General features: G+C 37.8%; 7 non-coding genes and 1 pseudogene across 8 annotated transcripts; 7 read left to right on the forward strand and 1 right to left on the reverse strand.

The window, feature by feature from the left end:
* Positions 1–7,307: 7,307 nt before the first annotated feature.
* Positions 7,308–7,758, forward strand: LOC128593829 (60S ribosomal protein L23-like; annotated as a pseudogene). Its single transcript, XR_008382413.1, has one exon. The product of XR_008382413.1 is annotated as a 60S ribosomal protein L23-like (transcript).
* A 9,426-nt stretch (positions 7,759–17,184) lies between these two features.
* On the forward strand, positions 17,185–17,256 carry TRNAA-AGC (transfer RNA alanine (anticodon AGC)). The gene has a single exon. It is a non-coding gene; the product is annotated as a tRNA-Ala (tRNA).
* Positions 17,257–30,313: 13,057 nt separating this feature from the next.
* Positions 30,314–30,386, forward strand: TRNAF-GAA (transfer RNA phenylalanine (anticodon GAA)). Its single transcript has one exon. It is a non-coding gene; the product is annotated as a tRNA-Phe (tRNA).
* Positions 30,387–32,407: 2,021 nt separating this feature from the next.
* On the forward strand, positions 32,408–32,479 carry TRNAA-UGC (transfer RNA alanine (anticodon UGC)). Its single transcript has one exon. It is a non-coding gene; the product is annotated as a tRNA-Ala (tRNA).
* A 15,543-nt stretch (positions 32,480–48,022) lies between these two features.
* TRNAA-AGC (transfer RNA alanine (anticodon AGC)) lies at positions 48,023–48,094 on the forward strand. Its single transcript has one exon. It is a non-coding gene; the product is annotated as a tRNA-Ala (tRNA).
* A 5,959-nt stretch (positions 48,095–54,053) lies between these two features.
* TRNAT-AGU (transfer RNA threonine (anticodon AGU)) lies at positions 54,054–54,127 on the forward strand. Its single transcript has one exon. It is a non-coding gene; the product is annotated as a tRNA-Thr (tRNA).
* Positions 54,128–64,393: 10,266 nt separating this feature from the next.
* Positions 64,394–64,465, reverse strand: TRNAA-AGC (transfer RNA alanine (anticodon AGC)). Its single transcript has one exon. It is a non-coding gene; the product is annotated as a tRNA-Ala (tRNA).
* Positions 64,466–65,970: 1,505 nt separating this feature from the next.
* Positions 65,971–66,043, forward strand: TRNAR-ACG (transfer RNA arginine (anticodon ACG)). The gene has a single exon. It is a non-coding gene; the product is annotated as a tRNA-Arg (tRNA).
* The last annotated feature ends 6,046 nt before the right edge of the window (positions 66,044–72,089 follow it).

The following is a 72,089-nucleotide window of genomic DNA, read 5'->3' on the forward strand; positions in this document are numbered from 1 at the left end:
AGAAAAATGGAAGCCTTACCATAGCTTTAGTTTTTTTGTTTGTTTGTTTGTTTTTTGAGACAGAGTCCCACTATGTTGCTCTTGGTAGAGTGCTATGGCATCACAGCTCACAGCGACCTCAAACTCTTGGGCTTAAGCTATTCTCTTGCCTCCGCCTACCAAGTAGCTGAGACTATAGGTGCCCACCACAATGCTATTTTTTGTTGCGGTTGTCATTGTTGTTTAGCTGGCCCGGGCTGGGTTCAAACCTGCCAGCTTCGATGTATGTCGCTGGAGCCTTAACCATCGTGCTATGGGTGCCTAACCTAGCTTTAGTTTTTTGTAAGGTTATGATAAACACAGATAAAAAATTCAACCATCCATAGTTTCCTTAGCAACATCTTTTTAATGATAATTTTGAAAAATATAGCCAAATTTGTTCTTGCCACACTTTGGGTGCTCTTCTGTAATATGAGCATCCAGGTCTGGAGAATGACTTAGGTGCCACCAAATGGCCGTCTTGGGAACACCAAAGTCCTTTGCTGTGTATAAGAGTTTGTTACAGCCAATATCTTTCAGTATGGTAGATTTTTGTTTTTGAATATACTCTTCTAGTTGAAAACCATGCTAAGAAACTGTTTTTATAATGCCAATAGTAGTTGTTTAGAGCATTTTCTTTAGCTTCAAAAGTTCTAACTTTATAATGGGCTTCAATATTCATAATTGAGTTATTTTTCCAATGTTGCTTTCCCTCTAATAATATCATTAATGATTTTCCATGTTTCTTTAGGTGCCTTATAATGCCTATGCGTTCACATAATAGGAAAATCATGAACAACATCAGTGCTCATAAAACTTTAGCAAGGTGTCATGATCAAATTAGAAGTACAGTCATGGGCCACATAAAGGACATTTTGGTCAACAATGGACTACATTATATGAAGGTGGTTCCATAAGATTATAATATCATATTTTTACAGTGCCTTTTCTATGTTTAGATACACAGATACTTACCACTGGGTTATAATTGTCTACAGTATTCAGTACAGTAATGTGCTTTGCAGGTTTGTAACCTAGGAGCAATAGGCTATACCTTATAGCCTAAATGTGTAGGCTAGCTCTGCCATCTAGGTTTGTGTAAGTGCATTCTGTTATGTTCACACCAGGACTAAATTGCCTAATGATGCATTTCTTAGAACATATCCCTGTGCTTAAGTGATGCATGCGTAAATTAGTCTAATCTTTTGAGTAGGTATTGGCAAAGGGGTACTTGCCATTAAAAAGTATTAAAAAAAATTATAGGCTATCCAGTACAAAACACACCTTGAATTTTTAAAGATATGAACCATCAACAAATCAGAGTTACTTAGGGGAAATACTAGTCAGTTCGTGGCAGTCAGGATATAGTCCCCTTTATCTGATAAAGGGATGAAGAAGGGATCATTAGTATACAAAAATCAATAGATAATTCCAATCACTTGTTCACTACCTTTGAAATATACTCACATCTGACCTCAACAGAACTTTTGCCTCTGAATAGCTTAGCAGTCAGCATAGGTAACACACCCCCCCCCGCCTGGATGCTAATAGGATTGTTTTAGAATTTCTGCTTTTACGTATTTTTGCTCATATTCTATGCCTCTTCGTAACTTATGAAACGTAATGAATCAGAAAAAGCTTTTTATCTCTGCCTCATTATTTCCCTAATCCTCTCATCTGGACTATGTTTAACTACCAAATTTTACTTAGGAAGACTAAATATACCATTCTTGCCATGAAAGAGAATTAGGGGTTATCTATGGCACAGAGTGATAATTTGTGAGACCAACAAATGCACCAGTGTGAGACAAACTAGTTTTAAGTGAACGTGACAGCTTTGCTTTCTGAAACAGTGAAGTGAGAGGGACCTAGTGTATTAAAGCAACTCCCCACCTACCTGAAATCATGCTCAGGGCAAAAGCTAAAAAGGACCAGTTGGGATTTCCTCAGTTAATATGAGAACTAGGAATTAAGTTATAACTAATGTCCAAAATTACTTTGTATATTTGGTGATTTTGTAATGTAAGTGAATTGGTTAATTCTTATTTCACTGATACTATTAATCATACAATGTACAATTAAAAATCATGCAACATTTTGTTTTATAATTGAATTTGAAGAACTCAGTTTTATGTGATCATGGTATACATGTGGGGTGAACTTATTTTTTCATTTTGTCAAAGTAAGTCTTGCTGACAAGACTTCAGGAAATTGTTGTTAGAAGATTTTTTAAATGTATAATAAAGTCCATGATTTTTGTACAGTCACACACAAAAAAAGAATCCTCTTTTAGTTCTATAACCAGAAAGCCAAAAAGGCAACAAAATTCTCACTGTGAATTTCTTTCTTTCTTTCTTTTTTTTTTTTTTTTTTTAAAATAGCTGTATAACTCCAAGTACACTATAGGGAATAAATGATTTGCTCTTCCTCAAACAAATGATTTTTACCTTCTACTCTAACCTAGAGGCCCAGAGACCTGGAGGCTGAGACACAAAGAAAGAGCCTTGAATTTTTCGTTCCTGTTTTATCAAAATCCTTTATCTGTTCCATATCGTTATTTTGTTTCCTATTACCCCACTCCCGCCCTGCCGGAGTCTCCTGCAGTCAGTAGATTGGAAGTGGGATGAAAATTTGTTTTTTTTTTTCTTCAGGGTAACAAAGAGAGATTTTATTTAGGAAGAACAAAGAGAAAGTTTAGAGCACTTTCAGAGACAATTGGAAGTGAGTGCCTCTCATGAAGGAGATAAGGAGAGACAGAGACACAAAAGTCTACAGTTACATACATAAATATTCTTCGTTTGAAATTGGTTGCAAGTCTTTCGCTGGCTTCTCTGCATTGCCAGGCAGTATTTCCCTTTTCTATTGATCATTGATTGTCTCTTTCTATTGGTCATTGGTTATATAGATTACTTAATATCCACATTCTTATGGGCCCTCCAGACTTCCTGGTTTATCAGGCCAGGGTTTCCTCCCATCACCCTTAAAGCCCCTTTCTTAATGCCCCTTTTCATTCCCCCCTGAGGAGATATGGTCCTGAAATCTTGAAGGGATGATGGACAAGACAGTTCTTAGCTACTTCCTGCTGTCGAAATAGGGTGTTGGTGTACCTATCAGGGACCCTCCTCAGTTTCCCTACTCTAAAGGAATTTTGGAGTCAGAAGTTTCTGACCACTTGGTCAAAAGGTTCTATCAGTATTTGTTGGAATCTCTGCATCACCTCTGTCATAATGTGGAACTTTTGGAGTCTAGAAGATACAAACTTAATAATGAGCTTAAATAGGCAGGGTCCGAACAGTAAGAAAAGGATGATCATAATTGTAGGCCCAATGAAAGGATAAAGAGAGGTTTCTTTAAATCAGGTGTTTTCAAGACAGGTGCGTTGGAAAGAGCTTGTTTTAAGATTTGGAAGGCTTTTTTGTTGTTGTTCCCTCACTCATGTCAGTCCTTCCACAACTTCCCCTGTTAAAGCGTCACATAAGGGCTTAAGGCACTTTGCATACAGAGGAATCCATATTCAGTAGTACCCTATCATTCCCAGGAACTTCCTGAGCTATTTTTTGTAGAGTGGCTAGTGAGGGAACAAATTGTCTTGACTCTCATTTGAGAGCCTCCTCCCACCAGTGGAAAGAACAAAGCTCAAAGCTGGTGCCCGTAGCTCAGTGAGTGGGGTGTCAGCCACATACACCAAGGCTGGAGGGTTCGAGCCCAGCCCGGGTCTGCTAAACAACAATGACAACTGCAACCAAAAAATAGCCAGGCGTTCTGGCAGGTGCCTGTAGTCCCAGCTACTTGGGAGGCTGAGGCAAGAGAATCGCTTAAGCCCAAGAGTTTGAGGTTGCTGTGAGCTGTGATGCCACAGCACTTTACTGAGGGCAACATAGTTAGACTCTGTCTCAGGAAAAAAAACAAAAACAAAAACAAAAAACAAAGCTCAAGTACATAACTTCAAGTTTGCACAACTGAGCTTTTTTTTTTGTTTTTGTTTCAAAGAAAAAAATATGTGGGGATCCTAATGTAAAAAAGAATGGATTTTTCTCCCTTCGATAATAATCAGGCAAACATGTATTTGGGGAACATTAACGGAGAGAGAGTGAACAATAGTAGCCAAAGGCCGCTGAAATGCTACTTAGAGTCTTCACATGCAGGAGTGCTTCTTTAGCTGCTTCAAAAGGCTCAGTCATGGAGAAGTCATCCCATATTGGGTCCTCTGTTACAAGAAAACAGACATGTGACAGTTTTCTAATCCCTACCCTCCAGTGCTGTAGAGATTAGGAGCTGCAACATGGCAGCCTGATGTTGCCCTCAGATCTTCTCACTCCTAATGGGTAATTGTTTCTTGTATATCTCTTTAAAAGTGTTGCCCCACGAGTCTGTTTTTGCTTTTGTTGCTGTGTTAATGGATTTTCAGGTTAAATCAATTTATCATGTCTGAGATGAATTCTATTTGGTCATGGTGTATATTTTTTTACCATATTTTTCTAGATCCTGTTTGCTAGTATTTTATGGAGGATTTTTGTCTTGTCAATACTCATGAAAGATATTGATCAGTAGTTTTCTTTTCTTGTAATGTCTTTGTCTGGTTTTGGCATTAGGGTAAGCTTCATGAAATGACTTTCCTCTTAGTTTCTTGGAAGGGTGTGAAAAATTAATTCTTCTTTAAGTATTTGATAGAATTCACCAATGAAGGAATATGGGCCTAATATTTTCTTTGTGGTTAGATTTCAATTGCTAATTTAATATCTTTACTTGGTATAGGTTTGTGCAGATTTTTATGTATTCTTAAGTCAATTTTAGTGCTTCGTGTTTTTTAAAGGAATTTGCCATTTCATCTAAGTTACCTAGTATATTGACATGCAGTTATTCATACTACCCCGTTTTCCCGAAAATAAGACATCCTCTGAAAATAACACCTACTCACAGGGAAGATAAGACTTCCCCTGAAAATAAGACCTAGGGCATCTTTGGGAGCACACCTTAATATATAAGACACTGTCTTATTTTCAGGGAAACAAGGCATTTCTTTATATTACTTTTTCCTACAAATCAGTATCATGTCCCTATTTAAGTTCTGATTTAAGTAACTTGAGTTCCTCTGTCTCTCTTCTTGGTTAAAGGTTTGTCAGTTTTGTTAATCTTTCTATTTTTTAAATATTTAAAAATCTAATTTTTAAATCTAGTTAAAGGTTTGTCAGTTTTGTTAATCTTTCCAAAAAAAACCTTTGATTTTATTGATTTTCTCTATTTCATTAGTTTCCACTCTCATCTGTATTCTTTATTTCTGCTTGCTTTAGTTTTACTGTGCACTTCTTTTTCTAGTGGTTAAGAAGAGTTATTGATGTGAGATCATTTGTCTTCCTTAATATAGATATTTATAGCTATCAATTTGCCTCAGCACTGCTTTAGGTGCATCCCATGTATTTTGGCATGTTGTGCATTTATTTTTATCTCAGTGCATTTTTTTTATTGAAGTAAAAAAATACTCTTTAAACTCTGTTGATTATTTCCTTTAATGTGCTGAAGTTTTAAAGCTCGATGTCACCCCACTTGTCTATGTTTGCTTTTGTTGCCTGTGTTTTTGGTGTCACCTCTGAGAAATCACTGTCAAATCCAATATCCTGAAACTTTTCCACTATGCTTTCTTTTAAAAGTTTTATAGTTTTTGGTCTTATGTTTAGATCTTTAATCCATTTGAAGTTATTTTTTGTGAATGGTATAGATAAGATCCACTGCTTTGTTTTGCATATGGATATCCACTTTCTTAGACATTGTTGAAGAGTCTGCCCTTACCCCATTGTATAATCTTGGCTCTCTTGTCAAAAATCATTCATCTGTATATGCAAAGATTTATTTCTGGGTTCTCTATTCTGTTTCATTAGTCTATATACCTATCTTTATGTATATATTACATCATCTTAATTATTACTGCTTTTCTTTTTTTGTGTGTGAGACAGTCTCAAGCTGTCCCCCTGGCTGGGGTGCCATGGCATCATAGCTCACAGCAATCTCCAACTCTTGGGCTCTAGCAATCCTCTTGCCTCAGTTTTTCCATTTTTAGTGGAGACAGGGTCTTGCTTTTGCTCAGGCTGGTCTCCAACTCATAAGCTCAAGCAATCCACCCACCTCAGCCTCCTAGAGTGCTAGGATTACAGGCATGAGCCATGGCGCCTGGCCTTATTATTGCTCTGTAGTGAGTTTTGAAATGAGGAACTTTGTTCTTTGTTTTGGCTATTCATGCTCTCTGAAGATTCTATAGGAATTTTGGGATAATTTTTTTTCTATTTATACAAAACATGCCATTGGGTTCTTGATAGGGATTGCATTGACTCTATAGATCATTTTGGGTAGTACATACATTTTAACAATATTAAGTCTTCCAATACACAAACACGGATTCCTTTACATTTATTTGTATCTTTGATTTCTTTTAGCAATGTTTCGTACTTACCACCATACAAATCTTTTACTTTCTTGGGTTAATTTATTCCTAAGTATTTTATTCTTTTTGGTACTATAGTAAATGAAATTTTTTTCTTAACTTCCTTTTCAGGTTGTTCATTGTTAACACATAGAAATGCAACTTTTTTTGTATGTGTGTTGGCTATGTACCTTGTTACTTTTCTAAAGTTGTTTATTAATTGTGATTGTGTGTGTGTGTTTATGCATGTGTGTGTGGCATCTTTAGAGTTTTCCGCATATAAGGTTATGTCATCTGTGAACAGAGATATATTACTTCTCTTTTCCAATTTGTATGCCTTTTCTTTTTCTTGTCTAACCGCTCTGGCTAGGACATCAAGTGCTATGCTGAACAGTAGTGGTAAGAATGAAAACATCTTTTCCTTATTCCAATCTTAGAAGAAAATCTTTCAGTCAAGTATGATGTTACCTATTGGCTTTTCGTATATGGCTTTTATTATGTTGGGATCATTTTTTATTCCAAGTTTGTTGAATGTTTTATCATAAAAGGGTGTTGAATTTTGTTGAATTCTTTCTCTGCATTAGTAGAGAAAATCATGTGATTATTGTCCTTCATTCTGTTCATATAATATATTGCATTGAATGAATTCTTGTATTTTGAACAATCTTTGCATTCTGGGTATACATTCCACTTGGTCTTGGTTTATAATCTTTTTTTATTATTATTAAATCATAGCTGTGTACATTAATGCAATCATGGGGTACCATGCACTGGTTTTATATACAATTTGAAATATTTTCATCAAACTGGTTAACATAGCCTACCCAGCATTTTCTTAGTTATTGTGTTAAGACATTTATATTGGTCCTTTTCCAGTCGTCCAAGATGTCGAAGCGAGGATGCGGTGGGTCCTCTGGTGCGAAATTCTGGATTTCCCTGGGTCTTCTGGTAGGAGCTGTGATCAACTGTGCTGACAACACAGGTGCCAAAAATTTGTATATCATCTCTGTAAAGGGGATCAAGGGACGACTCAACAGACTTCCTGCTGCTGGTGTGGGTGACATGGTGATCGCCACAGCTAAGAAAGGCAAACCAGAGCTCAGAAAGAAGGTTCATCCGGCAGTGGTAATACGACAGCGGAAGTCATACCGGAGAAAAGATGGTGTGTTTCTTTATTTTGAAGATAATGCAGGGTCATAGTAAACAATAAAGGCGAAATGAAAGGTTCTGCCATTACAGGACCAGTTGCAAAGGAGTGTGCAGACTTGAGGCCAAGGATTGCCTACAATGCTGGCAGCATTGCATGATTCTCCAGGATATTTCTAGAAAACATCAAAACATGTGTGATCCCCCCCCCAAAAAAAGACATTTATATTCTACATTTAGTAAGTTTCACATGTACCCTTGTAAGACGCATGGTTTATAATCTTTTTAATGTGGTAGTGAGTTTGGTTTACTGGTGTGTTGCTAAGGATTTTTGCATAAATATTCATCACAGATATTGGCCTGTAATTTTATTTTCTTGGAGGGTTCTTGCCTGGTTTTGGCATTAGGGTCATGCTGACCACATAAAATATGTTTGAAAGTGTTGCCCACATCTTCAATTTTTTGGAAAAGTCAGAGTAGTGTTTGTGTTAATTCTTCTTTACATCCCTGGTAGAATTTACTCATGAAGACATCTAGTCCTGGGCTTTTTTTTTCCTTGGGAAGTTTTTGATTATTGCTTCAATACCCTTACTAGTTATGAGTCTATTCATATATTTTACTACTGCATGATTCTGTCTTGATAGATTGTATGTTTCTAGCATTTTTCTGTTTCTTCTGAGTTATCCACTTTCTTGGCATCTAATTGTTCAGTCATCAGATCTTATAATTATTTTAATTTTCTGTGACATCAATTGTAATGTTCCCTCTTTCACTTCCAATTTTCATTAGTTGAGTCCTTTTTTCTTAGTCTAGCTAAGGCCTTGTCAATTTTGTTGATTTAGAAAAAAAGCAACTCTTAGTTTCATTGATTTTTCTATTGTTTTATGTTCTTTATTTTATTTTTTTGTAGAGACAGAGTCTCACTTTGTTGCCCTTGGTAGAGTGCTGTGGCATCGCAGCTCACAGCAACCTCCAACTCCTGGGCTTAGGCGATTCTCTTGCCTCAGCCTCCCAAGTAGTGGGGACTACAGGTGCCCACCACAATGCCCAGCTATTTATTTGTTGCAGTTTGGCTGGGGCTGGGTTCCAACCTGCCACCCTAGGTATATGGGGCCAGCGCCCTACCCACTGAGCCACAGGCACTGCCATGCTCTCTGTTTTTTAATCTCTGCTCTAATCTTTATTATTTCCTTCCTTCTTCTATCTTCTATTTTTGTTTGTTCTTCTTCTAGCTCCTTGAAGTGTAAAGTTAGGTTGTTGATTTGAGATCTGTCTTCTTTTTAAAATGTTAGCAATAATTACTAGAAACTTCCCTCTAAGTGCTGCTTCTGGTGCATCCCTTAAGTTTGGTATGTTGTGTTTTCATTTTGATTTGCCTCTAGATATTGTCCAAATTCCCCTGTGATTTCTTATTTAGTGCATTGACTATTTAAGAGTGAATTATTTAATTTCTATGTATTTGTGATTTTCCCTGCTTTCCTACTGTTTTTGATTTCTAGTTTCAAAGAAGATACTTTGTATAATTTCAATCTTATTAAATTTTTTAAGAGTTTTTTTGCAACATAACATGTGGTCTATCTTGGAAAATGTTTCACATGCATTTGAGAATGTGTATTCTGCTGTTTTGGTGGGGAGTGTTCTGTATATATCTATTAGGTCCAATTACTCTCTAATGCTGTTTAAATTTTCTTTTTTTTTCTTTTTTTTTTTCACTGTTGGGGATTCATTGAGGGTACAATAAGCCAGGTTACACTGATTGTTTAAATTTTCTATTACCATATTGATCTTCTGTCACTTTGTTCAATCCATAACTGAAAGTTGGGGCATTGAAATTTTCTATTATTGTGTTGTTGTTCTCTATCTTTCTTAAGTTCTGTGGATGTTTTCTTCATATATTTGGAAGTTCTGATGTTAGCTTCTTTGTTTCTTGTGTCTGCCTTTGTCTTAAAGTCTATTTTGTCTGATATAAGTATGGCCATCCTGCTTTCTTTAGGTTACTGTTTGCATTTGCACTGAATATCTTTTTTCATCCTTTCACTTTTAGCCCATGTGTGTCCTTAGCTCTAAAGTGAGTCTTGTAGACAGCAAGTTGAATCTTGTTTTATAAACCTTCATTCACTCTATGTTTTTTCATAGATATATTTAATACATTTGCATTTAAAGCCATTTTGGACATGCAGGACTTACTATTTCCATTTTGTTCATTGTTTTCTTATGTGTGTTGGATTTTTTATCCATCCTTTCCCCCCTTGATCCTTTCTCTGGTGTTTCATTGATTTTTTCTTTTGCCATCTTTCTTTCTTTTTCTTTTCTTTTTTGGTGGAGACATGTTGTGGCTACCTTCTTATTTTTCTTTGTGTATATTCTGTAGAAATTTCTTTGTGGTTACCATTGAAATTACATAAAACATCTTAATATAACAGTCTAAACTGATAACAACTTAACTTCAAATGCGTGAAAAAACTCTATCTTACATCTCTTCCTCCTTTCCTACTTTAGGTTATTGATGACACAGATTAACCCTAGTTATATTATATATCAATTAACATAGATTTATAATTATTTCTTAATGTCTTTTGTGTTTTATAAATTTTATACTAGTTTTAAAAATATTTACACATCATCATTATAATACTACAGAATTCTGTATTTTCCTACATACTTACCTTTACCAGGAAGTTATATATTTTTTTACAGTCTCATGTTACTGTTTATTCCCCTTTTTTCTCAACTTGATGGACTCCCTTCAGCATTTCTGGTAGGATAGGTCTATTTGTAATAAACTCCTTTAGCTTTTGTTTGTCTGGGAAAGTCTAATTTTACCTTTGTTTTTGAACGATAGTTTTGTGAGATATAGTATTCTAGGTTGACAGGGTTTTTTCCTCTTAGTACTTTGAATATATTCTCTCACTTTCTTCTGGCAAAGTTACTGCTGAGAAATTCACTGATCATCTAATAGAAGCTCTCCTGTATGTGATGAGTTGCTTTTTTTCCTTGCTATTTTCAAGATTCTCTCTTTGTCTGTGACTTTTGACACATTGACATTTTGACTACATTGCATAGATCTCTTTAGATTTATCCTAGTTTGAACTCTTTGAATTTCTCAAAATCTTATATTCATTTCTTCAAATAGATTCTTTGCCAACCCCTCTTTAAATTTCCTTTTGGAATTCTCACATGCATAAGTTGTTCTGCGTGATGATGTCCTGTAAGTACGTTAGGCTTTCTTCATTTTTCTTAATTCTTTTTCCTTTTTGCTCTCTTCTATTTGCATAATTTTGAAAGTCCTGTCTTCAGGAGGCTAAGATGAGAGAATTGCTTGAGGCCAAGAGTTTAAGGCTTCAGTGCACTATGATCATATCTGTTTCTAGCCATTACACTCCAGCTTACACAATAAAGTGAGACCTTATCTCAAAAAATAAATAAAAATTTAAAAATAATTAAAAAATTTTAAAAAGACATGGAACTTTGACAAAACGATTCAACTATGAGAGCTCTGTTCTCTTGAATGGATTAATGCTTTGTTTGTTTGTTTTTTAGAGACAGGGTCTTGCTATATTGCTCAGGCTCATCTCAAACTCCTAGCCTCAAGGGATCCTCCCACCTCAGCCTTCTAAAGTGCTAGAACTACAGATGTGAACCACCATCCCCATTCTGTGTGTAATTTTATAAACTGCCACTTTAGTAAAATCCTGTATTGTTTTGTAGTCACATTTTCATTTACTCTTTTGTGTTTCTCAGATACACGTAACATAATCACAACACTGAATCATAACATAGTTTTTCTTGCTTCTTTTCAATTCATGGGACTTTAACTGCATTTCCATGTTAAATACTTTGACAACTGTCTCCAACTTGGTATTATCAGTGGAAAAGTATTTTTACTTTGTTCCTGCCTTTAGTGGCAAAGCCTCTAGCATTTCAACTAAAATGTTAATTTAGCCAGGCGTGGTGGCTCATGCCTATAATCCCAGAACTTTGGGAGAGTGCATTGCCTTAGCTCATGAATTCGAGAACAGCTTGGGCTACAGTGAGCACCCATCTCTAAAAATAGCTGGGCATTGTGGTGGGTGCCTGTAGTCCCTGCAGTCCCAGCTACTTGAGAGGCTGAGGCAAGAGAATCATTTGAGATCAAGAGTCTGAAGTTGCTGTGAGCTATGACACCACAACACTCTACCAGGGAGCGACAAAGTGAGATTTTGTCTCAAAAAAAAAAAAAAAGAATAAAAAATGTTAATTTGGGGGTTGAATTATAAATATATTTTATCATGTTTAGGAGTGTTAATAAATTTATATTTTACTGATTGATTTTGGCATATTTGCTTTAGTTTCATAGGACTGCTGTAACAAATTACCACAAACTAGGTGGCTTAAAACAACATAAATTTAATCCTTCACAATTCTGAAGGCCAGAAGTCCAAAATCAAGGTGACAACAGAGCATGCCTCCTCTGAAGTTTCAGAGAAGAATTCTTGTTTTGCTTTATTTTATTTACTTTTTTTTTGAGACAGAATTTCACTTTGTCGCCCTCAGTAGAGTACCTTGGTGTCATAGGTCACAGCAACATCAAACTCTTGGGCTCAAACAATTCTCTTGCCTCAGCCTCCCAGAGTGCTAGGATTATAGGCATGAGCCACCCTGCCAGGTCTTAATTCTTGTTTGCTTTATCTTTATTTCTGATGGTTCTAAACAACAATCCTTGGCTTGTAGCTACATCTCTCCAATCTCTACCTCCATTATCAGACGGCCTGCTTTAGGACTCGCCCTAATCTAATATGACCTCATTTTAACTAGTTATAAAAATCCCATTTCTAAGTAAGGTCACATTCTGAACTTCTGGGTACACATTAATTTTTGAAGGTGCTATTAAGCCTACTACAATATTAAATGTACTTTAACTTTTGTCAAATGACTTTCTACATCAATGGAGACAATCACATATAGTTTTTCTCTGATAATGGATTTTTTATTTTTAAAATTTAATTGATATGTAGCATCTTACATATTTGTGGGATATGTGTGATAATTTTATTACATGCATAGAATGTGTAATGGTCAAGTTAGGATATTTAGGGTATCTGTTACCTTGAGTATTTATTCTTTCCATGAGTTGGGAACATTTCAAGGTCTCTAATCTAGCTACTTTGAAATATATAATATGTTGTTACTAACTATAGTCATCCTATTCTATCAACTATTATAACTTATACCTTCTGACTGTATGTTTATAATCATTGACCAACCCCTCTTCATGACAGACTTTTCCCAACCTCTGGTATTTATTTTTCTGCTCTCTACCACTGTGAGTTCAACTTTTTTAGCTCTCACATATAAGTGAGAAGATGTGAAATTTGTCTTTTTGTGTTTGGCTTATTTCACTTAAGATAATGACCTCCAGTTCCAATTATGAGGTATTATATTAATGCCTTTCCTAATAATGAGTGATCTTTACATTCCTGTAGTAAACCCCGCTTGAAATTGTAAAAATTATTATTTTTGATGTGCTATTGAATTCTGTTTGCTATTAATTTTATTTAAGATTTGGGCATTGAATATGGCACCAGCCACATACACTGAGGCTGGTGAGTTTGAATCTGACCTGGGCCAGGTAAACAACAATGACAACTGCAATAAAAAATAGCCAGGCATTGTGGCAGACACCTGTAGTCGCAGCTACTTGGGAGGCTGAGGCAAGAGAAATGCTTAAGTTCAAGAGTTTGAGGTTGCTATGAGCTGTGATGCCACAGCACTCTACCGAGGGTGACACAATGAAACTCTGTCTCAAAAAACAACAACAACAACAACAACAAGATTTTGGCATTGAATTTCATACACAACATATGTAAAATTGGCCTGTAATTTTTGGTTTTGATGCAGACTGAAATCTTTGTAATCCAAATTATATTAACTTTATAAAATGAATTGGGTGCTCACTTTGTCAGTGCATGTACTAAAATGTGACTCAAGCAGCACATGTACTAAAATGTGACTTAAGCATTACAAAAGTGATCCATGTAACTAAAAGCATTTCTACCCCCTTAATATTTTAAAAATTTAAAAAATTAATTGGGGCTGGACACAGTGGAAGGTATGATCCTACCACTGGGAGGCCAAGATGAAAGGATTGCTTGAGCGTCCAAGTTTGAGGTTCCTGTGAGCTTGGCTGAGGTCATGGGGCTCTACCCTCGGTGACAGAATGAGACTCTATCTAAAAAAATAAATAAATAAAAATAAAAATAATTGGAGGATTTCCTTTTTCTATGTTATGAATAATTTAAATGGTATCTTTTTTTTTTTTTTTTTTGTAGAGACAGAGTCTCACTTTATGGCCCTTGGTAGAGTGCCGTGGCATCACACAGTTCACAGCAACCTCCAGCTCCTGGGCTTAAGCGATTCTCTTGCCTCAGCCTCCCGAGTAGCTGGGACTACAGGCGCCCGCCACAACACCCGGCTATTTTTTTGTTGCAGTTGGGCCGGGGCTGGGTTTGAACCCGCCACCTTCAGCATATGGGGCCGGCGCCCTACTCACTGAGCCACAGGCACTGCCCGGTATCTTTTTTTTTTGATATTTAGCAGTTTGATAGAATTTCCTTATGAAAGTATTTGAGCTTGGTGCCCTTTTTGGGGATTGACCTATTAAACTAGTTTTCAAAAGTAAATAGTCTGTTTAGACTTTCTATTTCTACAAGAGTTAATTTGGGTATGTCATATTTATCTATGAAATCCACTTTATCTTAGTTTTCCAATCATTTGCTGAGTTGTTTTATGTATGATTTTTCTGTTATGATTTTTAAAAAGTTGTTATGCTTTGATGGTTATTTTCTGCAACTCGTTCTAATTTTGTGTATTTGTGGAGTTTTTTTTTTTTTCTTGACTAGGTTGGTTAGAACTTTGTCTATTTTCTTGACTTCTCAAATATCTGGGTTTTTTTGTTTCTTTATTCTGCTTTTTTCTAAATCACTTTCAGTGATTTTCTAAATCGCTTTCTGGATCTTTATTAACCTTCTGCTTTCTTTTGGTTTATTTTGTTCACTTTCTAGCTTCTGAAACTCAGTGTCTGATTCATTTATATTATATTATTTATATTATATTATTATATATTATTATATTATATTATTATTATGTATTATATTATATTATTTATATTACATTATTTTTGATTCATTTATATTATATTATTTTTATATTATTTTATAAAGGCATGTAAGGAAGTGATTTTTCTTCTGATAAAAGTAATTTTCTTCTGATAAAAGCTTTAGCTTATTTCACAGATTCTGACAATATGTTATGTTTGCATTTTCATCCTTTTAAAAAAATCATATAATTAAATTTTGTATTTTGTATTTTCCTTTTGCCTCAAGAGTTGTTTTATAGCATATTTTTAAAATTTCAGGTGGTGCAAATCAAAACTCTAAGATATCACTTGACCCCAGCAAGATTAGCCCACATCACAAAGTACCAAAACATCAGATGCTGGTGTGGATGTGGAGAGAAGGGAAGGCTTCTACACTGCTGGTGGGATTGCAAACGAATACAACCTTTTTAGAAGGTAGTATGGAGAATCCTCAAAGATCTAAATGTAGACCTTCCATTTGCAATCCCATTACTAGGTAGCTACACGGAAGACCTTATTTGCCACAAAGACTTTGCACTAGAATTGTTTTTGTGGCTCAATTAATAATTGCCAAGTAGTGGAAGCAACGTAAGTGCCCATCAACCCATGAATGGATCAACAAACTGTGGTATATGTATACCATGGAATATTATGAAGCCATTAAAAGAGATGGAAACTTTATGTCTTTCACATTTACCTGGATGGAGTTGAAATACATTCTTCTTAGTAAAGTATTGCAAGAATGGAAAGATAAATAAATATCTAATGTACTCCATACTAATATAAAATCAATATATAAACAATTACACATTCCTAAGAACAATAAAACGCTATTATAGTCCAGTTCAGGGGTAGAGGGAAGCTGAAAGGGGGAGGGAAGAGCACCATCGGCCGAAGGAGGGAGGGCAGGAGGAGTGATCTCACCTAATGTGCACATTGTGAGGGTGTATAACACTCACCCTGGGTGAGGAGCACCTAAATGGAGCTTTAGCTTGGAAGTGAGAACAATGTAACCTAAATATTGTACCCTCAAATTAATTTGAATAAAGTTTTTTAAAAAGGCAAAAGAAAAAAATTTAAGGTAGTAGGGACTTTTTTTTTTTTTTACAGTGCTGTGGCGTTATAGTTCACAGCAACCTCAGACTTTTGGGGTCAAGCCACTGTCTTACTTTAGCCTCCCAAGTAACTGGGCCTACAGGTGCCCACCACAAGGCCTGACTATTTTTAAGAGACTAGGGTCTCGCTCTAACTCAGGCTGCTCTTGAACTCAGCTTCTCAAAGTGCTGGGATTCCAGACATGTGCCACCGTGCTCGGCCTGGGACTTTAGTTTTTTAATTTGGCATTAATTTATAGTTCCATTGCATGATCATAGTCAGAGAATGCTGTTTGCATTCTTTCTATTCTTTGAAATTTATTGAGATTTTCTTCTTAGCTTAAGTTGTGGTCAGTTTTCATGAATGTTTCATAGGTACTACAAAACGAAGTGGTGGGTAGAAGAGGCATACCGGGCCCAGACACCCTCATGACCGTGTCCCGTCTCCTTGATTATTTCTGCTAACGGTCTAGGAATCTCTATTTCTGTAAAAAATAATAATAATAATAAAATAAATAAGTCAATTTATTCTTTTCGTATGTGACCTTCTGCCGACTGGTGTTAAAAATTAGTTCAGGTAGGATTGACGTTCTTTTAATCTCTGATTCGCAAAGGATTGAGGAATCCTTTTATTTACCACATCACTCTATCGTGTCTGTTTGCCAATAAAAACAACTTATGCGCCAGGCTCTGTCAGGTTAGCGAGGCTCTGTCAGGTTGTTGTACAGAAAGGGAGAGGCCTAGAGCCTCAGAGAAAGAAATTGGTGAACCAGACAGTGTGCGCCGAGGGATTCCTGAACTGCTCATCTTCTGAGAGTTTAGTCCCCGCCTCCATATCGCCTTCCGCGGATTCTTTGGTCGGCGAGAGCATTCTGCCGAAAGGGGGCGCGATCACAGCTGGCGCCGCTTCCTCAGTCCTGGCTTCCCGGTCAGCGCCTCGGTGGGTCTTAGCGCTGGAATCTGCGGGAGAATGGCTGAGACTGATGAGAACCGCTCTGCGTTTGCCCTAAGTTTTCTCTCCGCGTTTGGATCTAATACGGCCTCTTATTTTTGTATCTCCCGCATTATATTCTGTGGCCTGCTGGCAGCCCTTTCAATCAGTGAGAAAAGAGAGGGAGAGTGAAGACATGAGACATGTTTCATACCGGGCTCTTCTAGTACTGGAGAGAAGTGACTCCGACTGACGAGCCTTTCTAGGTCCCGGGACCACCAACAGAGGCTTTTAGTTTAGAATGGAGTTTACTCGTTTGTCAGTGAATTGGCACTCAAAACCTAAGTTTAAGATTGTAGAAATAAGCCAGGTTAGGTAGAATGGACTTTGGCATGTCTGGTATGCTAAAACATAGCAAAATGGTGTATTCTGCCTTGAATATATTCCCGGGAATGCAACGTTGTCAGGGGGTGTAGCTCAGTGGTAGAGCGCGTGCTTAGCATGCACGAGGCCCCGGGTTCAATCCCCGGCACCTCCATTTTTAGCTTGACCGATAAGCGTAAATTTGATTTTATTCAGGCTTTAGGAGAATATTGCCTATCTTTCCAGACCCTAAATTGCCATTTTGTGTCTCATCTCTGCAGCCGGGGTCTATTCACAGTCCTAAAGCTTTTTCTGTTTATTGTATTTGTGGGCCAAGCTTAAGGCTGGGCAGAACTCACAGCCTCTAAGACTGAGAAGCTCCCAAACCCAAACCCATGCCTGAAAACTTTACATTGCTGCCTTCCACAGGCAAGCATGTGGGTATTTTACGTATACAAATGTACAAATCTTCAACAACACAATCCTTCGTAACTTCCACAATCTAATGCCTAATTCACACGCAAAGCAGAAAACCCTGTGTTATCTGCTCTAGGTTGTTGTAGTAAATTGAAGAACTGTTTGTGAATCTGAAGGCAAGTCCGCTTTTTAATAATCTTTTTCTTACTCAAACAGGAAGTAAACCTATTTTACAATGAGTTATCATTAACATTGGTGCTGTTCCATTTCTACTGCTCGGACTTGGCACCACTCAGAGTGGCTGTGTAGGCAGAAGGAGGAAAAGATGGAGTTGGCCCGCGATTCCAAATCTGCAAAGGCGCATTCGCCCTTTGGTTCTATTTTGCTGTATTATTTTCTACTTTGCAGGAAATAAAAGATAAGGGTGGAAAGATTTAACAAAAGAAAAACACAAACTCTCAAACAACTAATTTCAGTCTTTTTTTTTTTTTTTTTTTTTTCAGTTTTTGGCCGGGGATGGGTTTGAATCTGCCACCTCCAACATATGGGGCCAGCGCCTTACTCCCTTGAGCCACAGGAGCCACCCCTTCTTTTAGTTTCTTGGGGTTTATTTTCTGAGCTGTAGTTGGTCATGATTAGACTACAGGCTGACCAAGTTGAAACTCAGAGCCTTCTAAACTGGAAAATGAAGAACATTATTTTCATCAAAGAATTCAGAGCTGTCACACTTTTGCCAAAATAGCTCCATTGGGAAGTACATTTGACTGAAGATTTCAAAGTTCATGGTCCTAGATGACTTACAGTAGTTAATTTCAACTGAGGCAGCTGTTCCCTCTATCAGAAAGGAATTTTCAGACCCTTGGTCAATGTGGTCTTTAGACCACAAGAGTTGGTGACACCTGAGAGAGTGTTAGAACTGCAGAATTTCACTTCCATCCCAGACCTACCTAAACTGCAATCATTACAATTTTAACAGGATCCCCGAGTTATTCCTTTGCATATTAAAGTTTAAGAAACACTATGATGTTAATTAAGAGGGTAAGTATTTGGGTATTATGAATATGTGGTTATACTGTATTTAATTTTTTCCAATTTCCTATTCCAACATAGAAAAACAAGTGCAAAAATATATTTCTATTGCTGAACCAGTTTTGTGAATTACTACACATGATTGAATATGATGTGAAGTTTTCATTGTTTAAAATATGAGTTTTGCAATAAAGACTCTTGTGCTGACTTCTAATGTGAACTGGGAGAATGTACTTTTGTCACTACCTGCAATACTTTAAATAGGATAAGATCATGTGATCATTTCAGAACTCAGAGCTTCCTCCCCTCCTCATCAGCCACCACTAAATCGTCAAGTACTTTTATATTGACATCCTTTTGTGTTCTAAGTCCTGAGGTAAATTTTGATTATCCCAAACCCTTAATAGCCCCTATGAAAATGTAGGCTGAAGGATTCAACAAGAATTGGGAAGCCACTGGTTCCCAATATAATGTCAGGCCGCCAATCTCCCTGTGAAGTGATTAGGGAATTTTCAAAGGAGAAAACAAATTCTAAAAGACATTCTTTCACAGATAAGATGTTTTGGCTTTGAGATTTACTTCTCCAAAGAAAGACTCAGAGATAGCAGTGAGGAGCCAGACTTCCCTGATGTAGGAAATAGGTCATTTTCTATTCTGTTAACAATTTTTCTTTCTCCTTTCTTGTTTTCTTTTTTCCTCCCTTTCTTGTTTTAAAAATACAATTCCACAATGTCTGTTTGCCATGTATATATTGTGACAGGAAAACTGTATTCACAGGCTCCAACCATGGGAATTCATCAATTGGAAAGGTAATATGGTGGAATATAGTCAAAGCATAAAGAAGAATACCATGAATTATTACCATTGCTTTTCTGTATTATGTTAGAAATCTTGAGTGACTGTGTAGGTCAAATGGAAATATTGTTTCTGCTTCCAAGAATAGCTTCTCCAAGGAAGTCCACTTCTGTAATTCAAGGGAGAGATAGATAGGCTGCAAAAGCTAAGAGTTTAAAATAATAAAGCTGTAGGAAATATAAGATGAAGTTTTTTTTAAAAATCTGGACCAATGAAAACAAATCATATATGACAGACTGAGGTATTTCTTTGAAAGCAAGCAGAGCCTAACTTTGGCCCAGGACTATAGTGACTCATTTTAAGGTACCAACGTAGGTGAATTTTGGAAATTTATTTATGCTTTATTTTGGGGTTCTATCCTTCAACAAGATCATCTTTTGTTTATTTTTCCCTAGGAAAAAAATTAAAGATCAAGGAGCTGAGAGGAAGGGGGATGTGACTGTCAGTGTGAGACACCGGGTGAGTATGTGAGAGGTGACAGTTGGGCAGGAGCATCGGATACGTGGAAGCAGATGCTATCCATTAGGCTACATAGTTACTCTAACTCAAAAGGTAGTGCTTTACTCTTTTCAAAGACATATTAAATTGAAGAAAAAAATTAATTAATTATTTACTGTCTAGTTCAGGAATTGTTCCTTCATATTCAACAAGAGTACCAAACCTTTCTGTCTATATCAACAAATTGAGACATAAATACCAAAAAAAAAAAAAAAATTCATGAGTATGGATTCAAATTCTCAAGCATAATGTAAGAGCTCCTTACATGAAAACTATGACCCCACTCTTTTGTTCTGTAAATTTATAAAGGGCAGGGCTCTATCAGTTATAATCTGTTCCTAAGATAGATTAAAAATGACATTCATTAACTGGGTGTTGTGGTGGGCACCTGTAGCTAGGACTACTAGGGAGGCTGAGGCAAGAGAATCGCTTGAGCCCAAGAGTTTGAGGTTGCTATGAGCAATGATGCCACAGCACTCTACTGAGGGTGACGTACTGAGACTCTGTCTCAATAAAAAAAGAAAGAAAGAAAGAAAGAAAGAAATGCCATTCATATGTCTGCAGGTTTCCTAAATATAGTAATTGGATATGAATGAGTTCTATCTCCTGAGATAAATAATTAGTTTTCAGAAGAATCTTATATTTTTGAAATTTATTTTACTACTTTCCCATGGAGAGATATTTCAATAATGCTGTAAGCAGAGAGTCTGAACATTGTCAGGTAAAATTAATAAGCAATACTCACAGTGTTACTGTATCTTGGGAAAAACAGAAAAACAAAGCAAAACTTCTTTGTAAGGAGCTTTTTGGTAATCTAACTGGTATCTAGGTTTCTCCAGGTGTAAATCGGAGGATAATTGTGGAAACTTTCATAATTGTACTTTTACACCATCAAACAGCCTAGATAATTTTCTCCTCATTCTCCCAGCACTTACACATACATACACACACTTTCCTCAGGGCTTGAAGAGTTTTGCCAGTGACACTTCCTCCAATACTCAATTTCAGTGAAAATTGCCATTTCTGTTTCCTTTTACCTATTCTACTAGGCTCATGAGCCAACTGAGAGAGAAATTCTGCCAAACCAATAAGGTGCTTCCAACTATGAAAGAGGTTCAGTGATATACTTAGTAATATATGCAAAGGCACACAGACAAAGGTGGATGAGGAAAAGATGACACCTACTGGGAGTCTGGTACCAGAAAATGAGATTTTGGGAGGTCTTTTATCAAAGTTTCAAAGCCACGGTGATAACCATGTAAATTCCAGGATTCAAGATCAGTCTAAGAAATTTACTTTTTGGCTTTTCACAACTACCAATAAGTGATTCCTGAGTTCCAACTTCCAAAAGACACTTTGACTTCTTCTTTTTTTTTTAATTTAGAAAAATACTTTATTTTAAAGACTCTCTATAGGACTTCAACATCTTATTTCCAGACTGTACCAAGAAAACCAATATATTTTAATCCATGATGAAACTGGTTCCATGCACATTAATATACATATTATTTTCTACTCACTCTTTCTATAAATGCCTTCTAACCATTCCCACCCTCATGTGTTAAAAGCACAGAATTGGCTGAGTTCATTGTGCCTCATCAGCAGGGAAGATCCTATAGAAGAATGTGGTAAGTTCAACAGTCCCAAAACAAACTCATTTCCTCCCTCTACCCATCCTCCCCACTCCACTTCCCTCCCTCTCCTCTTTCCCCTTCTTCTTAGGCTATAGTTGGATTATAGCTTTCATATGAAAGTGTGGGTGTTTATAAATTGGTTTCATAGTAGGGCTGAGTACACTGAATACTTTTTCTTCCTTTCTTGAATACTTTGTTAAGAATAATATATTCCAGCTCCATCTATGTAAACATGAAAGAGGTAAAGTCTCCATCTTTTTTAAGGCTGCATAATATTCCCATATGTTTGTGTTTTAAGCTAAGAGTTATTGTAAAAGAGTCAAAAAGTTAAAAAGAAATTGAAAAAAATCATAAGGTAAAAAATTTTCAGTAAGCTAATTTTTTGCTTAAGAAAAAAAAATATTCTGGCGGCTCCCGTAGCTCAGTGGGTAGAGTGCCCACCAGCCACATATACCGAGGCTGGTGGGCTCGAATCTGACCCAGGCCAGCTTAACAACAGAGACAACTATAAAAAAATAGCCAGGCATTGGGACAGGTGCCTGTACTTGGGAGGCTGAGGAAAGAGAATCATTTAAGCCCAGGAGTTTGAGGTTGCTGTGAACTGTGACACTACAGCACTCTACCCAGGGTGACAGCTTGAGACTATCTCAAAAAAAAAAAAGAAAGAAAAATATTCTTAGAAGTTTAGTATAGCTCAAGTATACAGTGTTTAAAAGTCTATAGTAGTGTACAATAAATCCATTCACCCCTTACTCATTGACTCACCCAGAGCAACTTCCAGTCTTGTAAGCTCCATTCATTCATTGTTAAGTGCCCTATACAAGAGTACCATTTAAAAATTTTTATATCGTATTTTTACTGTACCCTTCAATGTTTCAATATGTTTAAATGCACAAATACTCACCCTAGTGTTGCTTGCAGTATTCAGTACTATACTGTGCTGTACAAGTTTATGGTAGGCTATACCACTTAGGTTTGTGTAAGTACACTCTGATGTTCAAACAGTAACAAAATCACCAAACGATTCATTCCTTATAATGTATCCCTGTTGTTAAGCAATGCGTGACTTTATCACTAGGACAAAACTAAAATATTGGCTGGATTGTGCTCCCTCTGGAGCCTTTAGGGGAGAATCTGTCCAGCTTCTGGTGGTGACCAGGATTTTCTGACCTATGGCTGCATCACTGAAATCTTTGCCTCCATGATCACATTGCCTTTTCTGTATGTAAAGTCTCTCTCTGCCTCTCCCTTGTAAAAACACTTGTGATTACATTGAGTCCACCCACATAATACAGGGGAGTCTCCTCATCTCAAGATCCTTAATGTGATCACACCAGCAAAGACACTTTTTTCCTTTAGATAACATTTTATAGATTCCAAAGATTGGGGCCTTATATCTTTAGGAGCTATTATTCAGCCTATTACACATAGGATCCCCTAATCTCAAAACAAATGTGCCACCATGATAACAAACTTTTCATTTGGCTTCTATTTTCACTATTATTGAGAGAAGGAAAAACAGAAAAAGGAGGGGGAAAAAAGAAGCTGAAGCAAAAATTGATTTTGTTTCCTTTGTTTTCTGTGACGTTGTTAGAATGAGAATCCCAAAGTCCTTCCACTGATTTCTCTTACTCATCTTCTTTTCCTTATTGCCAAAAGTTTGATCCCACAATAAGCTACTGGGGGCCGTGAATACTAGGTAAATGAGTGGTTTGAAGTGGCAGGGTGGCAGTTTGCTCTTGGTTCTTGGTGTGCTCTTGGTTAAAGAATAACCAGACACAGTCTGGTGTTAGGTCCAGTCTCTTGACAGACTGTTATTCTGGTTCTTTGGCTCTTTGTTTGAAAAAAATCACAAGCAAGGTCAATGCAACGGAGTGACCACAGGTAGGAAGCAATTTTACATGAGCAGCTTTTTATTGTAGAACAGAATAGATGTGTCTCTGAGAGTAGAGAGAGACAGACTGGCAGAATGACTCACTAACTCACTGACAGACTCTGATAATTTGCAGGTTGTTTCCTATTTTGGCCTGGGGAGGGCTTCTCAGAGGTGTTCGATGTTACCAAATGATTAACAGGTGTTCTCAAGGTCACATCTGCATGCAAATCTGAGCTCCTACTCTGAAAGTCCACCTGGGGGGGCACAATGTATATTTGAGCTAATGACATGATAATTAGCCTTGGGTTATTCTAGTTCACTTTCTGAATGCTATTATGCCTGGGTTGGGGAATTCCCACACAGGCAAACCATTCCCTCCTTCCCCATGTATAGCAGTTGCTCAGGATAGGAATAAGGGTGAAGTGGCACCAAGATGGAGTGTATGCCCTTGTCCTTCTTTCCAGATCAGGCAATTGCTCCAGGCGGTACCAACGCAAGGCACCCTTGTCCTGAGAAGAGTCAGAGATCCTGGCTATGTACCTAACAGTTGCTCACACAGAATGATAGCTGTTAGGAAGCTAGAGTCCTGACAAACACGAAGGATGAAAAAAGGTCAGCTTTAAGTGAATTAGATTACATGTGTCAAATTGCTATTTCATACTGTCCAATTCTATTTTTCTTCTTTTTTTGCATAGACAGGATCTCCTTGTGTTGCACAGGCTGGAGTGTAGCAACCGTTCACAGGTGCAATCTCAGTTTACCGTGGCTTCCAACTCCCAGCCTCATGCCCCTCCCATCTCAGCCTCTTGAATATCTAGGACTAGAGGGCAGTGCTGCCCTGCCTGCCTCATCTCATGCTTTTTTTTATTATTTTCCTTCCCTCTTCCTACACATCCTGGTGTGCTGTTTTTCCTTCTTTTAAAATCCCTAAATAAAATGATGCCTGGAAATATCAGCTAACATCAAGCATGTTGCTATTATGAAGTGCCAAATTATTCTTTCTCAGTATGTGTGTCAAAATGCAAATTAAAACCTGTCCCTCTACTAAAAAACAAATGATTAATGGTTCACAAATGTCTAAGACATGTTCACTGTAGTGAACAATCATTTATTCTGCTGTTTCTTGTCCATCACTTCTGCTTTCTATTTTCCCCGCATTGTTAAAAACTTCTGGTCTGCTGATGGCTCTATTAAAGGGTTTCCAGGGCTGTTATAATTTCAAACCCCTATCTGCACCCATCTTTCCTGATGAATAAAGAGAAAAGGTAACTCTGTCTGATGATTTTACCATTTTCCTCTTTCTTTCTTTCTTTCCTTCCTTCCTTCCCTCCCTCCCTCCCTTCCTTTCTTTTCGTTTTTTTGCTTTTCTTTCTTTAACTTTTTAACTCACAAGCAAGGTATGTGAAAAAGTATAGAAGAAAACACTTGATAAATTCTAATATAAGCTAAGAAATCTGTGCCTTTGCCTCTGCTCAGAAACATTTAAAATGGAATGAGAACCACAAAAGAACCACATATTGCCCAAAACTTGGGACCATTTTAGAACATACGCTGCCCCTCCCTCAATAACCAACAATCAGTAGTGGCACACACATACACACAAACACATATGTGTATATCAGACAAAGATTTTTATTTTTCTAAACTATGTGGTAATAATTTGCAGATGTATTTTTTAATCCCTAAATAATTCAGTGTGCATTTCTTAAGAACAAGGACATTTCCTTACATAGCACAATGATAAAATTCAGTAAATTTAATACTGATAAAGTAGTATTATCTAATATACAGTGTATCTTAAAATTTAATTTTACAAATAAACATTTTACTTATTTATTTTGAGACAGAATCTCACTATGTCACCCTCAGTAGATTGCCAGGGCATGACAGCTCAAGCAACCTCAAACTCCTGGGCTTAAGCGATTCTCTTGCCTCAGCCTCCCACATACCTGGAACTACAGGTGCCTGTCACAATGCCTGGCTATCTTTTGGTTGTAGCTGTCATTGTGGTTTGGCAAGCTGGGGTCAAACAATTCCAACCCACCAGCCCCGGTGTATGTGGCTGGCGCCCTAGACACTGAGCTACAGGTGCTGAGCCACAAATAAAAATTTTAATAGAAAATTCTTTTCCATACGAGGATACATTCCATAATCACATATGAATTTAGTTGCCATGACTCTTTCATTTTCTTTAATTTGGAACAGTTTCTCAAGCTCCTTGTCTTCCATGACATTGACATGTTTTTTGAAGAGCATTTGTCCATGGTTTTGTGTCAGTCATGATTAGATTCAGGTTATGGAAATTATCACTGAATGATGTTAGCATCTATCACACCAGGAGGCATGTATCGTCAGCTTTCCCCATTATTAGTGATGTTAGCATGCATCACTTGGTTAAGGCTGTAACTACTAAGTTTGCTCCCTGAAAATTATCATTTTCTCCTTTGTAATTAATAAGTAACCTATAGGGAAATAAGCTTCTAAGAATTAGACATATGTGAGTAGGGTGCCGGCTCCATATACCAGGGGTGGTGGGTTCAAACCCAGCCCTGGCCAAAAACTAAAAAAAAAAAAAAAAATTAGACATATGTGGAGCAAACAAACAGGAACTTTCTTTCTCATTTTTGTTTTGTATTTCAAGCAAAACCTAGTAAAATTAGACTTTCCATCGTAATTCTTAATCTTAAAGCTGCGGGTAGATACGGCTTCCACTCTCAACACCCGCACGCGGACCGGAACGCGCTGCGGCTCCCTCAGGAGCTCCCAGTATCAGCGCTTCCTGAACCACAAACAAAAACATCAACGTACTCAGCCTGTCCATCCGGCGACAGAAAGAGCAGCAAGGACCTCTCGAACCTACTACAGCCAGGGAGAAACTAATCGGACCCTTTTCTTAGTCAATCCCACCTCTCCAGGGGCGCAAAGAGTTATCGCCTCCTTCCTATCCCGAGGAAACCACGGAGGAACCTGGCACTTAGACTCACCCTCCTCCCGCAATCCATCCAAATCCTAATGATTGTGAGGATGCTTTTCTTGCCGCCTTCTCCTCCCTTCCTTTTCTCCTTTTCTTCCTCTTCTTCACCCGGTGTCTCCTTTTCTCTCTCCTGACCCGCCGGCGGCCCTCCTCTTCTTTGCTTTTTACGCCCGAATAAGTTTCCGCTGTAGTTCCGCGCACTGCTAGTCCCGGTTACGCACATTTTAAGCACTATTTTTAGATTCACTTGTACTGACTTTTTTCCGTGTCACTTTCCTTTCTTGTGTGGTGAACTCAGCATTGCCGCAGGATAAGCTGAGGCTGGGTCCAGTTGAGGAAGGGATGCGTGGCTAGGGGAAAACCTAGAGTAGAGGATTATAGTTTCCTGTCTGTGGAAGTGCAGACATTGCAACTGGGGGAAAAAATCTGTAAGAGAATCTAAAATTTTTCTTGGAGGAAATCATCCAAAAACTTACAGCCTACGCCTCGCACCAAATTTTGTCTAAAAACAGAAAACCTTGACTCTTTCCAATAAGAGACATTTTGAAAACTGCCCAGCCATGGGGGGGGGGGTTATTAAAATTCACTTTGTAACTCATGGTCAGCTACAGCTATTCTCATTTTATAGAGGACTGTTTCCGAAATTCTGAAAACCTCTGAAATTGTTCCTATATTACGTAATAAGAGGAGTCTAAGATCTTGGCACTTTCTAATTAATATAAGAATTTCTTTTTTTTTTTTTTTGTAGAGACGGAGTCTCACTTTATGGCCCTCGGTAGAGTGCCGTGGCGTCACACAGCTCACAGCAACCTCCAACTCCTGGGCTTAAGCGATTCTCTTGCCTCAGCCTCCCGAGTAGCTGGGACTACAGGCGCCCGCCACAACGCCCGGCTATTTTTTGGTTGCAGTTTGACCGGGGCTGGGTTTGAACCCGCCACCCTCGATATATGGGGCTGGCGCCTTACCGACTGAGCCACAGGCACCGCCCAATATAAGAATTTCTAATGCTTGTAGATGGATAAAAAAAACAATTCTTAGGCCAAGTTTGTAGACCACAACTTAAAAAAAAAAAACACTGGAGAAAAGATAGAATGTGCTGGATGCCAGGAGGCATCCAAGAACATCTTTGTTTCTTTTCTTGTTATTTAAATTTAGGCTTCGTTTACCATAAGGTAAAATGCATAAAACTTAATTATTCAGATTATGGGTTATTATATATGTAACCAACACTCAGACCAAGTTTCTCTTGTGCCTCATGTCAACTTCACTATTAGATCTCTATCACCATAGATTATTTTTCTTATGTTTAAGTGATGTAAATGGAATACTATAAAACACCTACAATCCCAGCACTTGGGAGGCTATATGGGAGGACCTTGAGCCTAGAAGTTTGAGACCTCCTAAAATATGGAGACTCCATCTCTACAAGAAATTTTAAATAAATAAATAAGTTGGGCATGGCTGCCAGTGCCTGTAATCCCAGCTGGAGAGGCTGAACTGCCTTGAGCCTGAGTTTGAGGTTATGGTGAGCATCATGCCACTGCACTGTAGCCTGGGCAATTGAGTAAGACCTTGAAGATTGTCTTGATCCATTTTACAGGTAATTTTAAAAATCAGAAATATATCTTTTCACAGTTCTAGAGGCTGTAAAAGCCCAAGATCAAGGCATTGGCATCTGATGTCTGATGAAGGTCTTCTTGATGTGTCCTCACACACAGCAGGAGAACCTAATACTATTTTGAGGATGAGTCTCACCTCTTAATACATTGAAGTACTTGAATTTTGGAAGAGACACTTTCGAATCACAGCAAACATGTATCATTTAAGTAGGTATTCTTTCACTCAACATTTAAAAAGTTAGATGCTTTTTTTTTTGGAGAAATAGTCTCACTTTCTCACCCTTGGTAGAGTGCCACGGCGTCAAGCTCACAGCAACCTCAAACCCTTGGCCTGAAGCAATTCTCTTGCCTCAGCCTGCTGAGTAGTTGTGACTAAAGGTCACCACCATAATGACCAGCTATTTTTAGAGATGAAGGCTTGCTCTGGCTCAGGCTGGTCTGGAAACTCTGAGCTCAGTCCATCCACTGGCCTCAGCCTCCCAGAGTGTTAGGATAACAGGCATCAACCACTGTGCCTGGCCCTAGATGCTTTAACTATATACTGTTGCCTGTAGCAGTAGTTCACGTCCATTGCTCTGGAGTTTTCCATTGTACGAATATTGTGTATCATTGTTTATGAATTCATTTTACCTCCATGTACTTTTGGAGTTCTCCTAGTTTGGGGCTGAAATGCCTAATGCTGCTGTAAACATTCCTGTACATGTTTTTCAATAGACAAGCACGTGCATTTCTTTTGGGTATAAATGTAGCTGTGGAGTTATGGGGTCATAGATGGTATGTATATTTAGTTTTAGTTGCTATTTGCAAATAGCTTCCTAGTGTAGATGTACCAGTTTACAGTCTCATCAGTAATGTGTAAGTGTTCAACTTGCTCCACATACTCAGCAACATTTGATGTTGTCATTTCTGGTAGGTTAAGTGATTGTGGTGAAGAGTGGTATTGTTTTGATGTGTTTGTAACTTGCATTTCATTGATAGAAAATGTTGAGCATTTTTATGTTTCTAAATAGCCATTTTAATGAAGTGCATGTTAATTTGCTTTTTAATTGAGTTTTTAGTCTTCTTTTCTAGTGTTGTGTAGGAGTTCTTAACATATTCCAGATAAGTAAAATGTAAGTATTAAAATATTTTCTCCCAGATTGAGGTTCATCTTCTCTTTTTAAGATGAAAGGAGCTTGAAAAACTTAGCAGAAGAAAGTGCAAAGATAGAGATGGGGAAAAAAAAGTCAAAGATACATAGAACAGGTAGCTGTGGGAATAATGCCCTCAGGCAGTTTGTTTGGAATGGATTAGTGAAGTAAAACATCCTAGGAGCAGAAACAGTGTTGTTTGGTCTGTGATTCTCTTACACGGTCCCTAGCAGATTAAGAGGATATAGTTAGAGGTTTAAAAACTAGTGGGATTTGAGACGGTGGATTTTCTATCTGGCCAACTTCATATCTTTGAAGAGATCCCAGAAATATGACTAATAATTCAAAGAGGATCTTTATGATGTTTCTGTCTTGATAGGGGTGTGGCTCAGGGGTAGTGTGTCTTTTTCTTGTAAAAGAACTCCAAATCATACATCTTCATCTGCTTTTCACAATCTTCAACAATCCTTCACATTTCCCCTTTTAAAAACACCATTTTGGCTGGACGCGGTGGAGCACGCCTGTAGTCCCAGTTATTCCCGAAGCCGAGGCGAGAGGATCCCGTGAGCCCAAGAGTTCAAATGCTATGTAGGGGACTCCCCACTCCACCGTCTTAAAAAAAAAAAAAAAAAAAAAAGACGTTGTGAATGGTCACACTAAATTTACACTTCCCATTTCCACTCTCTGAGTCTCCGTATCACCCAATGTGAATGTATCAGGACAAAGACAAGTAAAAGAATGGGAATGTCGAAAAAAACTAGCTTGCTTAGGATTTCTTTACGCGGAAGACAGAAGCCCGCCACCACTCTCAAGTGACCAATAACTCTCTAGTTCCTGTTTGCCGTGTCATTGACGAGAAAGTTAAAGCAGAACTGAAAGAAGAGAAACAGAATAGGAATAATTTCACTTGAATTCCCTTAGTTTTCTGAAGTATTTGGGTCGTGAAACAGCCAGAGATGACCAAACACGAAAACATATTCAAGCATATTTTTGCTTTTACCCATTCTGCCCCCCTTTTACCCGTTCTAACAGGCTCAGTCTCCAAAATTGGATTCTATTTTCGGATACACATAGTAGTTGAATCCATAGCTTTTTGGTAAATGATATTGAATGAAGTAAAAGATACTGAAATATGGACTAACCCTACAAAGGAAAGTTTTAATATTTTGAAAGAATGTCTTAAAGAACTTTCTCACGTCAGCCGAAATAGCTCAGTTGGGAGAGCGTTAGACTGAAGATCTAAAGGTCCCTGGTTCGATCCCGGGTTTCGGCAGGTTCATTTTGATGTCCTGTAATGACCCTGCCCTAATGCAGTGGTTCTCAACCTTCCTAATGCCGCTTCCCTAATGCAAAATTTGCACACGAATCCCATAAGGGTATATACAGAGTGGCCATAAAGTTCGTGTGCAATTTCCTATAAGTGGATATACTGGGTGGCCATAAAGTTCGTGTGCTACTTTATATAATAACTACAACTTTCATTTTTGCAAATTCGATCAAGGTAATGCACATATGTATATTTTTATCACTCTTTTGTTTGTATATTCCACTGCAGATTTCAATGAAGTGCTAACTGATAGTGCCTATTTTATTTAAAGTTTTAAAACCTAGGAAATTACTAGTTTTAAAAACAAAGAAATTCCAATATTCTGTATGCGGTTGCACTTATAATTCATTTCTGATTCAATATTATGAATGTGTGTAGGGAGAAGGGGATTGCTACAGATACTTGATTTTTTGTTGTTTACAGATATTTCATTTTTAAAAAAATTCCCATTTTTATGAGGCAAACAAATAAAAAAAACCTTGTCAGGAATTTCCAAGTATCCAATAGACATCCAGGTTTCTCTGGGTTGCAATACAACATAATGATGGTATGTTTCCGCAAGCTGTCCTAATACTGCTTTTACAGCATCAGATGGTCAAGATAATCCTCCCCAGCATTTACATGTGCATGTGAGAGCACACACACACATGCACATGGATAGACAAACAAACACACATACACATCCATCGGTTTTGTACGTGATGATTCTCTAAATCTTTTCTTCAGTCAAATCACTTACTTTTCCCCATTTTTATTTTAAAATCCCATGAGCTAACTAAAAGGATAAGTCTGTAGCACAACTCATACATACTCTGCCAATTTCAAAAGGAATCAATGTTATTTTATGAATGGTGGTAAAAGTTCATGTATGAGCAAACCAGAATGAGAAAAAGGAAGGTGGTGTCAAGAAATTATTTTCTTTTAATCTTTTTATGCAGTTCAAAGAACCCAGTCTTAATTATGATAATTATCAGAGTTCAAATTTGCCTAGGAGCAAATTTATTTATTTGTTCCCTGCAAATAACACGAATAGGTTTGTAATCCCCAAATCTCAAAGCATACTTTTTGGCCTTTGTCCACTCTCCATATGTATGCCTAATGATTACTCACACATCCCTAGACCAGATTAATTGCCTGAGTTGGCTGTGTAAAGTCTCCACAATTCTGTCACACAGATATACTGAATTTAAGATGAGCTGAGCTAGCTCATTTTTTTTTCTATTTCCCAATCTTCCCTCCATTCCTAAAAAGAGTTGATTAAAAAACTTCCCCATTTTTACACCTCATTCTGTCTGGTAATAGTATATTTGTTTGCTTTCCTAGGTACATGCTTCAACCACTTTTTTGTCTTTATCCCTTAAATCCTGTTTATCTTAAGTCTCACTATCATAATTCAACTCTTCTCTCCTTCCCTGAAGCTGTCCTTTACTCTCACACTTTATGAAATTCTCCTTAGGACAATAAGCAGAGCCTCCTAAATTAGATAACTCAGTCTGCACACCTAAATTAAAAAGAAAAGAGTCTTACAATGAAATATTGAATGTATATTTCTCAGGTTTTCTTTTGATGGTGGCTGCCTGGCATCATATCTGGCCATTAATATTCTCATTGAGAAAACAAATATGTAAATTTCAATAGCCATGTGTCTTGGGAGAAATCAAAAGAATAGAAACCAGAACTTGATTCCTTGCTAAGCAAACAGAAGGAGAATATAACAACTTAACATTTCAAACCCACGATGGGAACTTCTTTTGGTTCTTATCTGACACCTTTTCAATCTTTTACCTTCCATTTCAAGTTCTGTGTAGTGTTCCAAAAAATCTGTGTTTCCTATTGGTACCTGAACATCTTCTGCCCATCGTGGCTGCCAATGTTCCTTGATACTGACCACTACCACCAGAAAGTTTAGTCAACGCCTGAGAAGATAAGACTTCCAGACAAATGTTAAGAAACAACCTCTGAAGGAAGGGGGTGTAGCTCAGTGGTAGAGCACATGCTTTGCATGTATGAGGCCCTGGGTTCGATCCCCAGCACCTCCAAGGTTTTACTTTTGTGTTTGAGCCTATTTCTCAAGAAATCCATTTTTAGTTCTCCTGAATTTTTTTCTGTTCAATTTCTGCATATAGTGAAAGAAAAAATACAAACCAGTAGATTGCCTTGAATTCTCTTTCATCTCTGTGTTATGACCCTTGACATCACCTAATGTGACTGAGAAGGCAAATGCAAGGAAAGGTGGGGGAGGGGGAGGAGACGGGTCTCCTGAACCCCAACAAAAGCGTGCACGTTCACAGGCCGTTCACTTTGGCTCCCATTTTGTACTATTATTAACAAGACTGAAAGACAAAGAAAGGGGGGGAAAGCGCTCCGCGGCATTTGTCCACTGATTTCTCTAGCAGTCTCTCCTTTGTCGACCTGAACAGAGAGTGCAGCCAAAGGTTTGATCCAATACTGAGAAGAGGACTGCTGTGGATCGCGAGTCGTTTTAGGTGAGTGGCAGTAGGCCGGACAAGAACGAAATCTGTCGGGAAACTGGAGGGCTTCCAATACGAAAGTATCAAAAGAAGAGATAAATACAGATCAGCACATTATCAATTGATATTCGATAGGATTCTTTTCCTCAGTCATTTCATTTTCATCATTAAAATAAAAACATTGGAAACCTCTTTTAACACAAACCTAGGCCCCCCAAATGAAGAAGTAAGAAAAAGGTTTTCCGTCACAGTAGAAAAGGGATGCAAAGTAAAAGGTGAGTAAACAGCAGGTGTTGGGGCACTTTCGTCCATAAAACAAAGAAACATACATTTCCTCTGTTCTTTCTCATTCAATCCGATTACATCTGCTTTACTGTATGACAAGAATATGCTAAGAATTTCTGATCCACTGAATAGCATTTCCAATGCTTTATGGTTTCAAAACTGTTGTTGTCTGTGTACATACCTGTGTTTGCCATTAAACTGGTGTCTTCAGGAGGTAACACAATATAGTGGTTATTTCCAGTCCTCCAGTCTAACACTCTTTATCAGGCTGGATTGTTCTTATGTCTTGATTCCCTTGTCTAGTGAAAATACCCACAAAAGGCATTCAGGAGAGATAATAACTGATGAAATCTGATTAGCTGAGGATTGGTTGTGTGCCCTGAGGGCAATTATAAATTTGTTTCAGGATGCATTTTTTTTTTTTGGAGGAAAGTAATGCCAGCATTATATATATATATTTATATATATATTGTAAATATATATATATATTTATATATATATATCCACTTGTTCTCTTCAGGCACTTTAAGCAAACAGTGGCATGTTAGCCAGAGTGGACACTGCACAGCAAAGTAAGGAATGGAGAGATTTGAGTACTGTGAGCAAAATGCCAAAATCCAGACCCAACTTTAGATCTACTGAGTCAGAACCTATGAGGGTGGGGCCCAGAGACCTGTGTTTTAATACATCCTCAAGTGACGCTTATGGTAAAGTTTGAGAAGCACTGGTCTAGGTTTCAGGATATGCTCAGCTCTAGGTGTGTGTTGAGAAGAAAGAGTTGCCCTGGGGCTTCCTTGCCCATTCTCAGGCAAGGACTCAAAGTACCAAGGGAAGTGACCAAGGTCTGTATATGCCTTACTATCAGGAATGGTGGTGGGTTTCTCACCTCTTTAATATTGTCAATATTTTAGGCAACTTTGGAGGTCACACAAAAGAGCCCATGATTTTTCTGTGGACACCAGGAAATCACAGTGGACACCAGAAAATTCTTTCCAGCCAAAATACCTGGGATTACATCAAGTTATTTGGCCCTCTCAACTTGAAATCCAGATTCGGAAGTTTCCAAGCCCTATTGCAGAGGCTGGAATCATTCTTTTTCCATCTGACTACTGGAACTATGATCTTAGCTCTGTCTCCAGTTTTCTGGTCTCACATAAATTGTTAAAACCTACTCTATGTATGAAGTGAAATTACAGTATCTTCCCAGCATTGAGTCAGGCTCATGCTACTGAAAGAGACTTCTGTGTGGCTGACCATTCCTCTCCTTCTTTGGAAGAAAAATCCTGTCTAATTACCTTTTGCCTTTTTCACATTTGTATGTTCTTTCCACGTCTAAGCCACTAGTATATTTTCAGTCAAATCTTGTAAGGGTCTTCTATGTATGGTAACCTTGGCTTTTCCCAGTTCTTCACGCTTCCAAGAGTTGGATGCAGGCAATATAGGAACCCACTGCAAAAGCTCGGGTGAGATTCTCTAGAAAGAAACCTGAATTCCAGGGGCTGACTTATGGAAGAAAGCCTAAGGTGTTAGACTCACATAGAGTTTCGTGCTCCCAGACCTACAGGTTGGAATCCTGATACTTTACCGACTAAACTACTTAGAAACAATGGAGCAGCCTTTCTGAAAAACATTTCAAGTTTAAAATACTCGGTACTACCTTACCTTATTTTTCACGTCTTATAATTCAAGCGCAACAAGCTAAAAAACACCCTGTCTCACTCACAGTTGAGGTGCTTAAAGTCTCTGGGTTTAAGACTTGGGCACATCTTGCTTCTGCGTTCAACACTTTCCCCTCGCAAACACAAGGAAATTGGAAATGCGTGGCTCTCCCGCTTGCTCTCCGGTGCCCTAGCGACGAAAAGAGACGCGAGGAGTTCTCAAAACCTCGCCAGTCTCGGTCACAAGGAGGGTTATCTTCTGGAGGAAAATCGCTTTCAGCCGGCTTCCTTTATGCGCGTACCGCGTGTACGGAAGAAGCCGCCAGCCAAATCTCTCGCCCTCTCCCTTCCCCCTCCTCCTCCTCAGCAGCGCCTCCGCCGCGCACCCCATAGCCTCGGCTGCCCTCGCCGGACCACCGGCCTCCGCACCATCCCTGTCTCCACATCACCTACTAGCTGCGCCTCTGGTATTAAATGTCCCAAGTACCTCAGCTCAGTTACTTGTGCATCCCTAAGACCCTGACGAATGTGGCTGATTTTCACTATCAACGAGAGAGGGGAGGGGAGGAGAGGAGAGGGGAGGAGAAGAGAAGAGAGACGCGCCTTTTCGGGGTCGGGGCGAGGCGAGGCGAGACGAGGAGGACTAGCCTCTTCGGAGACAATTTACTTTTTCCTCCGTACTAGAACCTGAGTTGGCTGTGGCACCAAACTTTGGCTGAAGTTGGGAAGCCCTTCCCTCCCCACCCCCCGCCGGACACAATAGGGTCTGAAGAACTGACAAGGTGAACAGCCAGGTGGTTTCGCAGGTGGTAATTGTTCTTCTGCCCGATACTTTGTTTTCTGAACCTCATCCCTAAAGCCACGACGTCACTGAGACGAAACCAGGTTTTCAGGTTTCACTTCTACAGCGCTGGCCCAGGCGTTGGCGACGGTAATGACTGGCAGCTACCCACACCACAGGGTTTCCATTCCTGTCTCAGTACTGTGAATTTCCCCTTTATCTCCTCACCTAGACCTACAGCCTCCAACTGCACTCACTCTTCAGCTTCTGTATCCACCTGCATTACTTTCTGTGGGATAGCCTTTGAAAGCGGAGGAAAAAGACGTAAGCAGGCAGAATTGAAAAGAAAAGAAAAACTTTTTATTTTGAAATTATTTAACACTACAGAAGAGTTGCAAAAAATTGTACAAATAGTAAACATGTTATCCAGATTTCAAATATTTTGCCGCATTTATTCTTCCTTTTTCTCTGTAAATATAAATACACTCACAAATTATTATTTTTCCAAATCCGTTTCTGTACACCGTGGCTTTTTACCTTCAATGAGTGTGTACTTCTAAGGGAATGAATATTTTCTTATAAACTACAGCACGCTTTTCAAATTTAGAAAATTTAATATTAATACAATGCTACATTTAATACACAGTCTGTACTCAGATTTCTCCAGTAGTCATCAAAATGTCTTCTGTGCACATTTTTCCCAATCCAGGAAGAATATATAGGATCCAATAAAGGATCATAAATTGCATTTGATTTTGTTTCTTTATTGTCTTTAATCTGGGATGGCTTCCATATGTTTCTTTTGTCTTTTATAACACTTTTTATGACAGGTTTTGAAGAACTCAAGGTAGGAGATGGGTAGAGTGCCCTTCATTTTAGATTTATCTGTTTCCTCATGATTAGAGATTAGGTTCTGGTTATGTACTTTACTTTTTTGTATATCCTGTATACACAATGATATGTGTATAATATGCGATGTTCTATTTTAGTATATCTAATAGGGATTTTTTTCCCTTTCCTAGTGATATTAACTAAATGTAAAATTTTGTTTTCTTCCATTTACCTAGTATGTAATCTATGGGTAAATATTTGAGGCCATGCAAGTATCTCATTTCTCCTAAAACTCTTACCCATAGTTTGAGAATTGGTTGATGAATTTTGCCTCAATCAATTATTACTGTTTTGGCATCACAATGATGACATTTTAAATCTATCATTTCTTTCACATTTATTAGTTGGTATACTATAGTTAAGTAACAAGTTCTCTACTCTCCTATTTACTTATTTATTTATTATTACTGTGGTCTCAAAAAATCTTATTTTATTCAAATGATCAAAATCCTTTTTTTTCATTATTAATCTCAATGCTCAATATATAGCCTAGACTTTGCCAGAGAAAGCCACTTTAGGCTGGCTCATATGTCCTTTTAGGATGAGATAAGAGGCTGATGAGTTCTTACTATGTAGCCCTGGTTAGAATGTTGTGGCGTCACAGCTCATAGCAACCTTAAACTCCTGAGCTTGAGCGATTCTCCTGCCTCCAGCCTCCCAGGTAGCTGGGCCCACAGGCACCCGCCACAATGCCTGGCTATTTTTGCTGTTGTTGTTGTTTGGCAGGCCCAGCCGGGTTCCAATCCACCAGCCATGGTGCGTGTGGCTGGTGCCCCAACCACTGAGCCATGGGTGCCAAGCCAAATCAAAAGTTTTAAATTATAATTCTTTGGTCAAAGAGATAAGAGGCTGATGAGTAAACCTTCCCAACCACCTACAATTAATCAAATTTAGAATCTAATAGCTAGTTACCTAACTTGGGTTTGCCTAAAACTGAGTTTTAGAGACAATCCAATAGAAAGGCTCAAAATTGGTAATTAGGCCCATTGGAATGAGTTCTTAAAGCAATAGTACTAGTCACAAATAATGGCCACATTTCTGCCTTGCTCTGATTGTCATACTTCTTATTTTTTTCTATTAGCTGCCTGCTATTATTTGTTGGGTAATTTCTGTTTAAAAAAAAAGAGAGATTATCTGTATCAAAGAAATGAGCCACTGCCTTGTTTTCTTGTCTTTTCCTCTCTCTTGATGTGCAACCCACTACATGTGAAAATCAACATATAGCCCTCTCGTGTTGTGCTGTAGGAACTAGGTCATGAGGAACCAATGTAAGCCATTCTTAAAAGGTTAAGAAGTGGTCAAACTTAAGCTGAGAAGGCAAAAGAGTTCTCAGGTCTCATGCACACATTTATCTCAAATCAACTCAAAGATGATGCTCTGTTCTGTCTTTTTCTAATTCACTAGACATGGATTCTGAACCAATATCTTTATCAATAGAAGCAACTGGAGCACTGAGCAGGTTCTTTGTTTTATTTGTCTTATACGTAGTCTTCGTTGGTTCCTATATGTCCTCCTATAATATTTCTCTGAGAAAGATTACTAACAGCCATGAAAGAAAATCAGTCTCTTAATTTCAGGGTTCCTCTCCTGATGTGCAACCCACTGCATGTGAAAATAAACATACAGCCCTCTCATGTTGTGCTTTTGGAACTGGGTCATGAGGAACTAATGTACAACATTGCTCTGGCTGCAGATATTTTGTTTTTGTTTTGTTGCATGAGTAATAATACTAGGTGCCATTTCTGTCCCTGACTTAGGGGTCTTGTGTTCTTTTGTTGTTATACAAAACTATGGTAGGCAAACTTGCTAGCTATTCAGTAGGCGTGGAGTACAGATTGTGAGATGGCAAGAACCCCACAGCCTGGGGAAGGAGAATGGCCCCCAACTGCTTCTCCTCCCTTCCTAAAACAACAATAGTCCTTTCTCCTTGCTCCCTCTGCCAGAAGTCACATCACTTCTGTATACTTTTCTATCTTTTGCCTAAAAGCATATAACCTTTTCTCCCTATAGTTAATCTTTACCTCATGTACTATTACTTCCCCTCAAGCTTGTAAGAGGAAAATACTCCCACTTGCTTTCCTTACTGATTTGCAACATTGTTAGTCTAAGCAAACTTGTTTAGGTACTATATAAATAAAGCTATTCACACAGTGTTCCGTGGTGGCTGCAGCCATCAGCTGCACCAGACCTTCTAATCCCATCCTTATCTCTTGTGTGATCTTTGTCTTTTATGTGTCTTATTTTCTTCATTCCCCACCATTCCCACTTTGGTACGTTTACTCTTTGTGCTCAGACTGTTCTCATCTTCTAACTTAAGGGGGAAATAGAGAAATTCTTAAAACATAAATGAATCATCTTTTCCAAGTACTGAAATGAGGCCAACAATGATTATGTAAAATAGAAATTTGTAAAAATTAAATAAGATATGCATGTAAACACATCTAGAAAACTCCAGAGCATGACATAAAAGCTACTTGCTGGCAAAATATAACTTTAGCATTCTGGCTCTGAGGATTCTTCCATAACAACACCTAATCAGATACCATCTCTTCAGGTTATAGGAGGGTTAAGCATATGGTTGATAAAACTGCAGATTTTCTGAATTGAGTATAATAAGGCATGATGTGTTTTGTATCCTTAATACAATGCTTAAATCTTAAGAAGAGTCTGTATTAAATAAGCTACCCTATATATTCAGCACAAATGGATAATCTAATAGTGGGATAGGTAGGGAGTTTTGCTATAGATGTTTAATAAACAAGGCAGATGGTGTTCATGAGGCAAAAAACTCTCACAAAACTTTAATATGACTATCCATGAATCCTATAGATATCTATGTTCTCCCTCATGCAATACAAAGAAATATCATCTAGTAACTCTGAAAACTTCCCTAATGGTGCTTTTATATGATCACACAGCTAAGTACACTTTTTCCCCTCACCCAGTATTTTTATGGACATGTACACACATACCAACAATTCAGACTTAAAGATCTTTGTTTATGATATCTCTTCTGTCTCCCTTTCAGTGAAGCCCCTTCTCTTTTTTTCTATTATCCTATTCTACCAGTCAACCAAGAGAAATTAAGACTAATTTCCATAATTTCAGAATAGACTCAATAGTATTTTCACAAATGTAGGTAAGAGTTAGGCAAAGTAGGAGAGGATAAATAACCTCTAGAAAATTGGTACCATAAAATAGAACTTCTCTTGCTGTTCTTCAGAAATTCTAAGAAGCATAAGATTAACTAATACAAACACTAGAGCTGAAGAATAGTCTAACATGAGTTAATTTCATTAATGAGCTCCTAATACCCAAGTTGGAAAAGACGCTTCAGTTCCTCACTATCTCCACTCCCTACAAAGTGCCTGCTGATCTCTCACTAAACTAAGTCTCCCTGCCAGTAAACTCTATTGAGTCAATTGTGTCAGTGTTTGTCAGATGTTCCATAAATCTCTTGAATTCAACAAAACCAAACTCATCTTTTTCACCTTTTAATCTCCTCTCTGTCCCCTTTCAGCTTCTTCTTCTGATTGCTAAATATCCTCATTATACTTAGTTTCTCAAAATTTCATTCTTCCAGACTATGTGTTTGTTTACCTTCTGGTTCATTCTCACAATTTTTTTATCCTCTCAATCTTTCACCCTACTGTATATTTCACACCTTAAGCATTCATTCTTTGCACTACCAACAGAATTTGCTAAACTGTCTCTATTAGATTAGGACAAAAAAGATCCTTTTAAAATGCTAAATGAATTGCTTTATGTCTATTCTGACACCAGCTTTTGCCAACAAATCTTAGCCTAATCTTGCTGACCAAACAAGACCATAAAGTGTTTTAGCCAGGGAAAAGCTTAATTTCAGGATAAGATAATTCTGGAAGCAATCAGAAAACCCCCAAATGGAGATTTGATTTTTGCCACCTATAAAAGAAGACCAAAGCTTTAACTTTTCGGCTTCAGTGTAAACTGTATGCAGCTATTATTTGATGCTTATTTCCAATGCTTTCCTTTCATCATTAGCTATACACAATTTAAATTAAAAAGACAGATTCACCTTTTATAGTTGACACTTACTAATGAAACATTCAGAAAGCAGAGCTTCAGAGAATCAGAGATAGGGAAGATAGGGGGTGTAGCTTAAGGTTTACATTTGCCCACTTCTTATCCTCTGCTTTGTCTTGACTGAATTTTAGTCAGGCCTCCAAACTTCTCTTCTCCTTACAGGCTACTGAACTCTGCTTACCTAAGCACTAAAAAGCAGACCATGTCCTTTATCAGCTTATCCTGAGAATTTGGCTGACTACCACAAGGGGCATTTTTGCTTTCAGATCCTGCTGCTCATTTCCCCTTGCTTGCTGAACTTTCTGTTAAAATTTTTGCTAAAGTTTTGCTTACCCTTCCCTACCTGTACAAGATAAGTCTTTTCGGTTTGGTTTTTAGATGTTTACAGATTTCTGGGACTGGAATATTCTCCCTATCGAAATAGACTTTCTTTTAAATACTATCTTTCCTTGTTTAAGTGTGGATTTGTTTTGTTTTGCTTTGTTTTGTTTTTTTTTTTTTGAGAGAGTCTCAAGCTGTCGCCCTGGGTAGAGTGCTGTGGCGTCACAGCTCACAGCAACCTCAAACTCCTGGGCCCAAGTGATTCTTTTGCCTCAGCCTCCCAAGTAGCTGGGACTACAGGCGCCTGCTACAATGCCCAGCTATTTTTTGGCCCGGGCTGGATTCGAACCTGCCAGCTCTGTCGTATGTGGCTGGCGCCCTAGCCGCCTGAGCTGTAGGCACGAAGCCTGGATTTGTTCTTACAATAGTGATAGAGCTTGTGTTTTTCATGTTTGAGGCCCTGAGTTCAACTCTCTGGACTTTTAGTTTTTACTTTCAGCTTCAGTGTAAAAGTGACTCACAGTTCAAACCTACGTCTCAAGGTACTCTGACTCAGTTCTTTGAATTCATTTTTCCTTCCTTCCTTCATTCCTTACTTCCTTCTTTCCCTTCCCTCCCTTTTCCCATACCTCCCTCTCTATCGGTACTACACAGTCTTAATTACTATGTTTGTGCAGTAGTCTTAGAATCAGGTAGACTGATTCTTCCCCTTTTGTTCTTATTCTTAATTTAATGATTGTTTTGACTATTCTAATTCCTTTTACTTTCTGTATAAATTTTAGAATAATTTTGTCTATATTTATAAAAATGTTGCTGGGATTTTGATAAAAATTTCATTAAATCTGCATATCAATTTGAAGAGAATTGATATCTTTACTGTGTTGAGTCTTGCAAACCTTTAACACCATATGTCTCATTTATTAAAGTTTTCTTTCACTTTTTTCATCAGCATTGTGTGGTTTTCAATATACAAGACTTTTTTTTTTTTGAGTCAGAGTCAGAGTTTCACTCTGCTGTGGATCAGGGTGGTGGTGGTAGAATGCTGTGGTGTCATCGTGACTCACAGGAACTTCACACTTTTGGGCTCAAGAAATCCTCTTGCCTCAGCCTCCTGAGTAGCTGGGACTACAAGTGCCTGCCACAATGCTGCACTATTTTTTCTATTTTTAGTAGAGACAGGATCTCACAGTTTCTCAGGCTTGTTTCAAACCCTTGAGCTCAGGCAATTCACCCACCTTGGCCTCCCAGGATTGCTAGAATTCGAGGCATGAGCCACCCAGCTCTGCTCAGTATACAAATATTATTTTTGTTTTGTTAGATTTACATTTAAGTATTTCTGTCAGAGATTATATTTGGAATTTATATTAAACTTTTAAATTTATATATTAAAACTTTTTTTATTTGACACATCATTGCACATATTTCTGGGGGTACAGAATGATATTTTGATACATGTGTATAATGTGTAATGATCAAATCAGGGCAATGAGCAAATCCATTATCTGAAACATTTATTATTTCTTTGTGTTAGGAATGTTCAACATCCTCTCTTCTAGTCCTTTGAATATATAGTATTATATATTTCAACTTCATTGTCCAAGTATTTATTTCCACTATATAGAAATACAATTTATTTTTATACACTTATCTTTTATAGGGTGACTTTGTTGAACATTTTTAGTTCTACGAGCCAGCCCCCATGATTATGTCATTAGCAAACAGGCAGCTTTATTTCTTCATTTCCTATCTATACACGTCTATCTTTTATGTCCTTTTCTTACTTGATTGCACTGGCCAGAACTTCCAGCACTATGTTAAGTAAGAGTAGTGTGAGTGTACAACTTGGTATTATTCTTCATTTTGGGGAGAAAACATTCTGTCTTTCACCATGAAACACAGTGCTAGCTGCTTTTCTCTATTCCTTTTTCTGAGAATTGTTTTTATCATGAATTAGTGATGAATTTTGGCAAAAATTTTTTGTACTTCAATTGATATGATAATGTGATTTTATTCTTTAGCCTGTTAATATGGAAAATTACAGTGATTGTTCTTAGGATATTTACCCAATCTTCCACTTTTGTAATAAACCCCATTTCGCCATGGTGTATAGTTCTCTTTATATATTGTTGAATTTTATTTCCCAGTATTTTGTTAAGTATATTTACATCTATATTCATGTTCTATACTGTCTTTACTTGGTATGGCTATCAGGATAATATTACCTTCATATATGAATTTAGAAATATTCTCTCCTCTTCTATATTTGGGAACAGATTGTGTAGAGTTGATGTTAATTCTTTAAGTATTTCTTAGAATTCTGCAGTGAAATTTTCTTGGACCTGGATATTCCTTTTTTCTCTCCTTAGTTTTGAAATTACAAATTCAATCCCCTTAATAGTTATAGGGTTACAGAAAATATATTTCACATTGGATGAATTGTGGTAGTTAGTGTTTTTCAAAGAATTACTCCATCCCATCTAAGTTGTCAAATTTATGTGTGAGGAGGTGTTCATAGTATTTTCTATCCTTTTGATGTTTGCAGAATCTATAATGATATCACCTTTTAATTCCTGGCACTGACAATTTCTGTATTCTTTCTTTTATTCTTTATCAGTCTTGGTATAGGTCTTATTTTATTGATCTTTTTAATGAATTAGCTTTTTGTTTCTTTTTTCCCCAAATTCTTTGCTTGTGTTTAATTTCATTGATTTTTATTCTTATTTTTATTATTTCCTTCCTTCTTTTGCTTTGGGTTTATTTTTCTCTTTTTTCCCTGGGCTCTTCAAGTGAGAACTTAGAAGATTAATTTGAAACATTTTTTCTTTTCTGATATATATAGTTAGGGCTGTTGAGTTCTCTCTCAGTGCTACTTTGTCTTAGAAATTTTGATATATTGTATTTTTATTTTTTTCAGACCAGTTTATTTTTTGATATTCATTAAAGCTTTCTATTTGTCTCATGAACTATTCAGAACTGTGTTGTTTAGTTTTCAAGTGTTTGATATTTTTCCGTTGTCTTTTTGTGACTTATTTTTAGTTTGATTTCATTGTAATCAGAGATCCATACTGTTATAAGTCAATTCTTTTAAATTTGTTGAAGTATGCTTTTTAGCCAAGGATATGTTCTATCTTTGTTTTTGTTCTGTGTGGATTTGAAATGAATGTATATTCTGCTTTTGTTGGGTGGACTGTTCTATAAATGTTGTTTGGAATTCTGTTGGCTAATGATTTTTTTTTTCTGAGTTCTTCTATATCCGTGCTGATTTTCTGTTTAGTTGTTCTATCAATTACTATCAAAGAGGTGCTAAAGTCTCCAAAATAATTGTAGATTTTTTTCTATTTCTCCTTTCAATTCTATCAACTTTTTCTTCACATATTTTGCAGCTCTGTTGTTTGCTGCATACATATTTAGGATTGATATGTCTGCTTGGTGAACTTTCTGTTAATTTTCTTTATTCTGAAGCTTATATGATATTAATACAGTTACTTCTGCTTTCTGTTGAATAACGTTTGTTTGGTGACCTGAGGGAAAACCTCGCAGGATTGTTGTTTTTCGGTCCAGCCTTCAGTGCCGCCTTTGCTAAGGTCACCACAGTCTGAAGGTTTTTAGAACGAGTGTTGTTAAACACACAGCAAGCCCTGTTCTACCAGATATTGGATCTCTGAACACCTGCAGACAAAGCAATAACTAACCACGGACTTTTTCTAAGTGTCCAAGAGGATACAATGAGTGGAAGAGGTAGTATTTAGCAAGCAAAGAGGCCTGCGTTTAATTTTCATCTCCATGTTTGCTCTGAAGACAGGAACTGCACAGTAAAGTCTGAACCACTCCTAGCTTTCATTTTCTTCTCTTCTGCTCCTCCTTTCCTTCCTCCTCATTCCCCTTCTTCTCTTTCTCTTTCATGTCTTTACTCACTGTTTGCTGCTCACATCCAAAGGAAAAGCGTTGTTTTTAGTATTCAATATTCCAATACCCTGGGCCAGCACGGAGAATATTACACTGAGTGAGACAATAAAGAGTATTTCCTGGAATATCTCTCCAACCAGAAACAACAAATATAACAACTCCATATAAACAGCACATGCTTTTTGGATTCCAATTAAAATATTATTAAGGAGCAAATAAGGAAAAAGGACAAAAGAAAGAGGACCACAGATCTATCCCAGGGATAATTTTCTATCCCTGGATAATTTTCTAGCCTTCCCCAACAGACACATCTGTGTGCTAATAACTAGACTATGAGGACTACAGATCTCAAGTTATTTATGTATGAATGAGTAAATATTTGCAGTCACACCTCATGGGAAATGTTGTGCTTTCCAAATTCTAAAGGTGAGAAGACTATTAGGATCATGTACTATGGGTTTTTGTAAAGTGGCTGAAACAGGTAAATTGGAAGATTCTTTGTGTGAAGGTCTAAAACATCCCTCAGTTTGACTCAGGGCTTGGCGGGTCATCTGGTTGAGTCAGAATGAATGAATGAATACTATTCCTTCAAAATTCAATTACATTCTCAAGCCTAGGAATTTGAGGTTGCAGTGAGCTATGATGACAATGACTGCACTTTATTTAGCCTGAGAGATAGACTGAGACCGGGTCTCAAAAACAAAAATAGGATATATATATATATATAGTGCAGAGGGGGAGTAAACTTTGAAACCCCTCCTTTTTCTTGAGGGCCTTGAGAAAGCTTGATAGAGATGAGGGACTTGGTCACCCTCTTCCTCTGCCCCTGTGGTCCTCCGCCGCACACTCTATGGTCTTTAGAGACCAAACCCAGTTTCCTTTTCCTCTTCCTTCTCCGCCTCGGTGGCTGCTTCTCCCCACTCACCTTCAACCCTCTTCCCACCGAGAGCCGGGACACTCTCCGTTGTCCAAGTTCCCAGCCACTTGCCTTCCCAGTACAGCGATAACGTGACACCAATCTTTTCCGCACTGTACTGCCTCCGTCCGGAAGTTTAGAATTTTCAACAAAATTCGTATCTAGAGTAACAGCCGCACCACATTTTGGCTAATGGTGGGAAGTGTCTGCTCTCCGAGGACTAATGAAATTTTCGCACTCGTTCAAGTGTAAGGAGGGTTTACAAACGTGGAATCTGTTTCCCAGTTTGCTCAGTTTCCTTTGTGCTTTCTTCGTTGCACAAAATGATTTGCTCAGAAAAAGACGCTGCAGCAATGTGAACGTCAGCCTTTTTCCTCTCTGTCTTCCTCCGCATTTATATTGGCTTCAAAGCCAGAGGAACAGGGATAGATAAAGCCGCTGCGGCGTCTCCTAATCCAGATTTTACACGCAAGGACTCCTAACAGTGTGCAAAATTGTCCTGAGAGCTCTTTTGTTTTGGTCATAAACTGTGAATTGATTAACTTTTTCTCTTTGTTTGATTTTCTTTGACAATTTTAACAAATTTATTGAGGTATAATGATATATGCAAAAAGAAAACGAAATCTACACATGTTGAATACACACAATTTGATAAATTTGGAGATATATACATCCACAATATAGGTATATACATCCACAATATACCTCACCACAATAAAGGTAACAAACACATTCATTAACTTTTCATGTTCCCATATATGGGTGTACACGTTGCGGGGGGGTTGTGGAAGAACACTTTAAGAGTGTTCTGATTTACCCTTTTGACAAGTTTGTACATGTACATCATAGTGTTGTTAATTACAGACACTATGTTGCACATCAGATCTCTAGAATTTATTCATTTTGTGTAACTGAAACTTTATACCTATTGAACAACAAATTCCCCCACCCCTTCCTACAGCCCCTGGCAACCATTTCATTCTCTGCTTTTATGGGTGAATATTTTAGATATTTCACATAAATGGAATCATGCAGTATTTGTCCTAGCTTATTTCACTTAGCATACTATCCTCCCAGTTCCCTGTTGTTGCAAATGGCAGGCTTTCCTTTCTAAATAAGGCTGAATAATATTACACTATATGTATATACTGTATTTTCTTTGTTCACTCATCTGTCAATGGATGTTTGGTTTGCTTCCACACCTTGCTTATTGTGAATAATGCTGTAGTGAACATGGGAGTGCATATATTTCTCTGAGATCCTAATTTTAGTTCTTTTGTATATCTACCCAGAAGTGAGATTGCTGGATCAAATGGTAGTGTTGTTTTCGTCTTTTGAGGAACCTCCATAGTGTTTCCTGTAGTGGCTGGGCCAGCTTAATTCTCACCAACAATGTACAAAGGTTCCAATTTCTCCACATCTTCACTAACACTTACCTTTTTAAAAATAATAATTATCCTAATGGATGTGAGGTGATGATAACTCCCTGTGGCTTTGATTTGCATTTCCCCTTGTGGCTAGTGCATGGCTTTGGAGAAATGTCTATTCAAGTCTTTTGCTTATTTTTAAATCTGGTTATTTGGGTTTTTGTTTTGCAATTGAGTTGTAGCAGTTTCTTACATTTTTTGTATATTAACTCCTTATTAGGCAAATGATTTACAAACATTTTCCATATGAATGCAAAAATTCCAAATGAATGCAAACATTCCATAGGTTGGGTTGCCTTTTTGTTCTTTAGACTCTTTTCTTTAAGTTTTTAGTTTGTTATAGTTCTGGTTGTCTACTTTTGCTTTTGTTGCCTGTGCTTTTGATATAATACTCAAGAAATCGTAGCCTAAAGCAATGTTTAAGATGCTTTTTCCACGTTTTCTTCAAAAATTTTTTGGTCTTAAGTTTTTAATCTATTTTTTTACTTGATTTGTGTGTATTAACCCCTTGTGTTATGTCCACACCTGCATCTACATTCATAGAACTCATATTTGTATTCTCTGGCACTAACTTTGGGTATCTTTTAGGAAGCTTCCTAGGCAGAGAAGGACTTTCTAGGGAGGGAGAATCTGAGATATATAAGAAGATTCAATCCAGCAGAGGTGAAAATGACTCAAAAATAGCTGGCTAAAAGGAGTTCTTGAGAAGAAGATGACTGTGGAAAGATCAAAGGGCCTTTTGATTCAAAGTGCTTTTTTTTCCTGGCACAGAGTAGAAGCAAGATCCAGTTCATTCTGAAATAGGAATAAAAAATTAAATATGATGGACATTAGCTTTTCATTATGATAAATTCTACACATGGGGGTGTAGCTCAGTGGTAGAGCGCATGCTTAGCATGCATGAGGTCCTGGGTTCAATCCCTAGCACCTCCAGTTTTCTCTCATGACTCTTCCTTGCCCCTACAGTTAAATACTGGTAACTATCTCACTTTTTTTGTTTGTGTGCACCCTCTATTTTATGTTTTTCCCCACCTACAGTGAAGGCAAATGATTTGGTGCTTATTCATTTGCAGTTATGGGCCCTGACTCTCCTTAAGCCTCCAAACCTGAATGTTTCAGTCCAATAAAGCCATTTACAGAAATAAAAACCTGAATATGAAGCAGCAAGCATGCCAGCCATAGAAGACCTTTCTATGGGTAGAAGAAAAAAAGTGGAAAGAGAAGGCGGTAAAAGACTCTTGGAAAATTTTCTTTAGATTTCTCCTCCCACCCCTTGTCTGTGTCAATTATCAGACTTCAGACTTAGGAGAAATTTTCCTTTCTCTTTTTCCTTTCCTTTTCCTATTCACCTCTGCATTTCCACCACAACAGAATTTTGGTTGGCTGGCAATAGGTCGTCTCATCACCAGTCATTGGTGCTTCTTATTCCAGCTTTTGCTAGGTGAAGGAATGTTTAATATGCTGTTCAAGGGAAAGATGGTTATTGAGAAACTCAGAGGCTTCTAAAACCCAAATTTGAGAAAATTATTTCAGAGATGGAAAGAGCAGTTAGCTAGTTGCACTCAAAGCCATGTTACACTCAGGCAGAAAAGGTTGCAATGTTCACGTTGCAAGGGCTCTGCCAAGTGACACCTTACATTTAGCCAAGGACGAGCCAATGAAACTCACTTATTCACCCCCCAAAACTTGGAACTTAATGCCCAGCACCTCTGTTGCTTACATCCTGGAGGCCGTATTGTGAGCAGAGAGAAGAGAAACATGAGGAAACCAGTGGGGAGATTTTTCTGCTGCTCCGCCTGGGACTAGCGTCCAATGTTCATGAAACTAATGAGACGCAAGGAAAATTTTTGCAAAATTTTTTCTTTTTCTTTTTCCATCTCAATTTATAGTGACACTGCCAAGTGGAATCCAGAGTGAATGGGTCCCTTGTTGTGGCTGCAGACTTCTTGCGTCCAGTGGAGGAGATCCTCATGGGTAATTGGCTTTCTTTTCTTCTATTTCCTCTTTCTTTCTTCTGTGGAGTAGAAGTGGCATATTAAAGGCAATTCGTGAGACTCTTTTCTCTTTAGATATGAGTAGAAGGGGGAAGTGACAAAATATATGAGGGAAAAAATGAGGTGGGAAATAACAAACAGGCTGAGTGGAGCAGCTGGGGGTTGAACACATGACCTTATACATGGAAAGCATGTGCTCTACCACTAAGCTACATCCCCCAACGCAAGAGCTATTGGTGATTATTTATAAAATATCACTCTTTTTCCCAGTTCATTGGTTTTATTTTAAGTTGTTGGGAAAAGTTCACTGGATTAAATTACACCCTGTAAGAAACTATTAAACTGGATACTTTTTTACTTCGCTAAAACATAAAATTACAGCTGGAATGACACAGTTTGTCATCCTTGAACTTTCTCACTCCTTTTGCCCTGCTCCAAAGTCCCTTCAGAGACTGCGTTACTTTTTCTGAAAGTTACTTTTATTCGCGAGGAAAAAGCACACATTTCCAACACAAATCTCAATACTGACTCAAATGAAGTGCTCCTCATTCAAGAGTCAGCCACCAGCTTTAGTTGAACTGGAAGTTGAACTTCATACCTTATTGGGTCGGATACCCTACCTACACCATTTTCCCAGCTGACTCAATCTTCATTCATGCATTACAAGTTCTGAGATTGTTCTCAGTTCTGCCTCCACACTCGTATTTCTAACCGTCCCTTGAGGATTATGTTCACAGAGAATTTCAGAGAAATAAAAAACAGCAGCAGCAGCAGCAGGAACAATAACAACAAAACACTTCCGAAGTTTAACTTACTTTTATCAATTGATATTTTTCCGGACCAGGGGAATAAACAGCCCTGTTTATCTTTGGAGAAACAAAGATGCGGGATAGAGTAGAGCTGTGGGATAGAGTAAAGCTGTCACCATGGGGAAGCCCACTGTAGATAGATATCGATATTTGAAAAAAATAAAGCCAAAGAGCTCTAGAAATGTTCAGAGTGCTATCAACCAATGAATTTAAAAATGAGAGGAAGTTATGGATTACACAAAGAAGATGGGGTCGGATTGGCCTTCTGGGAAAGAGCAGAGGTAATGGCTGTTTTCTGACCCACTGCTTTCAGCTTTGTGCGAATGGCAGATAAGGTCAGTAATTAGTTTGAAGTCTTATGACGCTTCTTTATTGGGGTCTTTTGTATGCTACTGATGAAAAGTATTTCGGGAAGCTTTTCACCTTGTGCCTCCTGAAGCTCTGGATCAGGAGGCCACAAAAAAGGAAGAGAGGGGAGAGAAAAAGGATCTCCTTATCATTTGAATTTATCTGAAAACCTAATTTCTCAACCACAGTGAATGAACATCACTTTATCTCCAAAATTAAAGCAGGTTGGTAGTGGGGCTTTCCTTACTTTTTCTTTTTTCAGGCTGTCATGTAAGAGACAAAAGCCCTTGCTCAATTCATGTGTTCTACTCCAGGTATGTGATAAAGGTTTATGAACTGTCTTGTGTCCAAGGCATTCTATTTTGCAGTCTAAAGTATCTTTTCAGGGATGTTTGGAAAACCATACTAATTTTTCCCACTGATAGTGTCTTTTGGGTTAGTTATTATGGGTAAAGAAATTGTACATACGTTTCTTATTTTATTTCATCTTCCTTTTGGTTTTTTTAGAAAGTATTGTAGACAGGTAGTCCAGGTGAAAACTCTGATTGATTTTATGGTATTAGTCATGTTGAATAAGCATTTTCCCCACTTTACTTCTTGTTTTTTTCTTCTTCTACTGCAGCAATCATGTTTATTTTCCATGTTCACAGAAAACAATAACTAAAGGCAGAATACCAGGAGTGTGGATTCTGCCGTTACTGAAGATGAATGACATAAAACATACCTGGAGAAATTAAAAAAAGAAAAAAGGACAACCATGGAGGTGCTGGGTATTGAACTCAGGACCTCATACATGCAAAACATGTGCACTACCACTGAGCTACACCCCCTTATTGCTTCCTTTCTTATTTTTGCAATATATTAGAAAATATAATGCCTATTTTCTGTAGTCTTTGGAAAGTATTCATCAGTTAAAAGTTCATTCGTTAACTCTTTACTTCTACTATTTCTAAAGCATATCCTCCCCCAACCAGCTACACTCTGAGAGTAGTTGAATTCTAGACCAAATTGCCTTTTTCATCAGCAATCTACAAGACCAGGCTGTCTTCCCTGAAAACCTGCAAAGCACCTTGACATCCCTTGTACAAAATGCAAAATCAATCTCTCTTATTTCCAATCAAGTTGTTTCCCTCAATTCTATGTCTTGAGAAATGTCTTCACTCTATAGCTTATAGCTGACAACAAGGGAGAGAGAGAGATGGGGTTTAACTTCCTTCCCATTCTTCTTTACCTCTTCATACAGCAATCATCGATCTATACTTCCTGCCACCTTACACAAGTTTTTGTATTCTAGAGTTTTAGATAAATGAAATTAAATAGTATTTACTTTTCTTTCTTTTGTTTCTTTCATCCATTATAATTTTTTCATATTGCATGTATCTATAGCTCATTTCATTTTATGCTACCTTAATTCCATTGTGTGGGTATAACACTATTTATACATTCACCTATTGATAAACATGTAGGTTATTTCCAGTTATACATATATAGATGATAACGTTCATGTGCAAGTCTTTTTATGGGCATACATTTCTTATTCTCCTGGGTAAATACTTAGGAGTTGATAATGGTTGGATCCTGTGATTGGTATGTATTTAACTTCTCTTCTCACATTTTTTCTGCTTGCATATATGACCTAATGACTCCTTTTAGTGTTGTTCCATTCATGCTTCATAAATTTCTTCACTGCCCATGGCAAAAAACTATGGCAAAGAGTAGATGGAAGAGGATAAAAGAAGACTGACAGTTAATTCAAAATCATTACCAGGAGACAAAAACCTGACCTCACATTAACAGAAATTAACCTTGGACTCCGTTTCTCAGCATCTTTGAAAATGATGACAGACTAAAAGAAGAAAAAAAAAAGGACTATGGAAAAATTTTTCATTAGTTGTCTTAATTGTCTGATTTGTGTCTGGCTCAACCAACAGGATGCAAAAGAACAGAAAGACTTGCTTTGAATCCCTATCACCTTTCTTCTGTCTCCCTTCTCCACCTATCAAACTCATACTGCCAGGAATTAGATTCAATCAGAGCATTCAGGAGACTTTAATGTTGTGTTTTGAATAAGAGACCCTGTATTTTTATTTTGTGCTTGGCCTGTACATTGTGTAGCTAGGCCTTGTCAATATTAAATTGATATTTATCAAATGCTTTAACAAATTTCTGGTGTTGAAGACATCCATATCCCACCCAATCTCCCTTCACATCCATAGTTGAATTATCTCAGGAATAAAATCCATGCCCACAGTCCATAGTTCCTTTCCAAACTTCAACTGTTGTTCTTAACTCTATACAAAAACAGGATTGAAATAGCTGAAATACCATTGCAAAGAAAATCCCTTAACTCTGAGTTTTAATTTGTCCTTTGAGGCTAAGTGTGGTTTCTGCAGACAGTAAATGGATGGCTTGTGTGTGTTTTTTTTTTTTATCCAATAAAGCAGTCTGTGCCTGTTCAGTGGGGAGTTCAAGCCATTAACATTTACTGAGAGAATTGATAAGTGTGGTGTTTTCTAGTCATCTTATTTTGTGAAAGTCCATTGCTTAGTTGTTATCTTTTGCATCATTGCAACTGTACCATTTGCAACCTGTATCATTGCAATTGTATCATTTGCAACTGCTATGTTCCCTCAAGTCTTGTTTTCCACAAAAAGTAGGGGAAAAATGAGGGCAGGAGAATCACCTTGACTTGAGGAATCTTTTAAAACAATTAGCCTTACCTTTTCCCTCTCTTTCACATATCTCCAACTAGTATCAGGAATTGTGGAAACATTTAAAATTTGGAGGCTAGAATATTTGAAAAAGCCATCTTGCTCTGATACTTTGGAAAAATGAATGTTGTTCCTTTGGGATGAAGAACTTTGGATTCTCTAGTGATGGAAGGCAGAATTGGCTACATGACTTGCGGGGGCCCAAAGCCCTGTGAATTACCCTGGCCACAGACCATGAAGACGGTCCTGATGACAGGTATAGGAGAGATCATCTTCACCAAAAAGCAAGCCACTTTCTTGATTCTTTACCTTCTCCTAAAAGATAGAAAAATATATGGTCAGTGGTACAAATTGTGAGCTGAGGAAGCAGGAGATGCTTATTTGCTGCCACAAAGATTTGCTGCCTTGTTCTGCCCTGTTTGGATTCTGAAATGAAAGAAGCAACAAGAGTGCATAAAAACTTTCTTCCTCCTACCTGTCCTGAACTTACTCTGAGTATGGCTGAGAGGGCATCTTCTCTGTCCTGATAGCCCAGAAGCAGACATAGACAATATTAAAATGAATGAGGTGTCTGTGTGCCAATAAAACCTTGTATGTGGACATTTAAATTTTCATTTCTTTAAATTTCACATGTCACAAAATAATATTCTTTGTTTTATTTTTTCCATCTTTTAAAATGTAAAAATCTGTGCTTGCTTCAGCAGTGAACATATGAAAATTGTAACAATGGAGATATTTGCCTGGGCCTTGCTCAAGGATTGTATTGGCTAGAACTTCCAGCACCATGTTAAATAGTAGTGGTGAAAGAGGAAAACCTTGTCTGATTTCAGTTCTAAGTTCAATCAGTGCTGGGGCAAAACTGTGGTTATTTATTTACTTTCTGTGTGGGTTTGAGTTCTGCCAAAGGCCAAGAGAATGGAAGTTCAAGAAAGGAGTAACTTTATTTTTTATAATTGATGGGAAAATTCTGAACTATACAACAAATATGAAAGTGTTGCCTGATAAAAGAAAAATGAATGCCATTTTCATGGGCCCTGTGGCTTAGTTGGTTAAAGCACCTGTCTAGTAAACAGGAGATCCTGGGTTCAAATCCCAGTGGGGCCTCACTTGTGCAAGCCTTGGCTTTGCAAGCAGGATTTGTCTTTATTTGCTGCCTTTTCAGGTTTTTTTTTTTCTATCATTGGCCCTCTTCATCGCTGAGTTTGGAAGTAACAGGCAGCATTCAAAGGCTTTGGGAACAAAATAGAACTGATTTTGGTATATCCACTCAACTCAGGAGTATACAAACAAACAAACAAACAAAAAAACAACAAAGAAAAGGACTAGGATGGCAGTATACGTGTAGTACCCAATTTTTTTTTTTTTAAATACAAACCGCTTTTTCCTTTGGGGTTTTCCATGCAATGTTATCCCAGCTATTTCAATTCTCTTTTTGTATAGAGTTAAGAACAACCAATTGAAGCTTGGAGAGGGACTATTAGACTGTGGACATGGATTTTACTCCTGAGATAATTCAACTATGGGTGTGAAGGGAGATTGGGTGGGAGATGGATGTTTTCAACACCAGAAATTTGTGAAAGCATTTTATGAGTCCCAGCTATGCAATGTACAGGCCAAGCACAAAACAAAAATACAGGGTCCCGTATTCAAAGCACAGAGGAAAGTTGTCATTAAATGTACTAAAATACAAGATTCCTGGGTCTCTAAAAATAGCCAGGTGTTGTGGCAGGAGCCTGCAGTCCCAGCTACTTGGAAGGCTGAGGCAAGGGAATCACTTGAGCCTGGGAGTCTGAGGTTGCTGTGAGCTGTGATACCATAGCACTCTACCAAAGGTGACAAAGTGAGACTCTGTCTGGAAAAAAAAAAAGAAAGAAAGAAAAATACTAAGAGATTTTAAGTGTTGTCATCACAAAAATAATTGTGAATTAATGCATGTTAATTAGCTAGATTCATCCATTCCACAATATATACATATTTCAAAGCATCATGTTGTACATGATAAATACATAATACATAAAATTTTGTTAACTGAAATGCATTTTTTTTTTTTTATTGTTGGAGAATCATTGAGGGTACAATGAGCCAGGTTATACTGCTTGCGTTTGCTGGGTGAAGTCCCTCTAATAATAGTGTCCCACCCCCAAGAGGTGTGTTACACTCTATGGCCCCATGCCTCCTCCCTCTTTTCCTCTCTCCCCTCCCCCACTCCCCCTACTCCACCGTGTACTAGCGTCAATTGTCCTCATATCAGAATTGAGTACGTTGGATTCTTGTTTCTCCATTTTTGTGATGCTTTACTAAGAAGAATGTATTTCAACTCCATCCAAATTAATACAAAAGATGTAAAGTCACCATCTTTTTAGTGGCTGTATAGTATTCCATGGTATACGCATACCACAGCTTGTTAATCCATTTCTGGATTGGTGGGCGTTAGGCTGTTTCGCAATTGTAAATTGAGCTGCAATAAACAGTCTAGTGCAAATGTCCTTATGGTACTTTTGTCTTTAATTTTTTTTTCCTTCTGGGTAGATGCCCAGTAATGGAATTACAGGATCAAATGGGAGGTCTAGCTTGAGTTCTTTGAGGGTTCTCCATACTTCCTTCCCAAAGGGTTGTATGAGTTTACAGTCCCACCAGTAGTGTAAAGTGTTCCCTTTTCTCCATAAACATGCCAGCATCTGCAGCTTTGAGTCTTTGTGATGTGGGCCATTCTCACTGGGTTAGGTGATATCTCAGGGTGGTTTTGATATGCATTTCTCTAATAATTAGGGATTATGAGAATTTTTTCATATGCTTGTTAGCCATTCGTCTGTCTTCTTTAGAGAATATTTTATTCATCTCACTTGCCCATTGATAAAAGGGATCGTTGCCTTTTTGTTGTTATTGTTGCTTAATTTGAGTTCTTGGTAGATTCTAGTTATCAAGCTTTTGTCTGATTCATGCAAATATCTTTTCCCATTCTGACAGTTGTCTATTTGCTTTGGTTGTTGTCTCCTTAGCTGTGCAGAAGCTTTTCAGTTTAATTAAGTCCCATTTGTTCATTTTTGTTGTTGCAATTGCCAGGGAAGTCCTTATAAAATCTTTTCCCAGGCCAATATCATTAAGTGTCTTTACCACACATTCTTTGAGGATTTTTATTGATTCATGCCTTATATTTAGATCTTTTATCCATTTTGAATCAATTTTAGTGAGTGAAGAAAGGTGCGGGTCCAGTTTCAGTTTTTTACACATGATTATCCAGTTCTCCCAGCACCATTTATTGAATAGGGGTTCTTTCCCGCAGTGAATGTTCTTGTTTGGTTTATCAAATATCAGGTGGCTGTAAGATTTTAGTTTCATATCCTGGTTTTCTATTCAGTTCCAAATGTCTGTGTCTCTATTTTTGTGCCAATACCATGATGTTTGATCACTATGGCCTGCGCTCTTAAATTGAATCATAACGTCTTTTCCAGATGAGTGAGTGATTAGGCATATTACTATCAGGTGTAAGAAAATTTGGATTTTTGAAGGCATTAACATTAAGTAGGTTTCCCAAAAGCAAGTTGGAATCCTGCTCAAAAAAACTGAAATTAGGTTCCTACTGTCGCTAATTCGACACTAAATATTTAATGTAGCTGGAGACAAGTGGATAATAGTGATAGCAGTGAGTACATCACTGCTATAATAAAGCAATCCCTTAAGGGGTAAAATGATTGGTCACATAGCTTGCAGCTAACATGTAGCAGGGCAAGTTTCAAAGCCAGGCACACCTCCTCTAGAGCTCCAGATCTTTAGAGATAGGAATCAAAATGAAGCTTGAAAAAGAATGATTTTTGGATTCATTTTGTCTTTGAAAATGTCAGTATTACTCGTAGGGAGAGAGATGGTCCTACGTGATTTTGCAATTTCAGACAATCCTTTATCTATAACCCTAGATATCCATTGGGAGACATGAAATCTCATAATCTAGCTCAGAGCCAGATAATGTTTGCTAAATAATTGGCTGGAGGATGGCAAGGAAAAGGTAGCACCTTGTCCTCAGTCATTCTCAGGACTTGTACTGTGGATATGCCTGGCTTTGAAACTTGCCCTGCTACATGTTAGCTGCAAGCTATGTGGCCAATTATTTTACCCCTAGTTGGATTTATCTTATTAAAACTCTTGAGAAGCAGAAACAAAAATACAAACTTCCCAGCTCATACCACAAGTTAACAGAAGTTTTGCACCATTTTTCTTTTATACTCCTTGTTTGTGAGTTAATCAGCTAAAGACATCTGGAATAAGACTGTAGCATGCAGCCATTGGATAAAAACAAAACAAAACAAACAAAACAAAAAATGTATTTTTTTTCCTTTGGGTATAAAATGAACAGAGGCTGCTAGGTGAAAAATAAAAAGTTTTATTGTCAGATAGAAATTACCTTTCCCTGACTAATTCAGCAGAAAAGATTTATATTCCTATTGATATCTTTCTATTGAAGTCACAGTAGCTTTGAAAACCTTAAAAATGTCAATCATTGGGCCAGAAATATTAAAGAGTACCTGGGTAATAAAAAGAAGAGGAAAAACAGGCAGAGGAAGTGACTTCCCTTTTATGAGACTGTAAAGGTTCTAGGCTTGTGAAATAGTCAACTTTTTCTGGATAATGTATAATATTCATTTTTACACAAAAATACTTTCCTTCTTCCCCATAGGTTGTCCTCTGTTTGATGATGGCTGATGTTCACAGAAAATATTTTATTTGTATATTTAAAAGGGAGTAAAAAATCTGCCAAGTCAGGAAACAAAAGAAAATTAGATAGTATGAAATATTTTAACATATGTAGGCTACTTAATTCATTCAAAACAGATTTGTTTAATTTTTTTCACTTACCATTTTAGGAGGTACTCTCGTTCATTGAAAGTCATTGTTCCCTTGTCCAATGTCCATCTACCCAGTCACCTAGAAAGGATTGGTATCTGCTAACCAACCCTTTTGATGGCAGTTAGTGTGAAGGTTGAGGTGAAGGAAGGAGACCAGTAGAAAAATCAGTGAAAAAATACTATGTTTCTCTGGTACTTTTCTGGTTTTGATTATCATACTATGATCACTTAAGATGTCAAGATTAGAAGACTCCAGAATGGTATTTGTTATATCAGTGAAGAAGAAATCCTTAGATTTCAAAAGAGGGGAGCTGCCCAGCTGAATACAGATGTGGGATTTCACCCCAAAGTTATTGTTGGATCATTGCAAAGAGGTAACAAGTATTGCAACAAATATGAAAATGTGAAGAAAGGGATCATGGGATTTCTATGGCCCTGGCAGCTTACATGTTTTTTTAGCTACTGACATTCTTATAAGGAGCTCAAACATGAATGGCCATGAACATACTACTGAAAAGAAAGTGTAGAGGAAGTGTAAGAAGAGAAACAGCTGCAACACCTTCCCCCCCTTTGCTGCAAAAGTTACTTAATGATCTAACTAGTTATCGGGTAAGTCACATCAGCCAGTCTTTCCCTGGTTCTGAGGCCATGAAGGTCATCACTACCCTGGGCTGAAGAAAAAACAGTAGATGGAACATGTACAGATTAGAAATGTGACAAAGAGTCCTACAGCTGGAGATTACAGGGATGGATGATGTATAACTAAAAATAGTAACTTTATGAGAGGGGATAAGAACTCTGTGAAAATCCCTCAAAGTAAGGCAGGCTTTGAGAATGATCTCTCTGTCTTCCTGGGATTCTGAATCTTGATAATAAAGAACAACTTTAATCCGCATAAGTGTTTGGCTCTTGCTCCTAGCTCTGGTATCCCAGTTATACCTTGTATTCCTGACTATGACCTTGTGTTTGTCCTGGCACCCCTCCCTGAGGATTATGAAACATGATCTTTGCCAAATCCTTTTATATTCTAATCGAGAATGAATGCTCAAGATAATTGGTATATATACCAAAAATAAAAGAAGATTAGATAAAGCCAAGTTGGATATATGAGAAGTCTCTGTATTAATTTTATATCTTTTCCATATGCCTAAAGTTAGCTCTAAATTAAAAAGTCTAAAAACTGCACTGGAAATGGTGGACACTAAAGAAGAATTTTCATGAACCCTTGTTTTCTTTCTATTTTTCTCCTTCTTCAATAGTAATAAAAAAATAGAAGACAAAGTGAACAGCTTCATTAATATGATAGTACATTTGTCTTGATATCAGAAAAACCTGCATAAATCAGTTCTATTATTACTCCCTATCTTGCTTCTTCTGTGAAGACAACTATCTGGATGATGTCAAGACTCACAGGATAAAAGTGGGGCAATATTACATGCAATCCATTGAGTCATGTGTTTACTTTTCATGTTAGCAAGAAATGAGTATATAAATGAATTTTTAAAAATTGAAGGATGGCTGAGTTGGTGTTCATGGAAGTATGGTTTGGAGAGAGCTGAGAAAAGAACCCCTCAGCTTCCAGGCAGAAAAAAACTACCTAAAGGAAGTTGAGTAACCCAGGCAAACCCATTTGTTTTTTGTGGGTCCCCTGTCTGTGTGAATACTTTGATTAAAATATGTTTTACAAAATGTATGTGATCCTGTGAAGTTCTTGTGGTTTATTGACAAATATTTAGAATAATGGGCACTTATGTACTTAGGTACATATGTGGTTATTGTCTAATTAGTACCCAAGAAGATTTTTCATAGTGTTTAGGGACTATCTCATACTTTTCAGTCCAGAAACTCTTTATGTTATTTATTGTCAAATACTCTTTCTGGCTAATTTTGCGTCTCCTACCATGAGCAAAAGATAGCAACATTGTTATTACTCACAATGTCATGGCCCTTTGTATACTGTTGGCATTGAAACAATACGGATCTTCCTGCCCCCACCATTCTTTAATGCAATTTCTTAGTATTTTTTGCATCCTTACTCAGGAAACTGCATTAACTATCCTTCCACCTATAAAACTATGGTTTTCAATTTCTCTTTTGAAGTTTGTTACTGTGACTGTGTTAATGATGACCAAAAATGCAAGTCATACAGAGTATGCAGGGAAAAGTGTACAGATTAATTTTTTTGACCAAGTTAAATTTGCTGTTTGGAATTTTATAGCCTACATATAGAACAACGCATCTAACCATGTCTTCTTTTATATTTTTTGGGCTATAATCACTGGACTCCTAAAATGTTACTTCTTTCAATATGAATGGTTTATTTATCATTGGCATATGAACACCAGTGAGGAGACTGGTGAGAGAACCATAGCAAGAGCAAAAAGAGTATTCCATTTGTACAAAAAAGTCCATTCCTTATCTGGCACAGCTAAAGATCTACCTAGGAGAACATGATAACATGACATCATTATATCGATTGGATACAAGAAAGGAAATTGAGTAGAAAAGCCCAGAGGCATGGCAGAACAGTAGTCTCAAAAGTTATTGCAGGTCTTGGAGGGACCATGCTTGGAAGACAGTCTGATATGTGGCCCAGAGCCTGTAGAAAAGGAGGAGTGACCACTCTGCTTTCCAATAGTGGGTTACATACAGAGTAAAGGATAACTGCCATCACTCTCTCTAGTGTTGGGTATTGTAGACCATGGGTAGCGTGACAGGGCATGTGGACCTGTGAGAGCTAACATATGGGCTACACACATGGCTGAATCTCGAATGTCAGGAATCATATACCTCTTTTTTGTTCTTACAAATGTGATTTATGTTCTTCCAAACCATAACATATAAGGTTGTTGGAATTTATCTTTTACATGGAAAAATACTTTGTATTTTGTCAACAGGAATATTAAAGGACAGATTCAGTAGGGGAAAGTAGGCTCAGGATACCAAGAGAATGATTCATTCAACATTTCATTACTGAAGGGTCTTCTCTGCTCTGATTTAGGCATGGAAGCATGTGGAAGAATCTGGGTATAATCTCATAAAGGAATGCTCAAAGTATGAATTAAACATTGTTCTTAGAGATGGAGAGAAGAGTGGTATGATGGTAGCAGAGAGAAAGTAAATAGACACAGGCTTTATTGTCTTGTTGGATTTGGGAAGCAAGCAAGTAAGGAGAAACAAAAGAAGCCACATCACTTACCAAAGAGGAGTAGCAGAAAAGGGAGGTTTTATGTTCTAATTGGGGGTGGAAGAGACAAGAGTTTGGTTTTGGACAAGCTAAGTTCAAGGTATTTGAGGCAAATGCTTGGGCAGATGTCCGGTAGTGTGCTCAGGTGTGAAGAGCTGAATTTAAAAGTGGTCAAAAGGTACATATGTGTGAAGAGCCAGTAGACTGACTACTGAAAAACATCCTCTGGGATTTAGGCATTGGAGTCTCACTAATAACATTTGTAGAAAATAAAAAAAGTGAGCTGTCTCTAGACAGATTTTAAGCTTGAGATGTATAGTGGTTATCATTATATTCTTGGAAATTCCTAAGAAGTAGCCTAGAGAAATCCCATTTCCTGCCACTAGGTTTCTGGTGGCTCTTGACTCTTTCTTACCCAATTGTGCCCACTTATGAATCTTTGCTTTTATTCCAAAGATACCCCTGAGTTGCTTTTGAAATCCAGAGAAATGGATTAGGCTTGCCATATGTCTCTCAAAGTTGGCTTATGGAACTGACAGTACAAAATAACAGAACACAGAGGTGTGATGGGATTCATTGAATTAATAAGAGGAGCCACAGAAGACACTTTGTGTTCCAGACACTGTCCTCTCTGCTCCCAATGTGTGGTAAAAACCCAATGTACACTTCATAAAGTGGAGTCAATTATCCAAGTTAATAGAGTTTCCAATAATACGAAGAGCCTCAAATGACTCTTATCATTTATATCAGCTATCATTATATCAATATATCAGTTTCAAGTTCTATTCCTAGATGGAAACTATTGCATACTAAAACTGCTAAACCAATCAGTGTTTAAGTTGAAGAGACAGGAGGTAAAAATTCAGTTACTGTGTTCTTAGGGTATAAGAGTGAGAAAAGCTATTCCAATAATGAGCTCTTAATTCCTGACCCCTGTGTTCTAGTGGTGAAAATGGCTACTGAGTCACTGCATGTAATGCCTCCTGTTGAATAAATAGTCATCATTTCTGTATACAGTATTACCTCCCAACTAGCATCATATCATTATTCATTGACCATTCCATCAATTCTTTAGATTAGCTGCTGCTGGATTTGATCAAGTTTCCTGAATTTTATGGTAAAGAACCCATGGACACACTTTTTTAGACTACATAATCAGTGCTTGGAACAAATGTAATGTTCTGAGTTCTAAGGTCTTCAAAAGGACATGCCCACATATTCTTGATATGGCTTTGCCTTTCTTGCCCCTAATGATTTTGCTGGCACTGCCATCCATAATTTTAAAGAATGCCTTAGTCACTGTCATTACATTCCTCATAGCAACTGAGTTTCCAAAATGGTTGTACCAATCTTGGCCAGTAAAAAGTTACTCATTCACTGTTAGCAACTCTTACTAACATATTTGGCAAAAGCTTTCGTCCAGGATGGCAAATTCCAGAAACAAAGTCCACATCAGAACAAAAATAAGGGAAACATCTGGTTTTGGTGATCTCAGAACATCCTTTCCACCTCATAATGATTAAGACAAGTTGTTTTCTTGTTTTAATGAGGTCCAGAGCAGGAGAGCAGAGGCTCCTTTGAAGCTGAGGCTTGCCTACAGCTCCTTTCCAAGCTGAGGTTTGCTGAATTCCTAGTCCCTTAGAAGCAAGATATCAAAAACCTATTAACCACAAGTTCTTGATTTAGCCCTCTTGATTTAGAGGGCTGGGGACTTCCAGAGCTCCAGCAGGCAGTCAGGCTTAAGCTCCAACTTACGTAAGCCTTTCTTTTTATTTTATAATAACAGTGAAAATCACTCTCAGGGTGGAGATTTAAAATGCTAATGCTATCTACAGTCCATGAGGTATGTAGAGCTACTGCACATTCACTAAAAAAAACCCTTCCTATATTTAACATAACCTTTTCCTTTAGAAAAGCCTTATAAAACCAATTCTCACACTACACTCAGGGAGCAACGCAAATTTTCCTTTCTCGGTTACTGGCTCCCGTGTGCACATGCTAAATACGTTTTTTTTTCTTTGTCACACGTCTGATGATCCTTCTTGATTTCCATCCTGGGAGATTATAAGAACCCAGGAGCGTCGGTAACAATCATATTAAAATCTTCGCCCAGGAAAGAGCTTTCGCGCGTGCTTCAGAACAAGCCGCGTATGAAGACAAACGCCGACGCATGGAACTGCACCGCGCCTGCGCTGCATCAGGCCAAACATTCCCAGGCTGCTACTGAGCAGGTAACAACTAGCCACACCCTTTTATTCCGGGACGCACCGCTTTCGGAACTATAGCCATTGTTAATGCCAAGTATAATAATACTTGCGATAACCAATTTGCCGTGCCTACTGACTTGATATCCTCCAAGCGAACAAACCCGTGAGTTGTGGAGGTACCACCAATTTACACCCCACTAGTAATGTCTGAGGCTTCCAGTTGCCCCACATCCCCATTACCTGTTGGTATTGCTGATTCTTAATTTTAGACATTACACTTTTTGTATGCGTTTTGCCCATTTATGTAGCTTCTTTGTGAAGAACAAACACTCAAGGCTTTTGCCTATTTAATTTTGTTTTCAAAATTTTTCCTTTTGAGTCATAGGAATCTTTTATATATCCTGGATACCAGTCCTTTGTGAATACTCATGCATTTATTGTCAAGGAAGAGGAGGCTTGAGAGAACGTGTAAGCAGAAGAGAAAAGAACCGTAGAGAGGGAGATGTTGAAGTCACGAAAGAAAATTCTTCTTAGAATTTTTCCTGGTGGTGGCAAAGATCCGAACCTCCCAGGTAATTTTCTGGGAAGGGAATCTTGGAACGGACTGATGGGAGTGAAAGTGACAGGAGCAGAAAATTTTTCGTTTGATTAACAATTCAGTTATCATTTTCCTGGTGCCACAGGGTAATAGAATTCTGTTTAAGTAGTTGTAATGTTTGATTTAGAGTTCTTTTTTCTTCCAACTCTTAGGTTTTCAAAAAGCGCAGAAAATGGCATTGCCATTTTACGAAGTAACTCCATTAGCTCTTGGTTGTCTGTGCGGGTGTAGCTCAGTGTAGTGCAGTTTGAGGTGCGACAGCAAAACTAACCCATTTTTCCCCCCTTCTTTGCAATTTCATGGACAGAAGATTCCTTGTTAACGAGGTACTTAGCAGCCTAAGGGGACGATATTTTTCTTTTTTTTTAAGTCAACTTTCACTTTTTCACTTATGGAAAACAGTTTATGACTTCTTTTTGGTGTACCCTAAATACCAATATAACTATTCTTGGACTTTTGGGTGATTGTTATTAAAAGTAAAAAAGGAGAGTTACTTGAACTCAAGTAGTGCAACAATACTTAGGAAGATCCAACACATGGAGGTGCTGGGGATCGAACCCAGGGCCTCGTGCATGCTAAGCACGCGCTCTACCACTGAGCTACACCCCCTACGGAGGAACTCTTGTGTGTGTGTTTCATGCAAGAGGTTACTAGCATTATTTGCTATTGTTCCACTACTTAACTGTGATTAATATCCATTCTGTTCAATTCTTTTTCTTTTCTTTATTTTAAAATCATAGCCGTGTCCATTAATGCAATCGTGGGGTACAATGTACTGGTAAAGCCTCGTGTTCATTCTGGGCTGAAAGATTCTGCCAGTGCAAATAGGATCTTTCGTAACTAGAGGACCCTCAAAAAAAGACTACTCCCAGCAAACTTCCCGAATGGCAGTCCGGGTCCACTACTAAGGAGAATCCCAGGATGAAATACTTTTAAGTAATCAGCCTCTTTCCTTTCTGTCTACTATGTTTCCAGAAAACATAAATGGTAGTGCGAAAAATACAAAGACAAGTGGCAGGAGAGGAAATTCGGATGATATGATTTTTTGCGGACATAATCCTGAAGCAGGAAACAGAGATTGAGTGTGGAATCAGAACTGAGGACAATCTCAGTACCTGAAACGCTTGAACCAGCTGGAAGGTGGACGCGGACTTGCCATTCGACCCACCGCGGCGTGAAGTTCAATTCGTCAGTTCAGCTGAAGTCAGTGGCTGACTCTGGACTGAGAAGCACTTTATTCTGAGTCCGTACTGCTGCAATGTATGTTGAAGACGTGCGGTCTTCTTCGGACTTTCCTGGTGGATGCAGTAACTTTTACCTAGTCTTTGGTGAGTGGGTCTTAGTTAAGACTAACAGAAATGAAGGTCCTACAATCGCAAACCATGCTATTCAGGCTACATTCCAATTACTCTTCTAATGAAGTTACTAAACAGTGTCCACTTTCATAATTTTAGAAATTGTGAAATTTAACCCAATGGACTTTCTTTAATCAACTCTTAGACTAAAAAAACAACAAAATAAAAACAAAAACAAAAATCCCCACAGGAAAATAATATTAACATTTTATGAAACAGCCAAAGAAGCCGACTGTTGGGGCTATAGTTCAGTGGCGGAGCGTGTGTTTCAGTATGGGTGAGATCCCTGGTTCAATCCCTAGAACTTCCACTATTCCCTTAATTAAACCCATTTTGGGTGCGTGACTGGAAGAACTTTGGGTAACTCAAATGTGAGGAACGCGCAGAGGTTATAAAAACGAACTTTGAAAACAGTTGGAAGTTCAAGGGCCGGATGCTGTTAGCTGGCGGGAATTAGTAGATTTGCAAGATGGTTACACTTAAAGTCACAAGGGCTTTGTGCTTGATGCCGGATTTTGGTAGGGTAGTTATTCCAGTCGTTAAAGAATTGACTCTCTTTGGAGGTTTGCACACTCTTTGTCATAGAAAACACAACGCAGCACACGTTGAACAGAAATAAAATCGCAAGAGTGTCAGAGAGTAAAGAGTTAAATTCCTTCCTTTCCGCATTTCTGACATTTGCTCCCTGAATAATGACTTTCTGGTTTTAGGAATGCAAAATCAAAGTGGAAGGCGTAAGTTAAGACACTCCTGGTTGTAGGGCCAGTGGCGCAATGGATAACGCGTCTGACTACGGATCAGAAGATTCCAGGTTCGAATCCTGGCTGGCTCGATTGTGCAGGACTAATCTACCTCCCAGCTTCTGTGTGGGTTGTCCGTGATATTTTCTAGGGAAGGGGGAAAAAAAAATCCCACCATCTCCTTCCACAAATATCCCTGAGGTAGATGATGTAGCCCAAAAAGTGGAAACAAGCACAATAAACAAAGCATCACTAAAACCTGTCAACAAGTTCGTGTCTAAGCATGGCTCTACTTTGGGTAAATGTACCACAATCAGTACCATTTTTGTTTCCTTTTGGTGCTACTTTGTGTATCAAAGAGTACAATACTGTAAAAGCCAAATTTTACATGCAGAGCTTATTTTCTGAGTAGAAACAAACAATTGGATCTCTGTTTATTCTTTCAAAGGCATATAAGACCAAAAACAGTAAAAGTCAGCCACTTACAGAGAAAAATAAAAAAGACAAAACTTCCAACACTGGACTCCACGATGGCCTGTTTATTCAGCGAGCACTATAATCACCTAAATCACCAGACCATCCAAGGGTGTTGCTCTTGGAATCTTTCAGTTGAGAAATACTTTTACAAAGCTGTGTGTATTTCAGGGCAGATACCAAGTAAAGACTTCTTTTGAATTCCTTTTTGAGTGAATCGGCTGTCTTTCTCTTTGATTCCTCCTCCCCCCACCCTCACCCCCCAACTCCTTACAGAGCCCGCAGAAAACAGAAGCTTGCACTTGGTGTTTTTTATTCCACAGCACCAATGCTTATTTTCCCTCTTCCTCTTTGAAACTTCACTAAATTACAAGTGGAGGCTCCATATGGCCTCAGATAACTTAAGGCACTGGGCTGTGTGATGAGAGATTAAAAGTTTTCAAAGAGCACAAAGATTCTGACTACATGGTCCTTGAAAGAATCCATATTCTGGACTTTTCCCAGGGGAAAAAAATAGTTAATACTTAGGGCCTCCAAATCCCATCTCTGGCCCTCACAGGACCAGCTTCTGTTTGGACCTTCAGATTTGTCTTTCCCTCTCTGGTCAGTCTCCATAGTACCACAGGTTTCCCACACCATCACAGTGGGGACAGTGTAAGCTTACTGCTCTTGATTACTAAAGTAGAAAATGCTAGGGGTGGAGGAAGGTAGGTACAAAGAGGAAGATCCAAATGGCTGTCTCCAGAAATCTAGGTCTAGTGAAAAGAGAAGACCCCCTTCCCCAAGAACAAAACCTTCAGCTAAAAAAGGAAAAGTAGCAAGTGTCTGCCACAAACAAGCACAGTTCTGGCACTGTTTGAACATGATGAATCATCTATGAAGCAAATTTATGAAGATGTCTACTAAGCACTGTTGCATCTGAGTTTGGATTTCTGCAGACAGCTTACAACTGTAGATCTGGATTTTCTTGAGACTGGAGAAGGCCTCTGAAGTGAGGATAGCAGAACACTGAAAAGGAATTAGGGAATTTGGAGGCATTGATATGTGTTTCTGAAAAACAGAAGAATCGTTTGCCCTTCAGATACTTTCCTACCTGTCAGCTTGCTGCAAGGTCCACTTCACAGCTGATTTCTTCTTGGGCACTTGTATTCCAGCCAGGGAAAGTTCCAGGAATGGGATATTTTCTTGCAGTTTCAAATTGACCCTTTGCTCCAACTTCCTCCTCTCCTCCCTACAAGTCTGCCTGAAAGACAACAAAGGTAGTGAAGAAAGATTCAAACAAAAGTTTAATGCTGCCTGGGGAGATTTAGGTCCTTATGGAGGAGATAGGACCAGAAGTGGAAAGAATTACCAAAACCTGTCATGAAATGCAAAGCAATAGATAGTGTCTAACAAACGTGGGGCAGCAACTCCATCTGGACCTGCAGCTTTCACTGAAGTTTGGATTTGAAAGACAGTAGGCTAGACAGAGAGGAAGAAGGAGTCTTCTACCCAAGATGAATAGTCTCTTTCAGATGGAATTCTCTCTGGAATGAGAAGGTAAGGGAGATGTATGGCCTGGGGCACTATCTAGGAAGCAAACTAACATTTTGTGCACCTAGAGAGCTTTGCAAACTTGGTCTGACACTGAGTGCAATGCTTTCAGGTTTTCACTACTATTTTGTGTGATAGTCAACTCGTGTGAGTTTTCAATGAAGATGGAAAGCATGGTCTAGGTAAGACACACTGGACAGTTCTATGTATTAACTGAGAAAGTTGCCCACAGATATACAAGACATAATCTCTGAATACTACCAGAAACCTTATGCCCAGAAATTTGACAATGTGAAGGAAATGGACCAATATTTGGAATCACACTCTCTTCCTAGACTTAGCCCAGATGAAATAGATCTCCTGAAAAACCAATTTCAAGCACTGAGGTCAAAGAAACAATAAAAAAATCTCTCAACAAAACAATGCCCTGGTCCGGATGGCTTCACACCAGAATTCTATCAAACCTTCAAAGAAGAGCTTATTCCTATACTGCAGAAATTATTCCAAAAGATTGAGGAGGAAGGAATCTTTCCCAACACGTTCTACAAAGCAAACATCACCCTGATGCCAAAACCAGGAAAAGACCCAACTAAAAAGGAGAATTTCAGACCAATTTCACTAATGAATATAGATGCAAAAATTCTCAACAAAATTTTAGCCAATAGATTACAGCTTATCATCAAATAAGTCACACATCATGATCAAGTAGGTTTCATCCCAGGGATGCAAGGCTGGTTTAACATATGCAAGTCCATAAACATTATCCACCATATTAACAGAAGCAAAAACAAAGACCATATGATCCTCTTAATAGATGCAGAAAAAGCATTCAATAAAATCCAGCATTCTTTTCTAATTAGAACACTGAGGAGTATAGGCATAGGTGGTACATTTCTTAAACTGACCGAAGCTATCTATGACAAACCCACAGCTAATATTTTACTGAATGGAATAAAACTGAAAGCTTTTCCTCTTAGAACTGGAACCAGACAAGGTTGTCCTTTGTCACCATAGTGCTGGAAGTTCTAGCCAATACAATTAGACAAGACAAGAAAAGAAAGGGCATCCAAATGGGGGCAAAGGAGGTCAAACTCTCCCTTTTTGCTGATGATATGATCTTATACTTGGAGAACCCTAAAGACTCAACCACAAGACTCTGGGAAGTCACCAAAAAAATATAGTAATGTCTCAGGATATAAAATCGATGTCCACAAGTCAGTTGCCTTTGTATATGCCAACAACAGCCAAGATGAGAGGTTAATTAAGGACACAACTCCCTTCACCATAGCTCCAAAGAAAATGAAATACTTAGGAATATACCTAACAAAAGAGGTGAAGGACTTCTATAAAGAAAATTATGAAACCCTAAGAAAGGAAATAGCAGAGGACATTAACAAATGGAAGAATATACCATGCTCATGGCTGGGAAGAATCAACATTGTTAAAATGTCTATACTTCCCAGAGCAATTACCAATTCAACACCATCCCTATTAAAATACCAACATCATACTTTCAAGACTTGGAAAAAATGATTCTGCATTTTCTATGGAACCAGAAAAAAAACCCGTATAGCTAAGGCAGTTCTTAGTAATAAAAACAAAGCTGGGGGTATCACCATACCAGATTTTAGGCTGCATTACAAGGCCATAGTGGTCAAGACAGCATGGTACTGGCACAAAAATAGAGACATAGATATTCGGAATTGAATAGAAAACCAGGAAATGAAACTAACATCTTACAACCACCTAATCTTCGATAAACCAAACAAGAGCATCTACTGGAGGAAAGACTCCCTATTCAATAAATGGTGCTGGAGAATTGGATATCCACATGTAAAAGACTGAAACTGGACCCATACCTTTCTCCACTCACAAAAATTGATTCAAGATGGATAAAGGACTTAAATGTAAGGCACGAAACAATAAAAATCCTCAAAGAAAGAATAGGAAAAAACACTGGAAGATATCAGCTTGGGGAAAGACTTTATAAGGAAGACTGCCATGGCAATAGCAACAATAGCAATAATAAACAAATGGGATTTAATTAAACTGAAAAGCTTCTGTACAGCCAAGGAGACAACAACCAAAGCAAATAGACAGCCTACTCAATGGGAAAGGATATTTGCATATTTTGAATTTGACAAAAGCTTAATAACCAGGATCTACACAGAATTTCAATTAATCCACAAGAAAAAAACCAACAATCCCATACATCAATGTGAAAGAGAGATGAATAGAATCTTCTCTAAAGATGACAGATGAATGGCTAACAATGGCTTTCTTAAGCACATGAAAAAATGCTCATCATCCCTTATTATTAGAGAAATGCAAATTAAAGCCACCCTGAGATATCACCTAACCCCAGCGAGAATGGCCCATATCACAAAATCTCAAAACTACAGATGCTGGCGTGGATGTGGAGAGAAAGGAACACTTTTGCACTGCTGGTGGGACTGCAAACTAATACAACCTTTTTGGAAGGAAGTATGGAGAAACCTTAAGGAATTCAACCTAGACCTCCTATTTGATCCTGCAATCCCATTACTGGGCATCTATCCAGAAAGGAAAAGAAACCTTTTATTATAAAGACACTTATACTAAACTGTTTATCACAGCCCAATTTACAGTCGCTAAAATGTGGAAACAGCCTAACTGTCCTTCAACCCAGGAATGGATTGGTAAGCTGTGGTATATGTATACCATGGAATATTATTCAGCTATTAAAAAATGGACATTTTGCAGCATTTGTACTAACCTGGATGGAGGTGGAACACATTGTTCTTAGTGGAGCATCACAGGAATGGAGAAGTATGAATCCTATGTATAACTTTGATATGAGGACAATTAATGACAACTAATGACACGGTGGGGCATGGGGGATGGGGAGACCAGACAGAGAAGGAGGGAAGGGGTGTGGGCAAGGAAAAGAAAAAGAAAAAAAAAAAACAGAAAAGAAAAGAAAATAGTGACTAATTCTCACGTAAATTGGATTTAATTTTGACCAAAGTACATTACTTAAACATTAATTTTTAATTCAACTTATTAATATGTTGCTTAGGATATTGCATCCTCATTTATAAGTGAAATATGTTTGTAATTTCCCCTTTATAATAATATATTTTCTCCAATTTTAATATCAAGTGCATCCAGATTAAGTAGAATGATTGTGAAGTATTTCTTCTTTTTCTATTATCTATAAGATTTGGCATGATCTTTTTTTTGAAATTATCTTTTACTTTTATTTATAAATATGAGTTGTCTATTTTTTGAGACTTTGGAAAAAAAATAAGTTAACTGATTACTCCATCCAGTATGGATTACTCCATACTGAACCTCAGAGTCAAAGCTCAATAGACATATTCTTATCTGACAATGTGAATGTTACTTTCTTTGCATTATTATTATTATTATTGTTTAATATTTCGTTGCAGCAATCGTCTGATTTCTTTTCTGAATGTATTTATTGTCGTTCATTCTTTACGAGGTTTCTAGTCTTTATCTTAAACATTGTTATTGTTGTTGAATTTTTAAGTCTTTTTAATTTTGTGAAGGCAAAAAGTGGAAACTTAACAAACACATGTATATGTAAAAAAAAAAAAGTTCTTGACATACTAGCTATAGGGTCCCTCTTGCCTTGCTTTGGTTAAATTGTAAATAATGATAGGGAATATCTTTTCACTAAAGGATCTATTTATTTCTGTAACTTAAGTTTTTCATCTTAAAAATAAAAAGATATTCTCTGAGGTTCTTACTAGCCGTCAAGCTATATCATTGAATGATTTTTTTGTGTGTTTAACTTTTCACAATTAAAATTATATTGGTTATTTTATTGTACCTAGTCTAAAAAAGAAAGAAAGAAAGAAAGAAAGAAAGAAAGAAAGAAAGAAAGAAAGAAAGAAAGAAAGAAAGAAAGAAAGAAAGAAAGAAAGAAAGAAAGAAAGAAAAAGAAAGTTGCCCAGATTAAAATCTGACCCGTTTGGGAATCCCTGGCCTAGAAGGTGAAAAACCTACAAACTGGATGGAGTGTACCCAGTTATTGAAAAGATCTCATCCAGCAGGAGTCAGAATGAATCAGAGGAAAGAGGTAAAGGGGCAGGTGATTAAGGAGAGGGACAAGGCAAGGTTGGGGTT

The sequence above is a fragment of the Nycticebus coucang genome, chromosome 9, assembly GCF_027406575.1.
Source record: "Nycticebus coucang isolate mNycCou1 chromosome 9, mNycCou1.pri, whole genome shotgun sequence".
NCBI classification, from domain to species: domain Eukaryota; kingdom Metazoa; phylum Chordata; class Mammalia; order Primates; family Lorisidae; genus Nycticebus; species Nycticebus coucang.